This window comes from Helianthus annuus, chromosome 4 (assembly GCF_002127325.2).
Source record: "Helianthus annuus cultivar XRQ/B chromosome 4, HanXRQr2.0-SUNRISE, whole genome shotgun sequence".
Taxonomy (NCBI): Eukaryota; Viridiplantae; Streptophyta; class Magnoliopsida; order Asterales; family Asteraceae; genus Helianthus; species Helianthus annuus.
In genome coordinates, this window is record NC_035436.2 from 144,609,375 (window position 1) to 144,681,463 (window position 72,089).

Below are 72,089 nucleotides of genomic sequence, written 5' to 3' on the forward strand. Positions count from 1 at the left end.
ACAAACTATAATTAAAACTAATCCAGCACAAGTATCAACGATCTCAAAAGTTCCAACATACTGCCTCTGTCCCGTGATGCAATGTCATGTGTGTCGATATGGTACAGATAGATTTCGCGTTCTCGGTCCAAGCGAATTGTGGTTGGACCAAGTTTGGAAAGGAGAGCGAGTAAACTAGGTGAGTGTGCGAATGAGTCAGTGATTAAAGCATCAAGGTAGCGATAAGCGGTGAGTAGTGAGCAATGCGTGATAAGCGAGACATGATAGGCGGCGGGTGTTACGCGGTAAGCGAAAAGCGAGAAGCGGTAGGCGATAAGCGAACAACGACACACACAATAAGCGATAAGCAAATAGCAAAATGCGATAAGCGATACGCGAATAGCAACTCACAATATATGCTATGTGATACGCGAGAAGCGACAGGCGGTAAGTGATAAGCGTCAAAAGCGATGTGCGACGTGTGATAGGTAAGTAGCGAACATCGATATGTGATAGGCAATAAGTGGTAAGCGAGGCGAGTGTTGAAGTGCTGAGATTGACACCTGCTATTAGCATTTAAGCGTTCAAACAAATGCGATGGCGGTTGCGAGTTAGATTTCCAGCGAATGGTGCGATTGCGTGCGTGTAGACTTACGAAAAGTCTATCGATGACGCGTTGGATATGCGATGAGATGTTATGCCTTGCGAGTGAGTTTAGCGTGTTGAAAATAGTCTCAATAGTAGAAGGGGTCTAATAACATTCAACTCCGTATGGCATTTTCTTCACAAGACTTTGGTCAACATGGCGAAATACTAATATATAGGAAGTACTAGCGGCGTATCCACCATGCTTCAACCACACGCCTCTGTCCCGTGAATATATGTCACACTTTGTCAACATGGTTAAGGCGCTTATATATATAGGAAGTACCAACGACATATCCACCACGCTTAACCATGCTTCGAACGTTACGTCATCATTGGAACTTACTACGATCTCCGTGCACAAACCAAAATAATCCCGTGTGCACCCGTGATTAAGTTGTTCCTTGCACGTTTATCGTAACTTATTTCAAGGACACGTAGTGAGGGTAAAACACATTATATCGTGATATAGCATATAGCATTAGGGTTGTTGTGTTGTGCGAACTTAGACTAAGTGCAAGAACGAGAGAGAGAGAGAGAGAGAGAGAGTCAACGTTGCATGGAGTAATAGAATAAGTACACAAAAGTTTTCTTCGAATATAACATCATTACAACATTACTCTATGCCTGGTTGGTGTTGATGTTGAAAACTCTTGCTGGAGCTGCGGTTGTTGCTGGAATTGTAGACAGCGTTAGCGATACGGAGGGTACTAGCGTTCCTTAAGTTCGTGGCCCTGTGCGACAGTGATGGGTATGGTGACCAAGACAGTTGCAATTTGCGCAATAGCGACAATCGGCTTCTGCATGGTGGTGATAGGTACATTTCAAACACAGGGGAAGAGTTCCAGTGTAGGCGCGCCTCGATTGAACTGGAACCGCTTGGAGAGGCTCTGGTTGCGACAATTCAGTGGTTGAAGAGTTTGGGCTCGAGGTCATTCGTTTGCGGCTGGGCTGAGCGTCTTGTGGCGGTGCGTTGTCCTCGGAGGATTCGCCTGAGGATTCGTTTGAAAAGTCGTTGGAGGAATCGTCGGAGGAGTCGATGACGATTACCTGATTAGCCTTTTTAATAGGATTCTTGGAGAACAATACATCCAAGACTCGTTTGTCGTTGATTTCTGCGGCTAAGCGATAGGTTTCTTCAATGGTAGCAGGTTTTGCAACTTCGACGAAATCACCCACACACTCAGGCAAAGCACGGATGTACTTCTTGATAGCCTTTTCGGGAGTGTCAACTTGGCTTGGGCAGATAATGCTAAGCTGTTTGAACCTTGCTGTGAGGCCTGCGTTGTCACCGTCGATTTGCTTGATTTCCCAAAATTCGTTCTCTAGCTTCTGGACTTCGTGGGAGGGCAGTACTCTTCCTTCATGAGCTCCTTCAACTCATTCCAGGAGAGGGCGTAGGCTGCATCGTTCCCACGTTTGTTCCGCTCGGTTGTCCACTAGTCGAGGGCTCTTGATTGAAATACTCCGGTAGCGCATGTGGTACAGAAATGCTCAGGGCACCCACTCTGACGAAGGGTCACCTCAATGGCATCAAACCACTGGAGTAGCTGAGGTACACCTCCTTCACTTGTGAAGACCATTGGGTCACAGGCTTTGAAGTGCTTGTAGAAGAATGGAGATTGTGGCGCGCTGGTCTTAGAGTCTTCCGAAGTTCGAGAGTTGCCGAGGGATTGAACCTGAGCGACAATTTGAGGAATAACCCTGGCCACTTCTTTGGCCACAAGTGAGGCAATCCTCTTATCTGCGCTTTGTCTGGCTCTTCTCTTGGCTGCACATCTCGGGGTGGCGTCGTTCGAAGACATCTAAACGGAAAAAGTTTCGGAGTGAGATTCGATCATAATGATTTTGAGACACCGATGCGATTGAGCACGTTTAAAATTTGTTGCAGGTTGTGATGACTCAGATATTTAAGGTTAGCATTGCTTGAACCCACAACTTCTTGCGTGTGTCTCTATACAACTAAATGATTACGTATGCATAACTGGTTGACTATACGGGAAATTGCTAAACATCTTGTGAGTCGTTCGACTGATTTAGTAAAACCGAATGAATTGGGCCACATATTCACACTTTGTATAACTGCTTGATGGAAAGACACTTTGAAGTGTGAATATGTATACTTGAACTCACACATTTTCGTTTATGTATAACTATCCTCGGCCCAAATATGTGATCACCGACCCACTTTGGTTGTTTGCATGTTATTAGATATTAAGTTATGATCACCGGCCCACTTTAGATTATTTGGCATCACATTATATTTACGTAACTCCCTTTTTATTTTTCAACTCATAATATCAACCAACAAACCCTCCCCTAGAGTTCGACGGCAACAGGAAACTACCCCCCTATCGAATTAACCCCTAATTTGTGAGACATCACTTGTTTATTTCAATTGATCGGTATGTGCGCTGCCACTTTACATATTACATATGTTAATTATTATCGGTTTGATCTTGTTATGCGAGAATTTTGATTAACTAAAATGTACAGAACTGGAGATATTGTTATGATTCAGATAAATGATTATAGTTGCATGAAATCGGCTATGTTGCGTTTTGATTCAGGATACCATAGACATTGTTAACCTTGATTGAATATTAAATGATGAATATGATGCTAGGAGTCGACTGTAATATTAATAGGTTTGGATTACTTATTCATGATTATCTAGCAAAAAGCATATAAGTTAATGCCCCACTTGATTTATGAAAGTTGCTGTATTGATAGGTACACTCTGGGCCACGACAGGAATCCCAACGAACTCGGACGAGAGGTATTCTGGTACGCTTGAGAATCTTAACATCTCGATCCGTAATCTCTACTGGTTCTTCGACGAATCGCAGCTTGTCGTCGATAGTGAGCTTGATGCGTGTTTGGTGTAATATGTTTTAGGTATATATTTTAAGCCCTTTTACACTTTAGCCAAGTTTTAAATTTATAAAACACGATATTTACTAACACTAAACACACATATGGGCAAGTGCACCCATCGTGGACGTAGTGTAGTGTTGGTAAGATACCGAGGTCGTCCAAGGACACAAGTGCTTTTAGTACCAGTTTATCCTCAACGTCTAATCAAATCAAAATGTTAGAAAAAGATTTTTAAACTACGAAAATAAAACTAACTAAATGCTGAAAAATAAAATAAAAATAAAAACAGATAGACAAGATGAATCACTTGGATCCGACTCGTGTGTTAGTATAACCTTTGATTATTTTCGCACTTTTGCACTTGTTTAAGAGATTATCTTAGTTATTGTAGTAGGCCCCTCTTTTGAAGGCGACGTTACCCTCAACCCAGTAGTTTGAGTCAGCAAGGATACAATCCTAAAGGGTCGGATTATTGAAAGATAATTAATTAAGTTATTAATGCAAATTATGGTAGGCCCCTCTTTTGGAGGTGACGTTACCCTCGACTAAGTAGTCTGAGTCAGTAGGGATACAGTCCTAAATAGCCGGGTTATAGTATTAATAGTAGTTAACTTATGAGGGGATCAAAGAGTTTGGACCCCCGCCATCCAATAACTTTGGGTATTGAAGGAGGTCCTACTAAATTTGACCCAGGTCCCTTGCAGGACCTCTAAACGCTGAACAAGGGCAAGACCCTTACCAAACCGTTCCCTTAACCCCCGACCAGGTAGCCAACATACCTCCATATAGACCGTGGAGATATGAATGGTGAAAATCTTTTATTTTATATAGACAGTAAAATAATGCCAAGACACCACGGACAAACGATAAGGAAGAATCACCTTCAACATAAGAAACTAGTTATTAAAGTCATTAATACAAAACCAATTAAGAAGTGCAAAAGATTAAAAATAAAAAGTATTATACTAAACACTTGTCTTCACCAAGTGATGTAAGAGACTTAGGCAAACATGGCCTTGATTGTCAAGAACTCTTACGATCAATCTTGGATCCCGAGACGACTCACACACTCTATGATGGACAATGGATGCTGGTGGTGCATGATGGTGTTGTGATGGTGGTGGGTGGTGGATGAAGTGTGAGAGAGGTGGTGTGCCAAGGGATGAGTTGCAATGGCTCCAAGCACTCCTATTTATAAGTTGAACAGAAGCCTGGGCACGGCCCCGTGTCCGCTGGGCATGGCCCCGTGCCCGTCTGACACTATCTCTCTTCATTAATTGTAATTCGCAATTACAATTAATGCGCCTGCAGTACTTTGGCCACGCCCCCGTGTTTACTGGGCACGACCCCATGGTGAGCAATAGAAGCTTCTACAGGTTTGTCTTTTCTGCTGCTTCTTGGACACGACCCCGTGCTCGCTGAGCACGGGGCGTGTTCAGTCTTCTGCCTTCTCTGTTTTGCTTGGGAGGATGCTATCGAGGGGTCGGGCAATCCACTTTTGTTCCCTTTCTTGTATTTATGTTAGATTTAGCTGTCTTTTTGATTCTTTTGTTAATTTGAGCTCATTTAATCCTGAAAATACAACAGGAAGACAAAAATACACTTTTTCCAACATTAGTACTTAAAAAGGGTTAGTTTTATGCCTCATTTGATGTAATTTATATGTTGTATTTTACACACATCAAATATCCCCACACTTGAATCTTTGCTTGTCCTCAAGCAAAACTCTTTAACATGTGGCTTACACTCCCAAATGGAATGGGTAGAAGAGAAGGTTTTTGGCTTGTCATAGAGTGTCGGGATTTTCCAAGATTGTTTAGGTTTTATTTTTATTTGTTTACAATCCTATTCGTCATGATTTATTAAACTTTTCATAAGGTAAATTGTTTATTAAGGCATAACATGCCTTTCTAAAATTCCATTTATATATAGGTTCACATACCTCACGGGGGAAATCACTCACACACGGCCGAAGGTGTATTTTTAGTGAATCACTCGAGAGCGGCATGGAACTTATTCCTACCATAAGCTTGCCAAGCAATCAATCCTCCTCCTTTTTAACTTTATACCTTTGTAAATATCAAGAGGACTTTTTGGGTGAAGGGTTAGGCTTAGGCTAAAGGTGGGTAGTTGGGTTAGTGGTTAGTAGAAAAGGGCGAAAGGCGTAAAAAGCGTCGGTTTTCGTAAAACATTTTGTTTTTGTGACTTTCTATTTTTAGTGAAGTATTTATTCAAACAAGCTTTTGTTTGAGGAGCTTTGTTTGTTTATTTCCAACTTCATTGTAACATATATATATATATATATATATATATATATATATTTTTATAGTCACACGAAAACCGAGCTTGTTACTAAAATAAAAGGTAAAAATAAAAAGGGTTTTTTTGTGGGTAAAAAGGGTTTTGGGTTAAGAAATGAAAAGGTTTAGGCTCAAAGGGGTTAACTAGGGGGAATTTTTGGGTAGGTGAAAAGAAAAATAAAAATAATGGTGTTGAAAGAAAAAGGGTTAGTCTTAATGCCTCCATCATTTACTTACTTGGGTTTAAGTTGGTAAGGACCGGGAATGAATTGTCGTGGCAAGTTCTAGAGTCGTAAGAACCAAGCGGCTATTCACACAAGAAACTAAAAATGAGCATTTAGTATAAGGATGTATATTTGTATGCTCAATAAAGGCTCAAAACTCACTTTTTTGGGAATGGGTTTTTATGTGATCAAGTATATATAATCAAATTTTAACTAAGCTTGTCATGCCGTTTCATAATTTTCTTATGTTGGTTCTTTTTATCACGATGATATCGGTTGTAAACTTATAAAAATATAACCTTGTTAGACTTAGAATTCCCAACTTAAACTTAGACAAGTAAAAAAAAATGAAAATTTTTGAAAAAATTTGGGGTGATTAGCGGTTCCAATAGAGTTTTGTGTAAGGCTTGTTATTAGGACTTGCAAAATTCAAGGTTTTAGCATCCCCCCCCCCCCACACTTAAATTACACATTCTCCTCAATGTGTCCCCAAAATAAATTTTTAGGTTGATTGAATGTGTAAAATGGTGTTAAAAGCAAAATTTTATGTTACTTGCAGTCTGGACACGGCCCCGTGTCCGTTGGACACGACCCCGTGTTCAACTGCCAGTAATGAAAACTTACAGAAGATGGATACGGGGGCGTGTTGGCTGGACACGACCCCGTGTCTGGAAAAAATCTGCAGAAAAGCAAACAAACAGCAGATCTGGGAGGTGGGCACGGGGGCGTGTTGGCTGGACACGACCCCGTGTGGACTGTCTGCTGGGCTGAAAAACAGGGTTCTTTCTCCGGTTTTCCTGTCCTGGCTTTGTTAGTGCTAATCATTAGCACTCTAAGCCTCAATTGTACCTGTTTTATCACTAAATACCACACCAAGCAATACCAAACGTCCTAAATTACCGTAGTTAATCATCCAAACCATAAAGTAATAGAAAAATAAAGCAGAAAGTAAAAAGAAGTTAAGGAAAGTAAATTGTCTAACACTCGGCACGCAGGCCGTCAATTGTTTTGATAGATAAAAGGGGACTTTAACCTGTGGGCTCGCCATCAACCCGCTCCTGCTCCTTCTTCACCCTCCTAGTCCATATCTTCATCACTGTCATCACCTCCTACCCCATGACCCGCCATATACTCCCGGATGCTTCCGATGTCGTCTTGGATATCGTTGATGTTTCGCTCGATAGCTCCGACCCGATGATATGTGTTGTTGGCAAGGTTGTAGGTGTTCCTGGTTCACATGAGGTTTTCCTGTAAAAGATCATGTAAACTTTGAAGGTTAGGAAAACCGCCTCCTTGGGAGGAGGATTGGCCCGGATCACCATGGAGTTGATACTGGTAGTGGGGAGGTGGAGCGTGAAGGACTAGTACCTCCTGTGGGTTCCATGCATGGCCTTGCATCCTTTGAAAGCTCACTGATCCGTCTTCTGCCTCATAGATTAGGTTCATGGCGTGGCAAATGTTTATATCGACACGTCCCGACCATGGGCTTCTTTCAAAAAACCTAGGAATGCGCGTGAAGTGCTTGAAGAGGCGGTACACCCATCTCCCAAAGAAGATAGGGGTTGGTGCACGAGCAAGCCGGTTCAGATGCATGTTTCGAAGCAGGAGATATGGAACATCGAGGGCCCTTTGGTTGTGGATGCAGTGAAGGACTACCAAATCTTTTAACCCAACAACGCCGCTACTGTCATGTCTTTGGCTAAGAGAGTAAGTGAGGAGCCTATGAATGTAGCGATAAAGCGGATCCCTCAGCTTAGTACTCTTTGTGCTGCTGGGGTTGTAGTGTCCTTCACCAATTTGGGCCCATGCGGCTTGGCGCTCATTTTCATCCAGATCTCGCAATCCCCCGGTGTTTTCCTCATTTCCCGAACCTTCTTCCGTATACAATCCCACTATTGCCCCGAATTGCGCCATAGAGATCGAGTACCTTGTCCCACCACATCGAAATGCAACCCCCTCATTGTCAAACGGGTCACACCTTGAAGTGAAGGTGGAAGTACTGTAGAATTCCATAGTGCATTGATGTACCGATCGAAGTCGAGTGGTCAAGGAAACCCTTAGTGGTCCGGTAACAAGGTTGTTGAATCGGTCGAGCTGGTTCACCAAGGTTAATAGGTCCGTGCACGCTTGCCTTGGGAATTCTTCAGGTCTTGTTTGAAGCATCTCATATCTAGCCCTAGCATCGAGCTCATTTGCGTTAAATCTTGTGAACTTCGACATCTGAAAGAATACACCAAAAGTTAGCACGAAACAGTGAGATTTTCGAAAGAAACTGCAAATAGTGAGCTGGACACGGCCCCGTGCTCAGCGGGCACGACCCCGTGTCCAGGCGTCTGTTACTCAAAAACTTCATTTTTTGACCCGGTCCCGAAAATCTGAAAATTTTTGGCCAAGTAGGTGCGGTTTCCCCCGAAAATGAAACCCCAAGTGCCGTTTTTCCCAAAACAAACCGTTTATCCCTTCAATTTTATCTTTTTCGGTTCAAAAACAAGGGTTTGAGGTTTTTGTGAGAAATCGGGCAAATCTATCAACAATACAAGTGTATTTACTTCCCATTACACTAATCTAAACTAATGCTAACAAATTATTTCAAAAATTTGAGGTTCGATCTGGATGAACTTCAAGAACCCTAGATTTTCCCCCAAATTTTTGATGTTCTAACTACATGCAAGTAACTAATCTAACTACTAATGATGATAGAATCATACCTTGATGTTGTTAGATCTAGAGGTAACGTCGAAAATCTGCAGAAAATCGCTTCGGACCAGAGCTTTTTCGGGGAAACGGGACGTGTGGAATGATGTATCTGTTTTGAAAAGGGAGGTTTTATCCCGACAGTTGCGCGGACACGGCCCCGTGCCGAGCAAAGTTTTGAAAATATTTTTTTTTTATGTGTGTGCTCGTGTGAGTGCCCGTTTTTCCCAATAAGCATGGTTAAAAGACTTACCGCTTTCGATGTATACTCACTTATTCGTAACATACCAGGTATGATGTGGATGCTTTTTATTCGTTGACCGTTTGAAGCGAGATCTCTTCTTCCTCATCCTCAATGGATCCTCGATAGAGTTTTAGCCGTTGGCCATTGACTTTGAATGGAATCCCATTTCGAGCTTTAATTTCTACTGCACCGTGAGGAAAAATATGGGTGATGGAAAAAGGTCCTGACCACCTAGATTTTAGCTTACCCGGAAATAATCGAAGCCGTGAATTAAACAACAGAACTTGGTCTCCTACTCGAAATTCATTAGGTTTAATATATTTGTCATGCAAATTTTCATTCTTTCCTTATAAATTTCAGAGTTAGAGTATGCATAATTCCTTAGTTCGTCTAATTCATTCATTTGACAAAATCGATTTTTACCTGCAGTTTCTAAGTCTAGGTTTACACATTTTATTGCCCAGTAGGCTTTGTGATCTATTTCTACTGGCAAATGACAACTTTTTCCATAGACGAGCTTATACGGGGTTGTGCCTATAGTGGTTTTATAAGCAGTTCGAAAGGCCCATAAAGCATCATCTAGTTTATCAGCCCATTCCTTTTTATTTAAACCTACGGTTTTTTCAAGTATTAGTTTTAAACCTCTGTTAGTCACTTCGGCTTGTCCATTTGTTTGAGGGTGATATGCCGTTGAGACCCGGTGATAGACCCCATATCTTGTTAAGATTTTTTCGAGTTGGTGATTGCAAAAATGGGTACCTCTATCACTTATCAAAGCTTTAGGTGTTCCAAAACGAGAGAATAATTTTTTCAGAAATCTTACCACTACTCTTCCATCGTTTGTTGGAAGAGCTTCGGCCTCGGCCCATTTAGACAAGTAATCAACCGCCACAAGTATATATTTGTTTCCTTTTGACGGTGGGAAGGGTCCCATGAAATCGAGTCCCCACACATCAAAAATTTCACAAACGAGAATGCCGTTTTGAGGCATTTCGTTTTTGGAAGAAATATTACCTGATCTTTGGCAAGCATCACATGTCCTTACAAGATCTTGCGCATCTTTGTAAATGGTTGGCCAATAAAATCCTGAATCAAATACCTTTCGTGCGGTACTAGCGGCACCATGATGTCCTCCATATGGACCTTCATGACAATGGCGGAGAATTCTTCGTGCTTCGCCACCATGGACACACCTTCAGATGAGTTGGTCAGCACACATTTTGAAAAGATAAGGGTCTTCCCAAAAGTAATGCTTTGCATCGGCAAAGAACTTCTTTCTTTGATGATGTGGCCATCCTTTGGTGACTATACCGCTAGCTAAGTAATTAGCGTAGTTGGCATACCATGGTTCTTGTCTGCTTTCCACCATTTCCAAAGATTCTGTTGGAAATTTTTCGTTGATCTGTTCGTCCCTGGTTGCCTCCAAAGCTGGGTCTTCTAGGCGTGAAAGATGATCTGCAGCAGTGTTTGCTGCTCCTCTTTTGTCTTTGATTTCAATATCAAATTCTTGGAGGAGTAGAATCCATCTGATCAAACGTGGTTTTGCGTCTTGTTTCTTGAAAAGGTATCGGATAGCTGCATGATCTGTATAGACTACAGTTTTAGAAAGAACAAGGTAAGAACGGAATTTATCAAAAGCAAATACCACAGCTAGTAACTCTTTTTCAGTAGTTGTGTAATTTTCTTGTGCATCATTAAGTGTTTTACTAGCATAATAAATTGGGTGGAAATGCTTTTCTTTTCTTTGTCCCGAGACTGCTCCAACAGCAAAGTCACTTGCATCACACATGATTTCGAAAGGCAATTTCCAATCAGGTGCTATCATGATGGGTGCATTGACTAGCATTTCCTTGAGGGTTAGAAATGCTTGATTGCAATCCTTGTCAAAGATGAAAGGTGCATCTTTTTCAAGTAATTTTGTTAGAGGTCCTGAAATTTTTGAAAAGTCCTTGATAAACCTTCTATAAAATCAGGCATGCCCTAGGAAACTTCTGATTGCTCTAACGGAGGAGGGTGGAGGTAATCGAGAAATAGTGTCTACTTTTACTCGATCAACTTCCATTCCTTCGCTCGAGATTTTGTGACCGAGTACTATTCCCTCTGTTACCATGAAATGGCATTTTTCCCAGTTAAAGGCGAGGTTAGTTTCCTCACATCGGGATAGCATTCGTTCAAGGTTATCGAGGCATTGGTCATATGAATCTCCAAAGATAGAAAAGTCGTCCATGAAGACTTTCATTGTTTTTTCTATCATATCATGGAAAATGGCTACCATACAACGTTGGAATGTTGCAGGTGCATTACATAGACCGAACGGCATGTGTCGATAGGCGAAAGTTCCGTAGGGGCATGTGAAAGTCGTATTTTCTTGGTCTTCAGGTGCTATTGGAATTTGAAAATAACCTGAAAAACCATCCAAGAAACAGTAAAATTTATGACCGGATAGTCTTTCTAACATTTGATCAATGAAGGGCAAAGGAAAGTGATCTTTCCTCGTTGCTTCATTTAATCGTCTATAGTCTATACAAACTCTCCATCCTGTGACGGTTCTTGTTGGTATTAATTCATTCTTTTCATTAGTTATTACCGTCATACCTCCTTTCTTCAGGACTACTTGGACGGGACTTACCCATGGACTATCAGAGATAGGATAGATTAGTCCGGCGTCAAGTAGTTTGATGACCTCATTTTTAACCACTTCTTGCACATTGGGATTTACTCTACGTTGTGGTTGTATTACTGTTTTGTAGTCATCGTTCATTAAAATTTTGTGCGTGCACATGGAAGGACTTATTCCTTTAATATCTACAAGCTTCCAAGCGATCGCATTTTTGTGTTTTCTAAGAAGATTGATTAATTTTTCTTTTTCTATGCTACTCAATTTAGACGAAATAATTACAGGTAAATTACCATCTTTGTCTAGAACAGCATATTCCAAACCTTTCGGAAGTTCTTTGAGCTCTATGGGTGGGTCTTTAGGAGACACCTTATTTTGTGGCTCTTCTAGGTCAAGAACTTTAAAGGTTTGTTCTATGGCGACCTCTTCTTCAACAAAGTGGTCAACTTCTTCACTTGTATCAGGTGGTTCATCTTCATCTTAAATTAGGGGGTCATTATTGCCAAAAGGATATTTCATTGAACGCTCAAGATCTATGCTCCTTTTGAATGCCCCTAACTGAAGAGGTAGATTGTTAAACTTCCGGTTTTTCAAAGCTTCATGAGTTTTTACAAAAGGTTTTCCCAAGACTAGAGGAGCGTCATCGAGGATGACAAAGTCGGTTGGAATAACCATTTGATTTGTTTGAACCAAAACATCCTCAACCATACCGATTGATTTTATTACTTTCCGATTAGATAGAAAAATGGGTATTTGAAGTGGAGAAAAATCACTAATACTTAATTTTTCAAAAATGTAGTTAGGCATTATGTTAACACAAAGATCTTTATCAATGGTGACATTACTAATAAATGAATTTTGAAAAAAAACATGGAACCGGTGTAATGTTAATTTCAAAAGGATCTTCTTTTATTAGTGAAGTTTGTTCATTAGTTAACTTAACACTTACCATTTCTTCAATTTTAGTGTTAGTGTTTAACTCTTTTAGAAACTTAGCATGAGTGGTTACTAAACAATGATTTTCAAAAGAAGGTGACAAGAGATTAATTTCTTCAAAATTAGACTCTTCTTGAATTTTAACGTTATCGGCCTCACCTCTTTCGTTGTTTAACTCATGAGTCGGTTTTTCACTTATTTGTTCTTCCATTTTTAATTCCTTAATTATGGTTGCTTCCTTTTTTAATTCTTCTTTCACGTGGGACTCCTCTTCCCTTGTGCGAGATTCTTTTATGCATCTTTCTATAAATTTAAGGTTTTCTATTATCCTATCGGCTATGTCGGTGATAGAGTAAGGATCGGGATCCTCAAAGCTTGAATCCGGTTGTTCGATCCTTGGTTCCTCATAGTACCCATATAAAGTAGATGGTTCACACCATTGTTCTTCATTGTAAGCATATGATGGATAAGGGTCGAAATTTTGTTCTTCATAGTACTCATATGAGGTGGGTTGTTCACGCTGTGGTTCCTCATAACAAGTGTATGAAGGTGGTGGCTCATATCTTGAGTCATCAAAGTATGAGTATGGGGGTTTATACCTTGGTTCATCAAAATATGAGTATGAGGAAGAAGGTTCATACCTTTGGTCTTCATAGGATGTGTATGAAGTCGATGGCTCATACCTGGGCTCCTCATAATGGTTGTACGAAGTGGATGGTTGAAATAAGTTACAATATTGTACCGAGTGCGGGTTGCCACAATTAGTGCAATAGTCTCTCATATAATCATCCTCCTCATAGGTGTAGTTGTAGCCTCCTGAGTATTGATCCATAAGAATCACTCAACAGACCACAACTGAGTCTCGGGACCAGAAAACAAAAACAAAGACGGAAACAGAAGCTGGACACGGCCCCGTGTTCAGTGTCTGTATCTGGGCGTTTTAATTAAATTTACTGGTCTCGTTGGACACGGGGGCGTGTTCGATGAGCACGACCCCGTGTTCAGACTATGTATCTGGGTATCTAACTAAAAATGTGCAGCACGGGTGCGTGTTCGATGAGCACGGCCCCGTGTTCAGGCTACTTAAATGCAAACTAAACTAAAATGCAGAAAAATGTGCGCGCGTTTTAAAAAGGTTTTGAAAAACTGATTAGGCCGTCGATTTTAAGCTTTCTTAAAATCCTTGTGTCCCCGGCAATGGCGCCAAAAACTTGATGCGTGTTTGGTGTAATATGTTTTAGGTATATATTTTAAGCCCTTTTTACACTTTAGCCAAGTTTTAAATTTATAAAACACGATATTTACTAACACTAAACACACATATGGGCAAGTGCACCCATCGTGGACGTAGTATAGTGTTGGTAAAATACCGAGGTCGTCCAAGGACACAAGAGCTTTTAGTACCGGTTTATCCTCAACGTCTAATCAAATCAAAATGTTAGAAAAAGATTTTTAAACTACGAAAATAAAACTAACTAAATGCTGAAAAATAAAAATAAAAACAGATAGACAAGATGAATCACTTGGATCCGACTCGTGTGTTAGTATAACCTTTGATTATTTTCGCACTTTTGCACTTGTTTAAGAGATTATCTTAGTTATTGTAGTAGGCCCCTCTTTTGAAGGCGACGTTACCCTCAACCCAGTAGTTTGAGTAAGCAAGGATACAATCCCAAAGGGCCGGATTATTGAAAGATAATTAATTAAGTTATTAATGCGAATTATGGTAGGCCCCTCTTTTGGAGGTGACGTTACCCTCGACTAAGTAGTCTGAGTCAGCAGGGATACAGTCCTAAATGGCCGGGTTATAGTATTAATAGTAGTTAACTTATGAGGGGATCAAAGAGTTTGGACCCCCGCCAACCAATACCTTTGGGTATTGAAGGAGGTCCTACTAAATTTGACCCAGGTCCCTTGTAGGATCTCTAAACGCTGAACAAGGGCAAGACCCTTACCAAACCGTTCCCTTAACCCCCGACCAGGTAGCCAACATACCTCCATATAGACTGTGGAGATATGAATGGTGAAAATCTTTTATTTTATATAGACAGTAAAATAATGCCAAGACACCACGGACAAACGATAAGGAAGAATCACCTTTAACATAAGAAACTAGTTATTAAAGTCATTAATACAAAACCAATTAAGAAGTACAAAAGATTAAAATAAAAAGTATTATACTAAACACTTGTCTTCACCAAGTGATGTAAGAGACTTAGGCAAACATGGCCTTGATTGTCAAGAACTCTTACGATCAATCTTGGATCCCAAGACGACTCACATACTCTATGATGGACAATGGATGATGGTGGTGGATGATGGTGTTGTGATGGTGGTGGGTGGTGGATGAAGTGTGAGAGAGGTGGTGTGCTAAGGGATGAGTTGCAATGGCTCCAAGCACTCCTATTTATAGGCTGAACAGAAGCCTGGGCACGGCCCCGTCTGACACTATCTCTCTTCATTAATTGTAATTCGCAATTACAATTAATGCGCCTGCAGTACTTTGGCCACGCCCCCGTGTTCACTGGGAACGGCCCCGTGGTGAGCAATAGAAGCTTCTACAGGTTTGTCTTTTCTGCTGCTTCTTGGGCACGGCCCCGTGCTCGCTGAGCACGGGGCGTGTTCAGTCTTCTGCCTTCTCTGTTTTGCTTGGGAGGATGCTGTCGGGGGTCGGGCAGTCCACTTTTGTTCCCTTTCTTGTATTTATGTTAGATTTAGCTGTCTTTTTGCTTCTTTTGTTAATTTGAGCTCATTCAATCCTGAAAATACAAAAGGAAGACAAAAATACACTTTTTCCAACATTAGTGGGCATGCGCGGATCGCGTCTTGGTGGCATCTTCTAAAAGATGTTTCACGTTGGTCAGGTCATAGTAAGTAAATGGTATACGCATGTAACAACATTATCAAGCACATAACATCACATGTTACAAATAAATCAAGTATATAACATCACATGTTATAGAATATAAACAATCAATCCAACATCACATATAATGAGAATACTGCGATTGCGCTATCATAAATCAAGACCACAATGTAATGTTTACAAGTTCATAACTGTATCGTACATCATCAGTGACTAAGGGCCACATCGCCCAAGTCTAAACTATCTAATCAGTGACAACAATAACCAAAATACAAAACATCAAAAGTCACAACATCAAAATGCGGTCTCCAAAAAGCTGTGTAATCTGCACAATCGCGGTCCTCTCACCAAAAATCTACCTGCGTCAAATCAAAATGCCTATGCTGATGGTGGAGGAGGAGGAGGAAAATGAGAGTAATACAAGCGACGCATGTGTAACCAATCCTGCTCTAAAGTGCGACAGACGCGCAGCAAATATGCTATCTGCTGCTCGGAAGTCCAAAAGCGAGCGTCTGAGTCGGGGGAAAGTGGACGCGGAGGGTGTGATGCTGCAAACGGGGTCTGACAACGGCAAGGTGGTCGCTGAGCCCTCTCCAACTCCTGTATGCGACGGGTCAGTGCCTCCTGCTGTATCATCAGAGAAGTAAGGATGTCCTCCGTGGAGTACCCAACATGGTATGGGTGATACGGATCAGACAGTGGCATGATAGGGGGCGTAGTCCATACAAATGGCTCGCTCGGCGGAGTGAATGATGGTGCAGTGGGTGGTGTAACAGTGGGAAACTGTGACGTGAATGGAAAAGGTGATGACAGTATGGGTGGAATAGGGACAGGCGGCTGCCTAGATGACCTCTCTCCAGGACGTGGTGGCGGTATGTCCTAAAGAAACGTAACAGGAAGATCTGTGCGATGAGCATCTGTGATGTGTGGGTTAACAGGGGGATATCGATGGGTGCTGAAATGGGGGCTGAAATGGGGGCTACTGGTGGTGTAACAGGTAACACGAATGGTGGGTAATCGTCATCGTCATCAATCCACCCGTTTCGGGTGTCGGCATAACGTGGATCTATATGGGTAGCAAAAGGTGCACGGTCGAACAGCACCGGCACAGGATCAGGAAATGGTGCAACAACAGGATCCTCTATCAAGAGTGGAGCGTCAACAACATGATCATCCACCAACGGTGCAGCAACAACAGGATGATCGGCAATGGGTATATCATCAACAAAAGGAGCAACAGCGGGTGTATCGTCATGAACAGGGTCATGCTCTAATGCAGGATCAGGAGCAACGACTGGCTCAGGGGCCACGACAGGCTCCGGGTCAACAAAATCCATATCAAAATCAGCTGGATCATCAAACAAAGGATCGATAGGGGCTACAGGCTCATCTAGGGGCTGGTCTAAGTGAATGAACTCGATATCCTGGTCAGGATCAAAACCAAGGGAAAAGACAGGATCGAAATCATCGTCAACCTCGTGATCAAAGTCAAGATCATGCGCGGGAGCAGGTGCAGCTGATGACGCCATGTCAGGGTCGACGTCGTGAGAGTGATGCTGTACTCCCTGAGTGTGCAAAGATGCAGACGCCACATACTCAAATGAGTCTGGGACAGGTGAATGAACAGGAGCCTCCTCTGCAGGAGCATCAGCAATGAGTAGGATAACATCAGCAGCAATAGGGGCCCCGCCCTCAAAGTCAGCCTTAGGTGGGTCCTCCTCAAACAGATCGACATCGTCGTCAGAAACGACATCGAGGGGCATATCAACAACTGGATAAGCAGCAAGGGGTATAGGAGCAGGGATCACCGCGAGTGGTAAATCCCCAGCGGGATGGCCATCAGTAGGCTCGGCTGCGACGTCAGGCAGCGCAAAGGGCTGCAAAATCGTCATCATCGGTACTGGTGGTGTCGGAAGTGTAGACCTCTCGCTCCGACGAAACTCTGTCATCTGATACTATCGCCATGGGATCTAATGTATCTGAAACTCCAGTGTCTGATGAAGAAGGCATGATGTCTGTAACACAACCACACATATGCACAAACAATCAACATATAATCAAATTAACATGTTAGTCATCATAAAGCAAACAAGTAATCCTCCTAGTCTCACTAGACTACCCTCCAAGCCTCTCAGACTGAACCTCCTAGTCTCTCAGACTAACTCCCTGGCCTCACCGACCAAAACCTCCCCAATCTCAAAGATTGGCCCCTCAGTCTACATGACTGAACCTCCCCAGCCTTTAGGGCTGAACTCCCTCAGTCTCAGGAGATTGAACCATAAGTTTTGAAAAAGTGCTCATACTTTTTGTTTGTAAAAAAGTTTTGTGTCCTGGATCTGGACGTAATGTATGCAATGTAAAAATGTTTTCGTGAGAGCCCTAGTGATCATAGTCTAGACTCAAGAAGGAATCCTAGTTCGCTATGATCAAAGCTCTGATACCAAGCTGTCACACCCTGGCTTTGCGGAAGCGTAGGTTTATTTGGTGTGACTTCTTAATACCATAGCTTAATCACAACAAAGCTATATGAAAGTAAAACCATGATGATCATCCATTGATTCAAGTTTTAAAAGTAAAATACGACAACATTGTTTTTAAGAGTCGACACATGCAACGAAATTACAACACGACATAATAATAAAAATATTGTTCATACGACACAACCATAAGACATGAAATAAACACAGTTTAAGACTTGTGACTCGTCCAGGCAAAAGTCACAATCCCTAAACTCGGATAACATCATTCTTCTTACGCAGCTTGACGACATAGCATACCTTGCCAGATCCTTAATTTCCTGAAATACATGTAATTTGAAAAATCAACAAAAGTTGAGCGAGTTCATGTAAAAGAGAGTATGTTTATAAAACATTAGTGTACGTCCCAAAGTAAAAATGTTCCTGGTATGTAGCAATTAAGGAAAAAGAGATTACCACTGGTTTGCAAAGCCACTGGTATGTGTGAAGTGATGCAGGAAAACTCAAACCTAGCAAATTTGTATCGGGCCTCGGTTGTAAGACACAGTCACCACTATGGGCCTCCCCGGCCTCACGGTGTAACACCCCGAAAACGGGTTTGGTAATCAAACCACGTTAACACTACACGACGGGTAAAATACAGTAAGTGATAAAACTTACCCGGTAAATTATAGTATTTAAATAAATAAATCTAATATATATATATATATATATATATTAAAAGGATGAGAAATACTTTGAGAAAGCAAAGTATATAAAAAGGCCCGAGATTTAACGGGACTTAAAATAAAACGGGTTGTGAACAAGATAAAGTAACTAGGAAATAAATAACTTAGTACAAGTCTTGTAATTAAATGAAAGAAGTTAGTTTGATGTGAAAATAGTCTAAAAATATAAACTAAAGGGGCTGATTATGTATAAGTGGCCAAACTAGACTTTTATAAAAAAAAAAAAAAGAAATCACACACACACATCAGTGTGTGCGTGGGGAACGACCAGAGCAGGAAGAAAAAGGGTAAAACCCTAAACTCCACAAAATCTTCTAATTGAAGGTGCAATTGAAGACCAAACTCGGATTTGAATACATATAAACGATCACCGAGCTAAGGGGATCGTAAGGTATGTCGAAATTTATAGTTTGGTGATATTTTGAGTTTGTGATAATCATGCATGAATGAAATTTTAGTGTGAATGATTGAATGTTATAGTGAAATTGACACTAGTATAAGTCTAGGAACGAACCCTAGATGTGAAATTGGTAATTAAATGTCATAAACAAGTGATTGAAGGATTAACCTTGTAAGTGGTAAATGGGTTTTATGAAAATATGATGAACACTTGAAAAGTGATGGTAAATCTGAGAAAAATTGATGTTACGATGCAAGATTTGATATTGTTCATGAGTGCTAGACATAAGGGTTTGATTTAATGATTGAAACTTGGTTAAAAATATTAGCCATGAACTAAATAGAAGAGGTATAAAAATCATGCCCATAAGGTGCTCGTTAGAATGCCCAAGTGAATCGTGTTGTCTACTAGTTTGTATGTAGAGCTTGATTTGATGATTTCATGAGTAGTGAGTTTATGACAAATCTTGATTTGTATGAAATTAAACATGATGGTGTATGAGAATCACCAAAATATGTTAATTTTAGTTCTAGTTCTTAAATTGACAAAGATAAATTTGAGAAGATGATAAAATTAGGATTCATATGATGACTTCTTGAAATGGATGAGGTTTTTGACATCTCTTAACCTACAATCACTATGTTATAGGTTTCTAACCATTACCAAGAGTTTAATAAGGGTTTTAGCTATGGAAATGGGTTGCATTTGATGGTTTGGGTCGAATTTAAAAGGACCCTAAACATGATTTCCGCAGCTTTTTATATGGATTTTTACTAATCTTAAAAAAATCATATAAAATCAACCGTTTATCCGTTTCGGGTGTTCCATACCTTTTCGGAAAGCTTATGAAGTAAATTTTTACTGTTTTCAATCATAAGAAACAAATGTGGTTGTTAAATAGGTCAAAAAGGCGAATTAAAACTGCTGTTGAGAACTTGAAAGCTGTTAAAAAAATGAAAAATATAGTTGCTGAGCTGATTTTATAAAAATCATATAAAATCATAGAAAATTCGTTAGAAGGTGTACCTTATATGTTTGCGAAGGTATTGGAGTGTTCTACGATCCATCTTTGAACATGTTGATCTAATTCAGATTTTAAACGGGTCAAAATGGTCAATCACAGCAGCTAAATAGAAAATCGCTGCACATAAATAATGTTTTTATTAACCAAGAAAAAGACATAGGATTGTATATACTTGCTTTAGGCATGAAGTATTGATTGTTGGGAACAAATGGCACTTTATGTGACATGCTTAAAGTGTTTAAAATCACTTACTAACTAGTTGTATAAGTAACTTCACTAACGGGTCAAACGGTTAGTGAATGAAAAGAATTATGGTGTGAAACTAATTGTTGAATATATGGCATGTTTTGATTGATAAGTGTGTAAAAAAAAAGGGGGTCCATAGGGTGTTGGCCATTATATAGGATGACCAATCTAACCATCTTATGGATGTTATGATATAGTTGACTCTAAACAAGCTAGGTGGGAGCTTGGAAAGGAACGGGTCAAACGGATCATGGATGCGAAGAATGTTTGCGCGAACGCGAGGTAAGTAAAGCTTACACCCATTTGTAGTAAACGTATGTATTTTATAGATGATAAATGTGACAACCGATTACATTCGAAATTGAAGTTCCGACACTAAGCAATATGAGTCGGAACGAATAAAAATGATCAAAACCATGGTTAATGGTAAAATGGACAAAAGGGTAATTTAGTCGTGGATCGACTAAGAATTTATAAGATTTCTTTAAGGTTACCTTATAGCGAAACTAGTAATGGGAAAAAAGGGTAAATTAGTCACATGTTGACTATATGTAAGTTGGGATTAAAAAGAATACCCATGGTGTAAGCCATAACGAGTTAGATACGTAAGAAGAATGATCTTGTAGTTAAAACTTGAAATGGGTTGAATGGGATATTAAAAGCCATGATTTGACATAAGTATAAATGTTTGGTCATAAATACCAAATGGGTCAAATGGTGGTGATGACACTATTTGACAATATCGACTAATGTTTGGTTGTTAAGTTAAATGTTCGCAGAAGTGAACGGGAAGTGGATTATTGCGTTGCTATAAAGTAGCGGCTAATAAAAGAAAGGTACAAAACGGGTCTATATGTTGACTCGAGCCAGGTACGCATTAATTAGATCATGGCGATATGCGTAGTTGAATTTTAGAATATAAGTTACTATGAAATATAGCGATGATATCGCTACATTGAATATTTGGTCAAAAGATGGTTAGAGCTCGTTGGTAGTCGTCAAAAAGGAAGGAATTCCGTAGACGAGCCAAACGGGTCGAATAATCAAGTAAGGCATGGTTATTGTTTCGGATTATGATGGTTTGATGGTTGATTTTGAATATTTTATAACATATTAGAAATATGAGGTTTTAACGAATTAGTATCATAGAAAACTGAAAACCGAGAGTTGGGTCTTGGAGTAATGATCAAACAAAACAAAACCTGACATTCCAGGTACTACCGTAAATTACGGTAGAACCGTAAATTACGGTGGTTGTGATATGGTTTACGGAGCAGATCTCCTGGTTTACGGTGACCAGACACTTCCAGGTCTCACCGTAAATTACGGTGATACCGTAATTTACGGTGGATTCAGAATCACTTTTTATATTTTTGTTATTTATAATGTGGCATTAAGCCTTGGGATTATATTATTATATATCAACGTCAAAACTAATGATTTTAACGGTTTTGATCATAGGAGAATGCCAAGAGTGCCCGGATGAAGATCAAGCTCGATGAGGAACCGAACACAATAAAATCTAACACTCGGGATTAAAGCTTCCGCACGGCGTTACGCCATATCTTTTAAACAACGAACTTATCTATATTATGTTGAAAACTTTTAAGTTGTAAAAGTTTTAGATTACTTGTATTTTCTAAGAATACTTAATCAAATTTCATGTTTATTTTCGTTATTTATACGAAAACTATAAAAATTATAACATGGGTGTTACAAGTTGGTAATCAGAGCTCATGGTTAAAGAGTGAGGTGTGTTCGGTTCGAGGCTTGATCGTAAATCCAGTAAGTACATGTATGTTAATGGTTTAGTGTGCTAAAGTGTTGTAAACAACACATAGGGTTATCGTGTGATACACGTTACCCTAATTAAAATGATTGATATAGTTAATAAAAATACGCGCGTTGGCGCGTATAGAAAAAGCCTTGTATTATAATACGGGTGATTATTAAAGTTGATATAATTAACTCTTGTAAATGTTTCAGTTGAAGGACACTCGCATCTAAAGATAGCGGAAGTCTAACAAATTGTTGACTTGACGAAGGAACGGTCCAAAGTACGACAAGTAGGAACATGCTCACCAAGGACCTAAATCGCGTAACGATCGCGAACAAGGCTAACGGCAAGAGAAGCCTGACAGGGCAAGCATTACCAGGTGCACATTTTTATAATTTTAATTGCACGAATAGAAATATGCAACAAATACATAGAAACTGATAGTTGCATATGTAAATAGAAAAACTTGGAAAAACCTGAATAGAATACCTATTCGGGATATTGTTTCCAAGATAAATGAATAGAGGTGTTACTTACATGGGGCGTGACGTGAAAATTATAAAAAGGTCATGTATGTCATGTGTTGATCGCCTACTCTGGCCAAGTAGGTAGTGAACACATGATACCATGAACTTTTCATAATGGACATGCTTACATCCGATGTAATAAGGACGGGGTAAGTGGGACAAATTAAAGGTACCCAAATGAATCAAATAAGCAAAATATGTGATCACAATGTAAACGCACAGCCGAGTGACGGAAGCGTATTACATTAAGATAATGAGCCTGAGTGAAGGGACAAAGAAACACGTAAGATAATCAGACATGTATTGGGAAGGGGTGTACTTACACTCGAACCCGGAAAATGCAAACATGTAAAATGATGTAGACATGTATTGGGAAGGGGTGTACTTACACTCGAACCCGGAAAATGCAAACATGTAAAATGATGTTGACATGTATTGGGAAGGGGTGTATTTACACTCGAACCCGGAAAATGCAAACATGTAAAATGATGTAGACATGTATTGGGAAGGGGTGTATTTACACTCGAACCCGGAAAATGCAAACATGTAAAATGATGTAGACATGTATTGGGAAGGGGTGTATTTACACTCGAACCCGGAAAATGCAAACATGTAAAATGATGTAGACATGTATTGGGAAGGGGTGTATTTACACTCGAACCCGGAAAATGCAAACATGTAAAATGATGTAGACATGTATTGGGAAGGGGTGTACTTACACTCGAACCCGAAGAATACAAATATGACTCTTAACGGGCCGATTTTGTAAAACACCAAATTTGAGAACGAAGTAGGAATATAAAAGTGAAACGAAGTCATAATACATACCGTAAGGGTTGCAATAATAACGACTTCGGTAAAACACCCGGTTGGTGGGTAAGGATTTAAACACATGCGTAGACTGAGAAACAGGAACGCGAAATAGAAAGTCAAAAGACTCGGAATATGAGTCATGACTAAAAGATGATAAGAATTTTCGCAAACATAAATTTTGGTAATTACGTTCAACCATTTCAAAGTTGGATGGGTCAAATAAAGAACGAAGTCTGACATTCATGGGTGATGAAAATTCACCTAAAATGAGTCAAACGAGTCAATTAAGGAAAATGGAGGGGCCAAAAAGGACCTACGGGTCAATAGTGTAAAGCAAGGGAACAAGTTATGATTCCCCGCGTAAAATGAAAACGGAAAAGAATAAATTATGGATTGTCAATTTCCATAATATGAATAATTGACATAGTTAAAAAGGAAAAACGTTAAACTAAAATTTAGTTTTAGTAAGAAACAATGTTTTAACAAACATGAATACTATAGACGAATTTGGAAATAACAAATATCAAAGAGTATGAGTCTTAACATCGATAGGTGCAAGACGATATATTCGAAAAGTGGTATTTTCGAAAATGAAAGGTTGATATAAGTTAAACATGACGTGACACGATCACGGTCAAGAAATGCAATGTGAGGTGTAATCACATTCTCACCAAGCGAGTGGCAAAAAGAAACCGGACTAATAAGTCTAGTTAGCGAAACCGGTTAAGGTCAGCAATTTAAGTTAAGAAATTTGGTTTGCTTGTAAGCAGTAAATTCGGTATGACTGAACCGAATAAATAAATTTGAAAACAAAGAAAATTGTTGCTAAAAGTGAAATATTTCACTAAAGACCTTTAAACGGGTCAAAGTAACGGATTCACAAGGAATTCGATAGGATATAAAAGCGAGGAATATCGCTAAGTAACTAAACTAGTGGAAATAACAAGATCACGTTATTCCAAGTTGCACTGTGTTGTATGAGATACGTAGACAAAAAAAAAATAACCAAAAAGATGTTACCATACTTTTCTGGTAATACTAATAATTGGATAAAAGTATAAATAATGATTAGAAGAATTCTCAGCTCAAATACATTGAGTTTAAACTCAATGAATTATGTAAGAAAAGGTTTCGAGGACGAAACCTCTTTAAGGGGGGTAGACTTGTAACACCCCGAAAACGGGTTTGGTAATCAAACCACGTTAACACTACACGACGGGTAAAATACAGTAAGTGATAAAACTTACCCGGTAAATTATAGTATTTAAATAAATAAATCTAATATATATATATATATATATATATTAAAAGGATGAGAAATACTTTGAGAAAGCAAAGTATATAAAAAGGCCCGAGATTTAACGGGACTTAAAATAAAACGGGTTGTGAACAAGATAAAGTAACTAGGAAATAAATAACTTAGTACAAGTCTTGTAATTAAATGAAAGAAGTTAGTTTGATGTGAAAATAGTCTAAAAATATAAACTAAAGGGGCTGATTATGTATAAGTGGCCAAACTAGACTTTTATAAAAAAAAAAAAAAAGAAATCACACACACACACATCAGTGTGTGCGTGGGGAACGACCAGAGCAGGAAGAAAAAGGGTAAAACCCTAAACTCCACAAAATCTTCTAATTGAAGGTGCAATTGAAGACCAAACTCGGATTTGAATACATATAAACGATCACCGAGCTAAGGGGATCGTAAGGTATGTCGAAATTTATAGTTTGGTGATATTTTGAGTTTGTGATAATCATGCATGAATGAAATTTTAGTGTGAATGATTGAATGTTATAGTGAAATTGACACTAGTATAAGTCTAGGAACGAACCCTAGATGTGAAATTGGTAATTAAATGTCATAAACAAGTGATTGAAGGATTAACCTTGTAAGTGGTAAATGGGTTTTATGAAAATATGATGAACACTTGAAAAGTGATGGTAAATCTGAGAAAAATTGATGTTACGATGCAAGATTTGATATTGTTCATGAGTGCTAGACATAAGGGTTTGATTTAATGATTGAAACTTGGTTAAAAATATTAGCCATGAACTAAATAGAAGAGGTATAAAAATCATGCCCATAAGGTGCTCGTTAGAATGCCCAAGTGAATCGTGTTGTCTACTAGTTTGTATGTAGAGCTTGATTTGATGATTTCATGAGTAGTGAGTTTATGACAAATCTTGATTTGTATGAAATTAAACATGATGGTGTATGAGAATCACCAAAATATGTTAATTTTAGTTCTAGTTCTTAAATTGACAAAGATAAATTTGAGAAGATGATAAAATTAGGATTCATATGATGACTTCTTGAAATGGATGAGGTTTTTGACATCTCTTAACCTACAATCACTATGTTATAGGTTTCTAACCATTACCAAGAGTTTAATAAGGGTTTTAGCTATGGAAATGGGTTGCATTTGATGGTTTGGGTCGAATTTAAAAGGACCCTAAACATGATTTCCGCAGCTTTTTATATGGATTTTTACTAATCTTAAAAAAATCATATAAAATCAACCGTTTATCCGTTTCGGGTGTTCCATACCTTTTCGGAAAGCTTATGAAGTAAATTTTTACTGTTTTCAATCATAAGAAACAAATGTGGTTGTTAAATAGGTCAAAAAGGCGAATTAAAACTGCTGTTGAGAACTTGAAAGCTGTTAAAAAAATGAAAAATATAGTTGCTGAGCTGATTTTATAAAAATCATATAAAATCATAGAAAATTCGTTAGAAGGTGTACCTTATATGTTTGCGAAGGTATTGGAGTGTTCTACGATCCATCTTTGAACATGTTGATCTAATTCAGATTTTAAACGGGTCAAAATGGTCAATCACAGCAGCTAAATAGAAAATCGCTGCACATAAATAATGTTTTTATTAACCAAGAAAAAGACATAGGATTGTATATACTTGCTTTAGGCATGAAGTATTGATTGTTGGGAACAAATGGCACTTTATGTGACATGCTTAAAGTGTTTAAAATCACTTACTAACTAGTTGTATAAGTAACTTCACTAACGGGTCAAATGGTTAGTGAATGAAAAGAATTATGGTGTGAAACTAATTGTTGAATATATGGCATGTTTTGATTGATAAGTGTGTAAAAAAAAGGGGGGTCCATAGGGTGTTGGCCATTATATAGGATGACCAATCTAACCATCTTATGGATGTTATGATATAGTTGACTCTAAACAAGCTAGGTGGGAGCTTGGAAAGGAACGGGTCAAACGGATCATGGATGCGAAGAATGTTTGCGCGAACGCGAGGTAAGTAAAGCTTACACCCATTTGTAGTAAACGTATGTATTTTATAGATGATAAATGTGACAACCGATTACATTCGAAATTGAAGTTCCGACACTAAGCAATATGAGTCGGAACGAATAAAAATGATCAAAACCATGGTTAATGGTAAAATGGACAAAAGGGTAATTTAGTCGTGGATCGACTAAGAATTTATAAGATTTCTTTAAGGTTACCTTATAGCGAAACTAGTAATGGGAAAAAGGGTAAATTAGTCACATGTTGACTATATGTAAGTTGGGATTAAAAAGAATACCCATGGTGTAAGCCATAACGAGTTAGATACGTAAGAAGAATGATCTTGTAGTTAAAACTTGAAATGGGTTGAATGGGATATTAAAAGCCATGATTTGACATAAGTATAAATGTTTGGTCATAAATACCAAATGGGTCAAATGGTGGTGATGACACTATTTGACAATATCGACTAATGTTTGGTTGTTAAGTTAAATGTTCGCAGAAGTGAACGGGAAGTGGATTATTGCGTTGCTATAAAGTAGCGGCTAATAAAAGAAAGGTACAAAACGGGTCTATATGTTGACTCGAGCCAGGTACGCATTAATTAGATCATGGCGATATGCGTAGTTGAATTTTAGAATATAAGTTACTATGAAATATAGCGATGATATCGCTACATTGAATATTTGGTCAAAAGATGGTTAGAGCTCGTTGGTAGTCGTCAAAAAGGAAGGAATTCCGTAGACGAGCCAAACGGGTCGAATAATCAAGTAAGGCATGGTTATTGTTTCGGATTATGATGGTTTGATGGTTGATTTTGAATATTTTATAACATATTAGAAATATGAGGTTTTAACGAATTAGTATCATAGAAAACTGAAAACCGAGAGTTGGGTCTTGGAGTAATGATCAAACAAAACAAAACCTGACATTCCAGGTACTACCGTAAATTACGGTAGAACCGTAAATTACGGTGGTTGTGATATGGTTTACGGAGCAGATCTCCTGGTTTACGGTGACCAGACACTTCCAGGTCTCACCGTAAATTACGGTGATACCGTAATTTACGGTGGATTCAGAATCACTTTTTATATTTTTGTTATTTATAATGTGGCATTAAGCCTTGGGATTATATTATTATATATCAACGTCAAAACTAATGATTTTAACGGTTTTGATCATAGGAGAATGCCAAGAGTGCCCGGATGAAGATCAAGCTCGATGAGGAACCGAACACAATAAAATCTAACACTCGGGATTAAAGCTTCCGCACGGCGTTACGCCATATCTTTTAAACAACGAACTTATCTATATTATGTTGAAAACTTTTAAGTTGTAAAAGTTTTAGATTACTTGTATTTTCTAAGAATACTTAATCAAATTTCATGTTTATTTTCGTTATTTATACGAAAACTATAAAAATTATAACATGGGTGTTACACACGGGTGTGGGCTCGCTACACCCAAATAGATCTATCACTCTTGTGTTCCTCGGTCCTAACTACGAGGATTAATGGCTTTAAGCGTTGTACCCACCACTCACATGATCTGTACGTCCTAACCCTCCTTAAGCTAACCATACCATGTATAAAAATGTTCCAAATAAATGTAACATGTATTTCACCCCCGAAGTTATAAAACTGAAAGCAGTTAAGAGAAAAGGGGGACATGAACTCACAGAAGTGCGTCTCGAAATAGTCAGTCCCAAATCAACCTGCTGCGTGACGACCTACACGTACTAACTTCTATTAGACGGACGGCCATGCCTTGGCTTAAGGTTTAACGTTTTTGGGAAATAGTTAGACAACTATTTCGTATTTACACTTCTTAATTATTTAATAAGTATATTCCTTCCCAAGGATGGGGGTATTAATACATGTGTGTTTTATAATTCCGAAAATATATTTTTAAGTCTCACTTGAAAAATATATTTTTAATTACTTTGTCTAAAATGTTTTAATCCCAAAATATATATATTTTTCCCAAAAATATTATATTTTATTTCGTAAGTTTTTTCCAGAATAATATTTTACTAAAAATATTCTAAATAGAGTATTTTTCTGAAAAATACATAAGTTACATTTTTAAAGTTCGCGTTGTATTACGATACTTGTATAACTTAAATATTTATTTTTTTGTGAGCGCGTTGATATTATTTTGGAAGTCGTATTTTCATGATATTTCAAGTTATATTATTTTTACCCTAAAAATAATATATATCTAGTTCACATAATAATCACATAATCACACAAGCGTTTTACAATAAAATATATTCTAAATATATATCTAACAAGTTTTATTTACGAAAATCCACCTCCGGTACTTGGTTATTTTTGTAATAAAAATCATGGCGAAGTTTACTTTGAAAACCAAGTTAAAAATAGATTTGTAAATATTTGTTAGAAAAATATTTCTAAGTGTTATATTTCTGGAAAAATTTCGCCAGAGTTTCCTCTGTAACTGGAGGTGTCCATGCTTTTAGCATATCATTTTCTTTTTGTAAAATCAATCAACCAATTTACCAATCAACAATATACAATACTTATTCATTAAACTTGACAAAAATATGACAAAACCATAACTCATGAACTTGAAGGTTTTGTAAAAATATGTAGTAAATCACCAACACATTTAGTAGGTTTTGTTATTTCTAAAAATAAGTTTAGTTTCTTGTAAACTTCATTTTTAAAGAATTTAAAGTTTCACAACTTCTGGTCAAGATTTACAAAATATTTCTTTATGAAATTTCATTGTTACACAAGTGTTTACACACTTGTTTTGTCACTATAAATGCTTCTTGTTCATAAAATATTCGGGTTTTAACAAAACTAGTATTTTCCGCTTGGTTCTTCCGAAAAACCACTTGTGGATCTTTAGATCCACAAGTTTACAACTTCATTTTACAAGAAAAATTATGTTTATTCAAGTTTCAAGTTCATGGTGGATGGTTTCATCATCTTTCACATTTCTAACACTAACATACTACTAGTTCATGCTCTTGAACATGATCTAGTATGTCTAGATGATGATCCATCCCACTTTTAGTGACAAACAACATCAAATAATCACAACTATACAAGATTTATATGATTTACACACATATCTTCTCTTTATCCAACTTATTCATCTTATGTTCAAGACTTTAAGTTATGTTCTTTAGTGTTCTTAATTTTTAACCATTAAATCACCTATTAACCACCATAAACAAGATCAAGATGATGATTAGAAACACTTACTACTAGCTCAAGGCTAGGGAAGAAACAAGATGTAAATGTGGTGGATAAAAGAAATCTAGAGCGGTTCTTGAACTTTCGAAAGCACCAGGCTTGTTTGTATAGCTCCTTGCACCTTTGGATGTATGAGAAATAAGTGAACAAAGGTTGGAAGTGGGTGTATGATGGTGGTGGGGTGGCGGTCGTGAATGGTGGTTATGGAGGAGAGAGTTTTGCTTGATGATGTTGTTTGAATGAGAGAGAATGGTAATCTTGAGGGCATATTTATAAACCATGTTCTAGTTTTATCCAACAAGTAACATGTTCACTAGATTACCAACATACTTAATAAAATAATCAAGCAAAATGGATGTGTGGGTCACCATAAAGTGACCGTCAACTAGAGGGGGGGGGTAAGGGTTGGGGTGTAATGTTACTTGGTTACTAACTAGTTGGAATCAAATGGTTTAGTTAGTATGTTTAAGTGTGTTTATTAATATAAAGGGTGTTAGGGTGTTCGGGGACCCTAGCTAGCTCAGAAAAGTGAAAACTATGTCTTTGGCAATATTTTTATGTTCCGGGTAAAGTCCGGTTATTCGGTTGGGTATTGATCCGCTAAAGTGTTAAGTAAAGCTATAAAGTGTCGTTTATATTATTTTTAGTGACATATTAAATTCCCGACACTTTGGAAAGTGTCTAGGACTATTTTACCAAGTTTTTGCACTTTACTAGTTATGTTAAAAGCTGAATTTTTGTATGTACTGCAGAATTTTGTAATTAAAGTATGTTTTAGGCACTTCCGGTCACTATAACTATCACCTAGTGACACAGTTCTATGGTCCTCACCTCCCTACACTCCCTACTAGTGTAGTAACCTATTCCCGGCTCATACCGGCCTCAGAAACCATGTCTGTCTAGTGCTGGCAATGTCAGCATGTTTACTGGGTTATCCGCTCACTGTGCTAACTGTGCTTTTGTGCATCAAGTTTGTCACTAACGTTTTGTGTTTAATAAGTGGAGTGACAGTGATAAAGTATGATGCATGAATATGTATGTATCAGAAAACAGAAAGCAGTTTATTTATAATTGAAATCAAGCACAGTAATTAAGCACTAATTAAATATTAATTAATTTGTACGGATACCTGGTTTTGTGAGGGTTGTCACATTTTGGTGTAAACGTGACTTTGTTTGATGACATACGTGCAAAGACGTGTAAATAATGGTGCATACCAAACTGATTGTTATGTGTAACTATCATAGGGCTTGGTTGATCATTGTGTTAAACGGATAATTAATCATACCGAGCAAAGCTAAGGTGAGTTCACTACTTTTGAGCATGCGTCCCGGTGGTTGGGACAGTCAGTGGGTATCCCGGGGAGGGATAAATCTGTTGGGTAAAACTGGTATATTGGATAATATTCTCATTCTATCACTCTTAAGTCCCATCTTTTGTTACCGGGGAGGTAACGGGGTATTAGTTGGTAGCGCTACTTAGGTTTGGCATCCTCACACCGTACCGGGGAGGACGGTTGTGAACTAATGACCCAGTCGGGCCCAGTGCTTTGATAGGAGCACTGGGGAATGGGCAAAACATACATCAGGAGCCTTCTTGTTCAATATCGAGATATTATCAATATTACTTTTGCATTGGTTAATGAACTGGAATTAACACTTGGTAACAATCGTTTTCATAAACTGTGAACTCGCCAGCTTTGTCTGATACACTTGTTGCATGCTCGCAGGTCGTTAGGTATCTTGGATTTGGAAACTTGCTGTTTGGAGAAGCAGGAGTGGTCATGGGTCGATGAGGGGATTCATGGAATTGATTTCTTGATACTACACATTGGTTTTGAAATTATTTAACTTTGGTTTATCATTTGCTTCCGCTGAACATATTGGTTATCATTTAAACTTGTTGATAGTATTTATTTAATGTTTGAGAACTTTATTCAGATACTTGTATCGGTTCAATGTAATTAGTGGCTCGTTGTTGGTACGTCACACGCCCAACAGGGACACTCCCTAGGTGGTATTTTGGGGGTGTGACAGTTTGGTATCAGAGCCACTGGTTATAGTGAACTTGGTTTTAAAACGTTTTTCATAAAACCAGACTATAACCGAACAGATCCGAAATCGACCATGACACTCAGCTCCAGATTGCAAGGTTCGTCTCTTGTTTACTATTGCGTAGTATATCTAGTGTTTGCTTATGAATAACGTCACACGTGAATGCAGACTTGGTACTGCAGTATGAACTTTTATGTTACCAACCCACGTTACGTGTTTTAAGAGTGCAACTCTTCTTGAACTTTCATGATCTATGTTGTGGTGTCACCTGTCTTATTGCTTAAATTCGGGGAACCTTTCTAACACGAATTGAGTGGAGCTGAGATGAACATGCAAATTGAATTATTATTGTGGGTGCACACATAATAATAATGTGGGGTGCATGTGAGTCCCAATGAAGCTTGACAAGTGTGAAAAGGGTTCCGCTTTGTTAGTTGGTGATATGTTAGAACTCAGAAACTTGTGGAGATCATAGTGATGCTTGACTCCTACTTGAACTTGCATTTTAAATCCTTTCTTTCTTATATATAGAGTCATGAGTGGACGTGGTGGACATGGTGGAGGCCGCGGAGGTGGACGTGGCCATATTTCTATGACTCAAGCTGAGTTAACCGATCTAATTAACACTCGTGTGGCTGAAGCCCTAGCGGCTTATCAGGCTGGTACGATGTGTACCAAACACTCTTTATCCTTGTGTCGCATGCTTGAGTCTTACTTGTTTGTTATGTGTTCTTTCGTTAATAGGTCAACAGGTGCAACAGAATCTGCACCATCCATCTGTTTGCACGTTCAAAATGTTCATGGATTGTAAGCCACATACCTTCAGTGGGACTGAAGGAGCTGTAGGGCTCCTGCGTTGGTTTGAGAAGGCGGAATCGGTATTCACGATGTGTAACTGTCCTGTTGGGGACAGAGTGAAGTATGCTACGGGCACACTCGAGGATGGTGCCCTGACATGGTGGAATGCCCAGGTTTAGCTGTTAGGCATCGAGGCGGCAAATGCCACTACTTGGGACAATTTTAAGGAGTTAATAAGGGAGGAGTATTGTCCTCGCGATGAGATACAGAAACTGGAGAATGAGTATTATGATCTGAAGATGGTGGGATCCGAGATTGAAGCATACATGAAGCGGTCTCATGAGTTGGTTATCATGTGCCCGAATTTGTCCTGACCTCTGCATCGAAGAACTGAATTGTTCATCAAGGGATTACCTTCACGAGTGAAGGGTTTGGTTACTGCAGCGAACCTCAACAACTTACCACAGATTGTCCGTTTGGCTCACAGGATCACCGATCAGGAGGTGGAGAGTGGTTCACTACCACCACGTGTTTCTGCTACTACTATTGCCGCTATCACAGCTACTACTCCCGCCACTGACAGCAAGCGTAAGTGGAACGATGTGGACAAGGCGTCCAACTCAGTGCAGTCAGTTGATTGTGCAGACGTCTCTCTTATAGGTTGTTTTTGGCGCGTAGTTTAGGCGGGATTTTTATTTATAACAAATGATATTAATAAAGTAGCCGTCTTTTCAGTTACTGTGTGTATTTTTTACTGTTTTTGTTCAGGTCTTTATGAGTTTTTATGGTCTTAGGCATTCCATCTTCCAAATTTGGCGTTTTTTAATGGCTTTAAGTAGTTTTTGGTGTTTTTTTTTCCATTTTTAGCTTTTAATAATACTTCTCCAAATTACTTTTATTATAGGTTGGGAGTTTTTGGCGTTTTATTGCATTATGACGTTTTCACAATAATTATGACTGTTTTGGCGTTTTATTAATATAATGTTATTTTTTTATTCTAAGTTAAAAAATACATAACAAACAACAGAAAAAGAAAATTAAAAAAATTTAAATAGAAACAATTCATCTTTCAAATCTTCACTGTCGTCAGTCTCTTTCTTCTTTGAAACATGTTCACTGGCGGTTTGGCTTAGCCATGCATGTGTTTTTGTGGCCGTTTGGAAAGACAAAATGACATGAGTTTTTTGTTTGAATATGTATCTTCAAACAACTCATTAGTGTCATTCGTCTTTTCATGCCATTAAAATATTCATCAAGAACAAAACACAGAAAATGGCATAAGTCTGACCCCAGCATTTTTTTGTTTATGATTTGTCCATCTCATGCAGCAAAATGTTAATTAAGTCACAACACCTCAGGGAAGAATGCATTATCCGAAACTTTGGCGTAGAACAATATTTGAATATACAAGAAACGATATTTGGCATTTTGGCGTTTACTGAGGAATTAGTGTATCTGAAAGAATTGTGGAAAATATGGCGTTTTTTGAGTAGTTGTGTTTGATGTTTTGGGGATTTTGGCGTTTGTAAGATGAATGGTATATAGTAGAAAATATGGCGTTTTAGGTTCTGGGGGTGTGTTTTTATGTCTGGGATGTTTTTGTTTATATAGCGATGTGTTTTCTTTCGTAGTGGCATTTTATTCATCAGTATAGCGTTTTGGTATAGAGGTGTAAAGACGTTTTTACCCTTAATGAGGCACGTCCACGTAATAAAATTGATGTTATTTACGAAAACGCCACCGCGCCAATCTAGTCCATAGATTGTTTTAATCGGACGATCCATAAGCGTTCTCATAGTTCTCACACTTTCTACCGTTTTCTCTAAATCCCGACCCTATATATATATATATATAGATTGCACGAGGACGCGATGAAGAGGGAGAGAGAGCGAGCGAGTTATTAGACTTTAGTTTTGTTGCGAACATTCGGCCTTTTGTTTTAGATTGCGATGGCTGTGCGAGTTGTGCAAAATAAGCGGGGAGCGAAAAGCGACAAATCGATAAAGCGGTAAAGTTGTAAAATTGATAAAGCGTAAAATCGTAAACACGCAAAATTGGTTAACACGTAGAAGTCGGCGATTGCGGGTTAGACATCGACTACCCAAAGTGATTCAACTATCCCTACAAGTTTGAACACACGCGTTGGCCTGATGGACTATGCTCCCACCGGGCTGCGGCTACAGCTTCGTCCTTCCAGTCACAACGCGGCTCGAGTTGTTGGTACAGTCGAGACTTTGGTGAGAGCCTTTGAAAACCATTTTAGGGAGTGGAACGGGTTATTAAGATGCGGGTTTCACCCCTGACTTAACAACTTCGCTCCTAGCTGTGGTTGTGCTCACCGAATAAATCTGGGAGTTCCACTAGATAGAAACGGAGAGTTTCGTTGAGATGTGGATATCACTCCTGGCTCAACGAAAATTCTCATGCTAAGAAAATTGCGCTGAGTGAGCGACCTATCGAGAGTTCCTGGTTTTCACACCTCATCTCGACACGATCACTCGTTGGTGTTATGCGAGTATCGTCAAACGTGTGTATTGTGTTAGCCTTAGGAAAGGCTTTCCTCGTGCGAAGCTGTAGTATGCGGTGTTCGCACAGAGATGCAGTTTTAGAGAGTTCGAATGAGAGTATCAAAGTAGGCCCGTACAAACCCCACTGGGTTCACACGAGATGACCTATTGGTACTTAGACTATAGACTAGGTCAATTCTAAGACTTCGACCCGGACTAGGTCTGATGTCTTACCTAATTCCCCATTAGTTATGGCTTTGATGCTAATCTGTCACACCCCAACCGATGGCGGAATCATCGGGGCGCGACACTAGGCGAATTAGATTGCTCAAGAGAATCCATAACAACTATTTAGTGACAATATTTAAATGCGTTCATTATCCCATAATAATAAACAATACATCAGTAAACAGTTATACAGATTTCATGTTCTCTCAAACAATACAAATCCAACTACCTAGATTTATGGTGAGTTTCTAGACTTCCTAGCTTGATTTCGAGATAGCCTGCATGTCAATACAAAAACTATTGGCGAGTATACACGTTTTACATGGAAAAAAAATAAAGTAGATAAAAGCGCTGCGAGTTTCCACATAAATAGACGAGATACACAACATATACACTACAAAACAAATACTACCAACTAAGTCACTCGATGCTAGCCAAGGTGGGACGTCGCGAGTAAAAGTCCTAGCACATATGTATTAAGCATCACGTGTAAATATGTACGACAGTAATTTGCATGTGATAATAGTTTTGATAAGTGCGTTGTAGATATGAACGTATGTTACACCTCAAAGTGTGTTTAGAGCATTAAAAAGGGGTCAAGTATACTCACAGTAGGTGTTTAACAAGTAAACACAGCTTGATTGGATTGAAGGGAACGTGTGGAAGATTAGCCTGATCACAGAATGGTAGCGTAAGCGTTGGATAGCGTGTAACAGTGCGTCAAGTGTGATGTTGGATCGGATGGTGGTTCGATCGGATGACTCATCCGGACGGATGGTCATCCGGATGGATGGTCATCCGGACGGATGACCGTTCAGTCGGATGGTCATTCGATTGGAGAAGTGTGTTTGTGAAATGTTGAACTTTTGAAGTTTTCGTTGTAGTACTAGTAAAGTCGTCCGATCGGATGGTCATCCGAATGGATGGCCATTCAATCGGATGACAATTCGTTTAAGTGGGAAGTTACAAAGAAGTAAGTCCCCTGTCCAGATAGTTATTCGATCGAATGGTCATCCGATCTGATGACTATTTGTTTGGAAACTGGCATTCCTTGAATTTTGCAAAAATTGGTTAAGTGTTGAAATCACAAGTCACCTGGTTGAATAGCCATTCGATCAGAGGGTCATCCGATTGGATGGCTATTCGATCGTGCGACTGTTTGTTTTTGGAAACTTGGAAAAACAATTAAGTTGAAAAGTTTGCTGTTTGACGGAGACGGTATGACAGCGTGTTAAACAACGGAAATCACATCAAGTCCAACTCGTCCGATCGGACTGGAATCACCCCGTTCGGTGAGACTCGACTGTTCTTGCCGGAGTTCCATATTCAACCCGCGAATCAGCCATCTCCTTAGTAGAGGTCCATTCCCAGACCGGTCCTCCACTAGAGAATGAGTAGAGAACCTGAAGAAACACTGGTTTAATCGACCGAAATCAATTGAACCAGGGGTTTGAATCTGCATAAAAAGGTTAGGTCTTCTCGTTTGATTCGGGGGTGAATGATCTCCTTCTTCGAACAACAACTTCAAAACAAACAGTCGTTAGACTCACCACGGGGAGAATGGGGGTTCTCTCCGTGACCACCCTCCGGCGTGAGAATAAGTACAGGTTTTGATGAAGAAGAAGAAGTAATAGTAAAGTGAAGTGAGAGTAACTTGAGAAATGATACCTGAATTCCTTATTTATAACCGAATTTTGGGCGGGAAAGTGTCACCCCCTGTCTTTTGCGGAAGCGTATGATGTGTGACTAGCTTGTTATCATTGCATTCAATCATAATAAACAACTACATGATTTAAAACGATGTTCATCCATTCGGAAAATTTTGAGTATTACAAACACTTGTTATTTAAGTTTTAAAACACAACCTTCGTCTAGGTTACAATTCAACAAAAGTGGATGACATCTAAGCTTGTAATCTACTTCTAGTTACGACACTTGCGCCCAAGATCCATCCTGTCACCTGAAATACATGTAATTTTGGAAAACATCAACATAAAGTTGAGCGAGTTCATGCGTTTTGCATACCGTGTATGAAAACATGGTATGTATCTTGTTTAAATAAAGTATTCTTGTATAAATCAAGTTTTCTTATGTACACCACGTACTAATCGAATGTTTGTACAAGGACATTAAGGCATGTGAGGACATATGGAGCATTAGTGTTGGCTCCTTTAAGGCATGTGAGGACATATGGAGCATTAGTGTTGGCTCCTTTAAGGCATGTGAGGACTTATGGAGCATTAGTATTGGCTCCTTTAAGGCACGTGAGAACATATGGAGCATTAGTGTTGGCTCCTTTACTGTGTCGATTACCCTCGACTATGTCGATTAACCTCGACTGTGTCGATTTCCCTCGACTGTGTCGATTAACCTCGACTATGTCGATTACCCTCGACTGGGACTCCGAAGCACTACTAGGTACTAGTTTTGACCATGAGTAGGGTTCGGCCGTACCCGTTAGATCTAACCCTCGTCCCTAATTTAAGTATTAATGGCATTTTCTTGTAGTCGATTTACGACTGGTACACAAAAGTACTACTTGGTACTAGTTTTCACCAAGAATTTATGGCATTTCAGTATTAAGTCTATGCTCACATGATTTAGTATTTCATAGGCATTTCGTACCGTTTAAGCATTTGTAACATGTATTTCACCCCCGAGAGTTATAAAACCAAAAACAGTTAAAGAAAAGGGGGAGCATGAACTCACAATTTTGCGTTCCTTGCGTCGTAAATTTCACCAGATTTGCTTAGCTAGCGTCATGACCCAAACGTGTTTTATTAACGTTAGTCACTAGACTTGTGTCACACAAGTACAAGTCACTATCTTTTGTGTACGTATTCTTGTGTTAAAAATAAGTTATATTTTTAACTAAGTGTCTTACTTATATTATTTTCTCAAAAATAAATATAAGTATTTTGTATTTTGCACTTTGCACCCGAGTTATGTATTTTGTCTAAATATGTTGTATGTGTATTTGCAAGTCCTAATATACTAGCACATATTATACATACCACATACATTTAGCACAAAGTCTAATAACCAACAAGTATATATATTTTTCCTCAGATAACATACTCGACATTTAGACACGCAAATTACGACTTATGTCATTTCAACTTAAATATCCAAAACTGGACTGTTTTCGAGCATTTTAATAAAATTGTTAACTAATTCCAAAAATTTCCAAATTTTTACAGAATATCTCAAACGATCCAAATATTATTGTGTAAAAATATCGGGGTGCAGTTCATTGCCAATATTTTATAAAAAAACATTTTCCAGACTGCAATCAGATTCATTACTTTCTGACTGCAGTCCACGGAATAATTCATTAAAAATTCTTTGGAAGTCGGATTGACGAAATTCTAGTGGGACAATTACTACGACATCGGTATCCATCTACAGTACCAGTTTCATGATTTAACTCTACACAGAACTCAAGTTATGACAGAAAACAGAACATATATTTTCAGCAGAAAAATGCAGCTCTAGCTGCTGTTACAGAATGACATTTTAAAAATAGTAAACGAAGTCCAAAAATTATGAATCCAGTGCCATTAGAACCGTATTTCATAATACATAAATCTAGGCTTCAGAAAATACATTTTTCGTTGAGTTATGGTCCTGTTACAGCCAGCTAAAGTTGGCTGTAAAAACCAAACAGCCTATTGTTTTCAGCTTTTAACTTTCTAACTTGGGTTTGATTGATTCCGTTAACATGTTTAGTGATCACAACAACATCTAACATCAATATTAACCAGCAAAATCATCATGAAATCAACAAGAATCATAACAACACAAGATCTACATGCTTTACACACACATCTACTTTTTATCCAACATATTCATCTTATTTTCAAGACTTTACATTATGTTCTTGTGGGTTCTTAATTTTTAACCATTAAATCACCTATTAACCATCAAAAACAAGATCAAGATGAGGATTAGAAGCACTTACTACTAGCTCAAGGCTAGGGAAGTTCAAGAAGAGAAAAGTGATGGTTAATAGTAAACGAAGAAGGTCCTTCAAGATCCGCTTGCACTGAGCTTCGTTAGTAACCTTCTTACACCTCCAAAACACCTTGGAATGGGTTGGATGGAATTGAAATAATGGTGGTGGCGATGCTATGCTTGAGCCGAGAGCATGGGGAGGGAGAGGGGGGAGTGTTTGAGTGTGTTGGTGATTTATGATATAGCCTAGTGGTTTATAAAGGCGCATGTCCAACAAGTGCTTACCCATTAGGTCTTATGTCTTCCCAAGTACAAGACACAATCACATAAACAATCCAATAAAATCTTGACGGAAAAGTGACGGTTGTCACAGAAAGTCTGTTAACAGGAGAGATAACGGAAAGCAATTTCCGTGAGCGGTTATTTTCTCCATCGTTAATCACATGGATCGTGGTCATGATCAACGGCCTGGGAGATGCCACATGGAAAGTGGGCAAGTGTGGATCTTCCTTCAACTTGGTGTCATCATCGTGACTTTGAGGAGTGCCTAGGATGATGCCACGTGGCCATTCGGTTATAACCGAATGGTGATGCGCGATAAAGCCTTCTAGAAGGTTTACAGCTGTAATCCCATGTGGCTTTGCTTCACGTAAATTCTGTTGTAACAGAAAAGTTACTTTTTGTCCAAGTCTGGGTGATATCCGTGCGGAGATGCTGTTAGGACTTTATCCTAACTGTTCTGCTGCATGAGAGCTTGCACAAGGATATGTTATCTCTATCTTGTCGTGCGGATGTTGGAGATTGCTTTCTTTTAAGTTCTTTCTTTTAGAACCAGTGCGCTGCTGCGCAAGGTTCTTCGAAAGAGGTTCGTTATTGGTGAAGTTGTGGTATGGTCCTGAACACTTGTGCAAGGTTTTTGGGACCTTACCCCTTCAAGTCCCCCAGTCCAGTGTTGCTCTTATGCAAATAAGTGGAGTACTGGACTTGTGACAGATGGGTGTTTTTTGGCGTGAAAATGTTGGAAATCTTCTTGGAGAAGATTTTTCTTGATTGGAACTGTTCATTATGTTAGAATGAATTGTTTTTTAATCATGAACCGACTGAAGTGGCGTGGCCCTTGTGTGCAGCAAGAAATGAACAGGTTTTTTTTTTACTTATCACCTTCTTACTGAAACTATAGCTTTTGGGAATGCGTGCAGGCGCTGTCAAAGATCATTTAATGAAATGGATGATTACTGCGATGCCGCCGTTTCATAAAGTGCTGATGTGACATTAATCATCATAATTTCTGACATTTCTCTTAACGATGCTGACATCAACTCGTTTTAGTTATATATTCATATAGAGGTTATTGAAACTTTACCAGTTTTTGGCAAAATGAGAAGCTGGCGAAAATTCCATTCACGGAGGGTTTCTGAAATTCTGAAGACCTTTGATGCTGCTGAAGCTTTGCTTCATCTTGGAGGTCTGCCATCAGAAGGGATTGCCAGAAGTAACGTTCCTTCCTTGTATTCAGGAGAAAATTATGCCTCCCGTCATACTAGAGGTGACAATGGTGAAGGGGTTACTCGATTGTCGGCGAATGTCCTGATGTAGTCCTTTCCGTCTGATCAGAGGGGACAGTGTTCGGTGGTATACAAACGGCGTAAAAGCGGACGACCTTCTGCGATTCCGGCTGATGTGCAAATGACTGCTTCTACTATGGGTGATGGGGAGGGTGAAAACCCCTGGATTGTTGATCCTCATCCTCTCGAGTGGTATGGTGAAGCACTGGATACCCCTTTGGAGGTGTTGGACATGTTTCCGGATCCCTAGCTTATTTTGTATACTTGTTTTTGTAAATGTTTGTTTGATGCACTGTTGTGCTTGTGTACCTTTGTCCTTGTACCTGCTGCACAAGTCACTTTTTGGATGCACTGCTGTGCATATAAATTTTTGTTAATGCGTTTGATACGCAAGTAACTGCTTTGAATATATTATGTGTTTGGATTACAATATCTTGCATGCGTATTACTTTGTTTAGGTAAAGCGAATAAAGATGGTATGAAGCTCATGTGTGAACTAGCGTTTGTAATGAGACTTGTAATGTTGTACCATAGTGTTTTCGCGCATACCAAAAGTAATTACATGCATTTTGTAATGAATAATAAAACATAATAAGAGTAAGCTTTGTATTGATAAGGCGCGGGGCCAATGGATACAAAGTGAATAATTAAAATAATTATGTTGCCTGCGTATATGTTCGGCTATTGTGTGAGGTGGTTAGGCTGGTTACATGTAGCACCTGTGCAGTTGTTGCGCGTTCCAGGTGCGTGGTACATCTGTTCCATCGAGCCTCTTTAAAGTATATGCGCCTTTACCCAGGACTTCATGGATGACATATGGTCCCTCCCATTTAGGCGCTAGTTTTCCTGGTTTCTCTGCGTTGGATGCCTCATTGTCGCGCAGGACAAAATCTCCAGGGACATAGGTGCATACGCGTACCCGAGCGTTATAGTACTTCTCCAACTTTGATTTATACCTGGCTTCTGCAATGGCTACGTTCTCGTGCCTTTCTTCAAGAAGGTCTAGGTCAGTTCGTCATTCTCGTTCGTTATCTTGTTTTTCCATGGCGATCATATGAGGTGATGGGAGGCCGACTTTTGCTGGTATTACCGCTTCTGAACCATAGACGAGGCTGAATGGAGTTTCGCCTGTACTGGTTTTTGGGATGGTGCGGTGAGCCCATAAAATGCTTGGGAGTTCATCCACCCACCCCCTACGCGTGGTCCCCAGCCTTGCCTTGATGCCATCCACTATTTGTTTGTTCACACTCTCAACTTGCCCATTCGCTTGTGGGTGCACCACAGAGGCGAAGCTGTGTTCAATGTTCATCTCTTTGAACCATTTTTGTAGGTCTTCTGATGCGAAGTTTGTACCGTTATCAGAGATAATGCGTAGTGGTAATCCTAATCGGAAAATAATGTGCTCCCAAATGAATTTGCGAATCACCATTGCTGTAGCCGATGCGAGAGCCTTTGCTTCTACCCATTTGGTAAAGTAGTCTACTGCTACTACTATGAACTTGACTGCATCGGGCGCATCAGGAAAAGGACCGACGAGGTCGATGCCCCATTGTTGAAAAGGCCAGGCTGAGGTGACTGGGACCAGAGGGTTCTTTGGGCGGAGCGTTTTTGGGGCATGGCGCTGACATGCCGCACACTTGTGCAATAGTTCTACTGCATCCACGTGCATACTTGGCCAATAATAGCCTGCATTCATGATCTTTGCAACCACCATGCGCGGGTCCACATGGATTCCACATAACCCCTCATGAATTTCACGGACTAAATATTGTGCATCAGTCTTATCTACGCATCGTAGAAGTGGACCCATGAATGATTTGCGGTACAAGATACCGTCCGCCATTTCGTAGTTCAATGCCTTGTGCTGAATTTTCCTGGCTTTCGCCTTTCCCTCTGGAAGGATCCCATGTTGCAAGTATGTAATGATTGGGGACATCCAAGATGGATTCCCGACCTCTATGATGTTCACTTGTCTTAACGGAACAGATGGGTTAGATAATACCTCGATGCGGACTTCCTTCGTGAGGTGTCTGAAGCTTGTAGCAGCCAGTTTGCTTAGCGCGTCTGCGTGTTTGTTTTCACTTCTTTTGATGTGGAATATCTTGAAGGTTTGAAACTGATTGATAAGGATTCTTTCTTGTTCCAAATATAGAGCCATGGCTTCGTCTTTAGTGTCGTAATGACCATTGACTTGTTCTGCTAGTAATTTGGAATGGACATTTGCTTCGAGGTTCTTTGCTCCCATCTTGAGTGCTAGGCGAAGGCCCGCAAGAAATGATTCGTACTCCGTCTCATTGCTGGTACTTTTGAAATCCAGGTGGATTGCATATGTGAGCTCATGATTGTCAGGGCTAACCAGGCGAAGACCTGCGCCTACACCATCATCGTCTGAGGCGCCATCTGTATGTAATGTCCAAACCCTCTCATCGAAAACTGAGGTAGGATTTGGATTGCCTCGCATTCTTGGATTTTTTAGATGGGAACTTCGGTGACAAAGTCTGCTAAGACTTGTCCCTTAATAGCTGGTCGAGGTTTGTACAAGATGTTGTATCCCTTTAACTCGATAGCCCATTTGGCCAACCGCCCCGCAACCTCTGGCTTGGACAGAATTCGTCCTAGATGATAATTTGTAAGGACGGTGATAATGTGGCCAGAAAAATATCGTCGCAGCCTTCATGATGCGTGAACCAGTGCAAGGACGAGTTTTTCTATCATAGAATAGCGTGTCTCTGGACCAGTTAACATTTTACTGATGTAGTATATCGGATTTTGCATGCCATCCCTTTCTACCATTAGTACTATGCTGACTGCTACTTCTGCTGTGGATAGATATAGGATTAATGGCTCATCTTTTCGTGGTGCTGTTAAGGTTGGTAACTGGATCAGACATTCCTTCATTTGTTGGAAGGCTTTCTCCGCTTCTGGTGTCCATTGGAAATAACTCTTTTTGGCGCAGTTGCGCAACGTGCGGATGAATGGATAAGATTTGGCAGTGTGATTTGCCAAAAATCTGTTGAGTGCTGCTAAACGACTAGCAAGGCGTTGCATCTCTTTAACTGTTGCTGGCGATGGCATTAGTTGAATGGCCTCTACTTTCTCTGGATTGACCTTGAAGCCGTCTCTGGTTACTATGATCCCTAGGAATTTGCCCTCCTCCATTCCGAAGAAGCACTTTGTTGGATTCAGTTTCAGGTTAACTCTGCGCAGGGAGTCAAAGGTGCGCTGAATGTTTGCAAGCATAGTTTCTTCCTCTTGGCTCATGATAACGAGATCATCCATGTAAACTTCTACTATTACACCAATGTCTTCTCCAAAGACTCTATCCATCAATCGTTGGTATGTAGCCCCCGCGTTGCGGAGGCCAAAAGGCATTTTCGTGTAACAAAAGATACCTTTGTCTGTACGGAAGGCCATTTTGTCTTCGTCTTCCTCCTTCATTTGCACTTGATGGTAACCCTTATAGCAGTCTAAGAAACACTTCCAACGGAAGGATGCTAAGGAATCTACTTTCTTGTCTATTTCGGGAAGAGCGTAACAGTCTTTTGGGCAAGCCTTGTTGAGATCTTTGAAATCGACACACATGCGCCACCCACCGTTGTGCTTCTACCCAGGTTTGATATTGTACTTCGCGTAATGTCACACCCCGATTTCCACGTGTCACCGGTGGGCCCGGCGTGGGGTACAGTGACGTAGTTGGCATCGTCATAGACAATCAACACAATATAATAATGCACAGCGGAAGCAGAATAGATACATTTCAACTTTAATTAAAATGACATAATAAACATCATAAGTAGTTGAAACGGATCCACAGGCGGATCAAATAAAAAAAAGAATAAATTGTTCAACAGTTATTTGTCGTCCGAGCTTGCGAGACTATAGTGGACGCTCTTAGGAAACAGCCAGCCTATTTCGTATAGTACCTGCACTTAACCTTTTGGGAAAAATACGTCAGTTTACACTGGTAAATACAAATCGACTGACTCATTTTGAAAATGATTGAAAATTGATTTAAATGCACAAGGCATAAATATTTTTATTAACTTGGGATATTTATGCAATATAAACTTGTGAACGATTTACATGTACCCGTACTTATGGTGGCCCGGGATCTGCTGTCCGGGCTAAAGATTAAATGACACACCACATTAAAGAGTTATACACGCCGGGTGTACGCCTACACCCCGTGCTCTGGTCGTGGCCATCTCGTAAGATAATGCCAAGGATATCCGGGACACGGTCAATAACCCCCCAAAGCCTAAAGTAAGACAAGACTGTTTAAACGAGTCGCACAAGCTATTCAAGACTGTACACCCATAAGGTGCAGGACTTGTGCGCCCGATCAAGCGGTATTTTAAATACCGTACCCCAAGCCCGTATAGGGAAAATAAGTCAAAATGTATTTACCTGAGCAAGTATAAGTCACAAATGATAAGTGTTGGTAGCTTTTACTGGGCCTCCTAATCTGGAACAAAGGTTTATAATAACCTATTAGATTTCCTAACGGGTCTTTTATTTAAGCCTTAGCTTTGACCGGTTAGTTTTAAGGACGATACGGTACAAGCGCACGATTAAGCGAAAGACCGGATAGACTGTGATTTAGACCCGACAAGTTTGAATACTTGTATAATATGGGTATACCAAATACATTCTGGATTTTGAGACAAAAACGATAACGTTTGACCCGTTTCGGTCAATTTACGCAAACTAGTTACGTAAACCGAACCGAACGCTAAAAGGGCGTTACGGGTAGCCAAAAGAGTCAAATGCAAGTTCCCTGAGATAATATGCTTTAAATATGATATAACATCAGTAAGTTATGTTCTATATTGCCTGGAAAAATTTTAAACTCAATTTATGCCTTAGAAGGGCATTTTGGTCATTTAAAAGATTATAAAAGAGTCAAATTAGAAATCTGAGTTTCGGGTCTGGTTCATACAGAAAATATACTCCATTTAACATATTATAACAGTAGGGTATGACCCATATACCAAACTTAACATTTAAAATCAAACTATGCACCGTAGGGGTATTTTAGTAATTTCACAAGGGCTAAAAACGCCAAAACTGGAAATCTGAGTTCATATACTTATACTTACTGTTATTATATGAAAATATGCTAATTACATCAGTAGGTATAAGTCTTTTATGTTTACAATGAGTATAACGCTTACTATGCGCTAAAAACGCTTAACATGCGATTTAACGCCGTTTCCGGGTTTTCAAAATAAATCTGGGATTTTTATATTTCCAGAATACTTAAAATAATTTATTTAACATATAAAATCAGTAGGAAAAGGTTTCGGGTCAAAAGAATGCATAAAACTCATTTTATGGCTTAAACGGTCAAAACCTACATAAACCGAAATAACTAAGCGATCTAAGATACGACCAGCCAAAAATTAAATAAAAATCATCTTAAATCCCAAAATATTATATAACATCAGTGGGTAAAAAGTTTTGTATCAAAACGTGGCCTGAAATGGGTTATATGCGAAAAGGGCCGTTTATGTAACTTAAGAACATAGTTTTACGCTAATGGCCATAACTCAAAATCTGGGCCACCAACTGATCCGAAATTTTCGGTGCAAGTTTATATATTAGAAATAAAGATTTCTACTCTTTCACTTTTCCAAAAATCACGTTTTATATCAAAAAGGGAAAAATAGTCAACTTTTAAGCATAATCGGAAACATGCAAATGAATCGGCTAAGTATAGACTCAAGCAACAAAATTCCAGAGAGTTTTACCAAAATAAAAATGGTCAAAAATACTCTCCAATACAGATCTCAAACATGCATGTACGAATCCGAATCGATAGTCTACGAAATAGTCGTTTTACAAGACTTTCGGTTCCGATTCGTATCTATACTAAAGATTTGTCGAGTTTATTATGATAAAACATATTCTTACATGTATTATAAGTTGTTTATGATGATCAAACAGATTGCATGTCCTTTACATTATCATCTAAGCTTATTTTTGCAAAAACAACTTCTGTTGACTTTTTAGAAACAAGTTTGACTCGATAATTAGCATGCATATAGTGGGAATCAGAGAATACCCTTTTGAGGGTTTGTTTCCCACATAAATACCAACATAATTGTGGTTTCAATTTGAGAAATGACTGAGTAAAACTCGTTTAATCAGAAAGTCAAAGTATAAGAACAATCAGTTTGACTTTTAGCAATTAATCTATGCTAGAACGAAATTATGATGATATGAAAGATTACCAAGGTCCTAATGAAGCCTAGCAAACACTTGGAGTCGGCCTTGATGTCCAGAAATGCTCCAGAAAGTCTTGAGAGCTTTTGCAAGTCTTGGGTGTTCTTTGTTTACAACAAGTGTTCAATAAAAGTGGTGAATGATCTGCTTAAAAGGAGATTTCAGATGTTATAGATAGCTTCTCAGTAGCCTAGGCATGCAAGGCCATCCATTGGAGCAATTAGGAGGTGGTATGAGTTGTTTCCAACTTAAATTTCGGACCCAAATAGCAAAATTCGCGAATTACTGCACCTGATAGTCCCACGCGGCCCGCTTGGGTCTGTCCAGGCGGGTCGCCTGACCTGCTGTTCAGCCAAACATCTTTCAAACTTGACAGCTTTGGTCCCTGAACTTGCACGCGATGATTCGGCTAGTTATATTTACTCGTAAACCCCCAAACTTGGTTTTTAAGAACCTTGGGACATTTACCTACATGGTAATGTCCTCGGATAACTTTGCGCTCAACCGAAAAGCCATGAAATTCGACGTTGACGCTTTTAACCCCTCAAGTACGATTTTGGCCATAACTTTCTCATACGTTGACGAAACTTCACGAAATTTTAACCACATATCCTAGTGAGTATATTTTAGCATTATAAAGCTTCGGGTCTGCCAAAAGTTCACTCAGAGGTATAAATTCAACATGTTGACACTTTTGGCCCCTATAGTTTGTAATTCCTCACTTTTGTGCAATTTCCGCGTCGTATGATCCATGAACCATCCGTTTAAGGTTATGAACTTTATGTAGGGTTATTATAGAGTCTATTTATCCATTGTTGACACTTTGGACCCTTACGTTCCATAGTTTTCACTGTTTGTCACTTTTAGTCCCTCTAAAGTATATTTTCACATACCGGAACCTTATGACACGTGTCAAGACATTATTGGACGAAATTTTTCGAGGTGTTACATCCTCACCCCCTTAAAAGAAATCTCGCCCTCGAGATTTATTGAAACAAATGGGGATATTTTTCTTGCATCGTGGATTCCACTTCCCACGTGTATTCGGGACCTCTACGGGCATCCCATTTGACCTTAACAATAGGTACGTGCTTCCTTCGAAGCTTCTTTACCTGTCGATCCTCAATCGACAAAGGTTTTTCCACAAATTTAAGACTCTCGTCTATGTGTATATCTGTATGCGGTATAACCAGTGAATCGTCAGCGAAACATTTCTTCAAATTACAGATGTGGAACACATTATGAATAGCACTAAGCTCTTCAGGCAAGTTTAACTTATAAGCGACTGACCCGACACGTTCGATAATCTCGAAAGGTCCTATATATCTCGGGCTTAGCTTGCCTTTCTTCCCAAATCGCATCACACCCTTCCAGGGCGATACTTTAAGCAATACTTTATCACCTACATCGAAGTGAAAATCTTTGCGCTTAGGATCCGCATAACTTTTCTGCCTATCCCTGGCAGCTTTCAAACGATCGCGTATCTGAACGATCTTGTCTGTCGTCTCAAAGACGATATCTGGTCCTGACAGTTGGACTTCTCCAACTTCTGCCCAGCAAATGGGCGATCTACACTTTCTACCGTATAGGGCCTCAAAAGGCGCAGCTTTTATGCTGGAATGGTAGCTATTGTTGTAGGAGAATTCAATCAGTGGTAGGTTCTTATCCCAACTACCACCTAAATCGATCGCACATGCACGAAGCATGTCTTCCAAAGTTTGAATAGTACGCTCACTCTGACCATCGGTCTGAGGATGATAAGCCGTACTAAAATTCAAACGAGTGCCCAACGATTGTTGGAAACTCTTCCAAAAATGCGACGTATATCTAGTATCTCTATCGGAGATAATAGATATAGGTATACCATGTAGCGCTACAATCTTATCGACGTATAATTGAGCTAACATATCGGAGCTATACGTCTCCTTGATGGGTAGAAAATGAGCTGACTTAGTCAGTCTATCTACTATGACCCATATGGTATCATTTCCCTTTTTCGTCTTTGGCAACTTGGTGATGAAATCCATTGTCACCATTTCCCATTTCCACTTGGGAATTTCAGGTTGTTGAAGCAAACCTGACGGCTTCTGATGCTCAGCCTTGACTTGCGCACAAGTCAAACATTTAGCTACATGCTCAGCTACTGACTTTTTCAAACCAATCCACCAGTAGTTTGCTTTCAAATCTTGGTACATCTTATCAGCTCCAGGATGAACGGAATATTTAGAGCTGTGGGCTTCCTGGAGGATAACATCCCGAAGTCCTCCATAAACTGGAACCCATATTCGTCTGTTTAGTCGTAGCATTCCATCTTTGTCGTAGGATAACTGCTCCTCAGTTACTCCTAACTTTTCTGCAGGATAGTTAGCTTCCAACACAGCTTCCTTCTGTGCAGCTAACACCCTTTCGTTCAAATTATTTCTTATTTCAATGCGCTTGGCATTGATTCTGATTGGTTTCACCCTTTCCTTTCTGCTTAAGGCGTCGGCAACTACATTTGCCTTGCCTGGATGGTATCTTATCTCGCAGTCATAATCATTGAGAGTTTCCATCCATCGCCTTTGATGCATGTTCAATTCCTTCTGATTGAACAGATGTTGAAGACTCTTGTGATCCGAATATATTATACACTTGGTTCCATACAAGTAATGTCTCCATAGCTTCAAAGCAAATACAACTACACCCAATTCCAAATCGTGGGTGGTGTAGTTCTTCTCATGAACCTTTAGCTGTCGAGAAGCGTAGGCAATGACTTTGCCTTTCTGCATGAGCACACAGCCCATACCAGTGTGAGATGCATCGCAATACACTATGAAATCTTTTATGCCATCGGGCAGTGTCAACACTGGCGCGTTGCTCAACTTCTTCTTCAGGATGTCGAAGGATTCCTGCTGCTTAGGGCCCCAATCGAACTTAATCTTCTTACGAGTCAACGAAGTTAGGGGCGCAGCAATTCTTGAAAAGTTCTCGATAAATCGCCTATAATATCCTGCCAATCCAAGGAAACTGCGAATCTCGGTAGGAGTCTTCGGCTCCTGCCAATTCATGACTGCTTCTACTTTAGCGGGATCTACTTGGATACCACGCTCGCTTACTACATGTCCAAGGAATTGGACTTCTCGAAGCCAAAATTCACACTTCGAAAATTTGGCATAAAGCTTCTCTTGATGCAGAAGTTTGAGAATACAACGAAGGTGTTTCTCATGGTCAGCTTGACTCTTCGAGTAGATAAGGATGTCGTCAATAAAGACGATAACGAATTTATCTAGATAGGGCTTGCAGACACGATTCATGAGATCCATGAATGAGGCTGGTGCGTTAGTGAGCCCAAACGGCATCACTAGGAACTCGTAATGTCCATAACGAGTCCTAAACGCTGTCTTGTGCACATCTTCATCTTTGACCTTTAGTTGATGGTAACCTGACCTCAGGTCGATCTTTGAGAAGTAGCTTGCTCCTTGCAATTGATCGAACAGATCGTCGATCCTGGGTAACGGGTACCTATTCTTGATAGTGACTTTGTTAAGCTCACGGTAATCGATGCACAGACGCATCGATCCATCCTTCTTTTTAACGAACAAGATTGGCGCTCCCCAAGGAGACGAGCTAGGCCTAATAAAACCTTTAGCTAACAAATCATCCAACTGCGTCCTCAACTCCTTCATCTCCGTTGGTGCCAATCTGTATGGTGCTCTTGCTACAGGCGCAGCGCCTGGAATGATGTCTATCCGAAACTCCACTTGCCTATCTGGCGGCAAACCGGGTAGTTCTTCAGGAAATACTTCAGGATATTCTGAGATAACAGGGATATCTTCAATCTTCGGCTTCGGCTCATCAATGGTAACTTGTGCCATATAAATGACACATCCCTTCTGCATGCATCTGGATGCCTTGAGCATGGACACTTGCTCCGGCAATCCATGCTGGGTATCTCCTTGAATAGTGAGTGACTCACCAGACGGAGTCTTCACTACTACTTTCTTTCTGTTGCACAGAATCTGGGCTTGGTTACTCGATAACCAATCCATGCCTATCACTATGTCGAATCCAGCTAACTTAAAGGGAAGCAAGGATAACGGGAAAGAATGATTCCTAATGGATATAACACATCCATCTAAAACAGTCGAGGCGGTTTCTATGGTTCCATCGGCTAGTTCCACCTCATATTTCACGCTTAAGGTTTTAACAGGAAGGTTCAACAATTTACAAAACTTATCATCTACAAACGACTTATCGGCTCCTGAATCAAACAAGACTCTAGCAAAAACATCATTTACAAGAAACGTACCTGTAATGACGTTGTCATCAAGAACTGCCTCCTTGGCGTCCATTCTGAAGACTCTCGCATTAGTCTTCTTTCCGTCATCAACCTTCTTCGCATTCTTTGGGCAATTTGGCCAGATATGCCCTTTCTCGTTGCAACCAAAACAAGTTGCATCCTTCATCTTCTTGCAATCTAAGGCCTTATGATCTGTGGACTTGCAGATTCCACATCGCCTTTCTTGAGACTGGGATTTCGTCTCCAAACGACATTTCCCAAAATGGTGTCTCTTGCAGTTCTTGCACCTGGGTTTTTCACCCGACTGATCTCCTTTCTTGAACCCCGACCCTTTCTTATGGTCGTTGTTTCCTCTGTGTCGTTTCTCAGATCTTCGTGAGGTGTCATCCTCACGCTTTCTCTTGTTTTCCTCTAAGCTCTTCATAGCTCTCAGTCTGACTACATCTTGAGTGAGGGAGAGGGATAGATCAGCTACGGATCTAAATGTCGTAGGCCTTGAAGCCTTGACGCTTGCCTTTATCTCCGGTGCCAGGCCCCCAATAAATCGAGCAATCCTTCGCGGCTCCGGGGTCACCAGATAAGGCACTAGCCGAGATAAAGTGTTGAACGTAGTAAGATACGCTTGACAATCGAGGTTCTTCATAACCAGAGATACGAAATCCGATTCAATTCTTTCGACCTCATGCTGCGGGCAGAAATTCTCTTTGATCAGGGCCACAAACTGTTCCCATGACAAACCGTATAGTGTGGCCTTACCGGCAGCTTGTAGGAGTGACTTCCACCATGCTAACGCGTCTCCCTTGAACGACTGGGACACGTACTTCACGACGTCCCTATCAGCACACCCGCTGATATCAACCACAGTATCCATCTCATCAATCCACGTCATGCAATCAACTGCTCCTTTTTCCCCAGTAAAATCTCTGGGTTTGCAAGATACGAAATATTTATACGTACAGGACTTGCTGTGCGTATCGTGCTTCAGCTTGACTTCTTGCTTAGGAATACTGCTGTGGTTGGAGGAGTGATTATCATCCTCATCTTTCTTCGGCTCACTCTTTTTAGAAGGTGGCTTACTATGAGCCTCAGAATGAGTCTTGGGCTTTACGTGCGTTACTGTTCGGGTTCTACTCCGAGTACCGCTAGATTCTCTGAATTGCCTATCCATAGCTTTGGCAACAGCGTTATCTATCAGTGCTTGCAATTCTTCACCAGTGACGTGAATCCTGGTATTATCTGGGTGTTCTTCAGAATGACTGTTGGTCTCCTCCGATTTGGCCATTGTAGCTTTAAGCTACAATAAAGGACAAGGTCTATTTAGAAACCTAACAGTATTATCGTCCTAGACGAATCATTAACCATGGTATTAATAACCGTAATAGTTAATTAAATTAATTTCATTCAAGGCTTTTATTAGCAGCTATATTATGGAATGAAATATATATATTGGCACAGTAGGCCTAGTCACTTCAGACAACTTACTAAATTATAAATTTAGATTTTTATAGGATTATAAATTGTATAATTAAACAAATAATCCTTTACTAGACAGAGAGTCATAAACCACAACTGCCACTATATGACATAGTCATAGCCCGTAGGTATCAAGTCATAAACAGACTTGTGTACAGATATAATCTATAGATAATTTATAACAAAAAGTGGCTTGTGTGATTTCACAGATCACGCTTGGCCAAGAATGTTAACATGTTTACAGATGTTAACAGGGATTTGAATCTTTTCAACCAGGTTTTACCATAATGGCCAGGCCTGTTAATAAGGCATTCAAGCTAGGTTATACCTTACTAAGATTCTTATTAAATGGCAAATCAAATAAAAATTGATATTTTATTTTAATATTATATTCATGCACATAAATAAAATGAGAATTTCAAATTAACCATTTCAAATTTTAAATAAAGTAACTAGTACATCTTTGCCCTAAACGGGACTTTAATTCAAATAACATGAATAACATGCCCGCGCAGGGGCTAAACAAAAAACAATAACAAATAAAACAAAACAAACCCGCGCAGGGGTTAATAGAACAACATACCCACGCAGGGGTAGAATAAGAGAAATATACCCACGCAGGGGTAGAATACAGGAATAGATGTCCACGCAGGGACATGAGTAAAAGAGCTAACAACAAAGGATTTAATGATCCTTCTTACTCTTACCCTTGAGCAAATCAAACATCTTCTTGAACATGCCATCGTTGCGTCGGCGATCAGCTCGCATCTCATGTTGCAAATCACGTCGTACATTGTTTATTCCTTGCAGGATTTCCTGAACCTACGGCGGCGACTTCATAGGTGCCGGCGGTGGTGGCTGGTACAGCTGTGGCTGCGATGGCTGCTGGTAACCCGGAGGGTAACCAAAAGCTGATGGTCCCGTAGCCCAGGGACCTCCAAATGTACTCTCCTGGTTGAGAGGGTTGTAGCCTGAGGCTAACCAATAGGGATCTCCCGTATAATCATAACCGGGAGGGAAAGTCGGCTCAAACGGGTTGAACTGCGCTGCGCTGGCGTAAGCCGGAATCGGCTCTCCGAAGTTCTGCGGCGGCAGAGGCGGAATCGGCGCAGAAGTGACCTCCGAAACGGGATGCGGAGACTCCCCCATCTCGGACTCCTCATGAAGAGGTGAGTAGCGGCTGCTACCAATGTGCGAAGGGGTACCAATGCGAATTCCTCCTCGCGTAGACATACGCGCATTCCTCCTTGGCCTCTGAGGCGGAGGAGGCAAAACTGGTGGTGGCGGTGGCGACGGAGTGATCACGTCGCGCCAGAGGGCCTCAGATAGGTCCTGCTGCAAGGGCGGCTGCTGAAGCTGCTGCTGCTGAGAGTGGTGCTGCGAGTGCACCGGCGAACCATGGCGAGACTGGAGCATCGGAGAGTTGTGTTGGCTGGGGGTATAATACCAATCGTGCTGCCGAAATCTCTCCTCATAGCTATCCACACCATTGTAGGGTGATCCCCTAAATAGTGATCCATCCGATATCTCGATGGGATGGTTGGGCGTACCTGACGGTGGCAGTGAAGGGTCAGTGTCCTCGTCAACCTCCATCTCATTACCACCAGAGAAGTGGTCTTCCGGTCCTAGTGGGTTATGACCCACTGGCTCATCCAAGAAAGCGTCAGGGTTGTATAGGCCCTGATAAGCTGGTACTGGGTAGTGGTGAGGTGACTGATGAAGAGGTATATAAGATCCATGGGAACCATGGGGCCCATTTTCCGAGTGGGGCCCAAATGATTGGGGTAGTGATGGCGAAGTGCTCGCAGATACCGAGTGCCTGGCTGGCTCGGCAAATGATCTCCAAAGATCATTGGCTGCGGTGTTGTGCGAAGCTGATGGAGCTCGCCTGTGTGAGGGTCCTGCCTCATGATCGTGCGATGTGGCGAATCCTCCTCGTCCGGATCCTCCTCGTCCTCGCATACGTGGCGGCATGATGAACCTGTCAAAAAATCAAACAAGTTGCACAACAAAATATATAAGACAAGGCTAATAATAAAACAAAGATAAAATAAACGAAATGTCGAACATTTCCTAAGTTCTTTGTCTAGACTCGAAAATCGCGGATTGTGCAATTGTGTAACTGAGATTAAACACAAAGGACTAGTGTTTAATTCACTCAACGTTGGCTCTGATACCAACCTGTCACACCCCGATTTCCACGTGTCACCGGTGGGCCCGGCGTGGGGTACAGTGACGTAGTTGGCATCGTCATAGACAATCAACACAATATAATAATGCACAGCGGAAGCAGAATAGATACATTTCAACTTTAATTAAAATGACATAATAAACATCATAAGTAGTTGAAACGGATCCACAGGCGGATCAAATAAAAAAAAGAATAAATTGTTCAACAGTTATTTGTCGTCCGAGCTTGCGAGACTATAGTGGACGCTCTTAGGAAACAGCCAGCCTATTTCGTATAGTACCTGCACTTAACCTTTTGGGAAAAATACGTCAGTTTACACTGGTAAATACAAATCGACTGACTCATTTTGAAAATGATTGAAAATTGATTTAAATGCACAAGGCATAAATATTTTTATTAACTTGGGATATTTATGCAATATAAACTTGTGAACGATTTACATGTACCCGTACTTATGGTGGCCCGGGATCTGCTATCCGGGCTAAAGATTAAATGACACACCACATTAAAGAGTTATACACGCCGGGTGTACGCCTACACCCCGTGCTCTGGTCGTGGCCATCTCGTAAGATAATGCCAAGGATATCCGGGACACGGTCAATAACCCCCCAAAGCCTAAAGTAAGACAAGACTGTTTAAATGAGTCGCACAAGCTATTCAAGACTGTACACCCATAAGGTGCAGGACTTGTGCGCCCGATCAAGCGGTATTTTAAATACCGTACCCCAAGCCCGTATAGGGAAAATAAGTCAAAATGTATTTACCTGAGCAAGTATAAGTCACAAATGATAAGTGTTGGTAGCTTTTACTGGGCCTCCTAATCTGGAACAAAGGTTTATAATAACCTATTAGATTTCCTAACGGGTCTTTTATTTAAGCCTTAGCTTTGACCGGTTAATTTTAAGGACGATACGGTACAAGCGCACGATTAAGCGAAAGACCGGATAGACTGTGATTTAGACCCGACAAGTTTGAATACTTGTATAATATGGGTATACCAAATACATTCTGGATTTTGAGACAAAAACGATAACGTTTGACCCGTTTCGGTCAATTTACGCAAACTAGTTACGTAAACCGAACCGAACGCTAAAAGGGCGTTACGGGTAGCCAAAAGAGTCAAATGCAAGTTCCCTGAGATAATATGCTTTAAATATGATATAACATCAGTAAGTTATGTTCTATATTGCCCGGAAAAATTTTAAACTCAATTTATGCCTTAGAAGGGCATTTTGGTCATTTAAAAGATTATAAAAGAGTCAAATTAGAAATCTGAGTTTCGGGTCTGGTTCATACAGAAAATATACTCCATTTAACATATTATAACAGTAGGGTATGACCCATATACCAAACTTAACATTTAAAATCAAACTATGCACCGTAGGGGTATTTTAGTAATTTCACAAGGGCTAAAAACGCCAAAACTGGAAATCTGAGTTCATATACTTATACTTACTGTTATTATATGAAAATATGCTAATTACATCAGTAGGTATAAGTCTTTTATGTTTACAATGAGTATAACGCTTACTATGCGCTAAAAACGCTTAACATGCGATTTAATGCCGTTTCCGGGTTTTCAAAATAAATCTAGGATTTTTATATTTCCAGAATACTTAAAATAATTTATTTAACATATAAAATCAGTAGGAAAAGGTTTCGGGTCAAAAGAATGCATAAAACTCATTTTATGGCTTAAACGGTCAAAACCTACATAAACCGAAATAACTAAGCGATCTAAGATACGACCAGCCAAAGATTAAATAAAAATCATCTAAAATCCCAAAATATTATATAACATCAGTGGGTAAAAAGTTTTGTATCAAAACGTGGCCTGAAATGGGTTATATGCGAAAAGGGCCGTTTATGTAACTTAAGAACATAGTTTTACGCTAATGGCCATAACTCAAAATCTGGGCCACCAACTGATCCGAAATTTTCGGTGCAAGTTTATATATTAGAAATAAAGATTTCTACTCTTTCACTTTTCCAAAAATCACGTTTTATATGAAAAAGGGCAAAATAGTCAACTTTTAAGCATAATCGGAAACATGCAAATGAATCGGCTAAGTATAGACTCAAGCAACAAAATTCCAGAGAGTTTTACCAAAATAAAAATGGTCAAAAATACTCTCCAATACAGATCTCAAACATGCATGTACGAATCCGAATCGATAGTCTACGAAATAGTCGTTTTACAAGACTTTCGGTTCCGATTCGTATCTATACTAAAGATTTGTCGAGTTTATTATGATAAAACGTATTCTTACATGTATTATAAGTTGTTTATGATGATCAAACAGATTGCATGTCCTTTACATTATCATCTAAGCTTATTTTTGCAAAAACAACTTATGTTGACTTTTTAGAAACAAGTTTGACTCGATAATTAGCATGCATATAGTGGGAATCAGAGAATACCCTTTTGAGGGTTTGTTTCCCACATAAATACCAACATAATTGTGGTTTCAATTTGAGAAATGACTGAGTAAAACTCGTTTAATCAGAAAGTCAAAGTATAAGAACAATCAGTTTGACTTTTAGCAATTAATCTATGCTAGAATGAAATTATGATGATATGAAAGATTACCAAGGTCCTAATGAAGCCTAGCAAACACTTGGAGTCGGCCTTGATGTCCAGAAATGCTCCAGAAAGTCTTGAGAGCTTTTGCAAGTCTTGGGTGTTCTTTGTTTACAACAAGTGTTCAATAAAAGTGGTGAATGATCTGCTTAAAAGGAGATTTCAGATGTTATAGATAGCTTCTCAGTAGCCTAGGCATGCAAGGCCATCCATTGGAGCAATTAGGAGGTGGTATGAGCTGTTTCCAACTTAAATTTCGGACCCAAATAGCAAAATTCGCGAATTACTGCACCTGATAGTCCCACGCAGCCCGCTTGGGTCTGTCCAGGCGGGTCGCCTGACCTGCTGTTCAGCCAAACATCTTTCAAACTTGACAGCTTTGGTCCCTGAACTTGCACGCGATGATTCGGCTAGTTATTTTGACTCGTAAACCCCCAAACTTGGTTTTTAAGAACCTTGGGACATTTACCTACATGGTAATGTCCTCGGATAACTTTGCGCTCAACCGAAAAGCCATGAAATTCGACGTTGACGCTTTTAACCCCTCAAGTACGATTTTGGCCATAACTTTCTCATACGTTGACGAAACTTCACGAAATTTTAACCACATATCCTAGTGAGTATATTTTAGCATTATAAAGCTTCGGGTCTGCCAAAAGTTCACTCAGAGGTATAAATTCAACATGTTGACACTTTTGGCCCCTATAGTTTGTAATTCCTCACTTTTGTGCAATTTCCGCGTCGTATGATCCATGAACCATCCGTTTAAGGTTATGAACTTTATGTAGGGTTATTATAGAGTCTATTTATCCATTGTTGACACTTTGGACCCTTACGTTCCATAGTTTTCACTGTTTGTCACTTTTAGTCCCTCTAAAGTATATTTTCACATACCGGAACCTTATGACACGTGTCAAGACATTATTGGACGAAATTTTTCGAGGTGTTACACGTAAGATCCCAGCTTGAAGTAATTCGGTTACTTGTTCGTTCATTGCATCTACTTTTTCTGCGCTGAGACTGCGCCTTCCTTGCGCGATTGGTTTCGCAGAAGGTCGGATATTTAAGCAGTGTTGTGCTATGTCTCTTGGTACTCCAGTCATGTCTGCCAGGGACCAGGCGAAGATATCCATGTTGTTAGATAGGAGTTCTTTTAACTTTATACGAATTGTTGGTGAGATGGTGTGTCCTAACAAAATGGTTTGTTCAGGATATTCCTCGTTGAGGACCCATTTTTCTGGTTCGTTTGATGGTGAAGGTTTGGCGACTTTTGCCGGTGGCTCGTCATCCACATACATCACTTCTTTGCTGGAATATAAAATTGCTACCCTGGTTTCTGTCGGAAAACCAAAAGCGGCGTGTGGTATGGAGGTAATAATGTGAACTCTCTCTGAGATCATCTCCCTAGTAAGACATCATGACGCGATGTTGCTGGCATGACCATAAAATTGACTGTGACAGTGCGCGAGTGCTCACCGTCTGAGAGGGTTACATGAAAAGCGATTTGACCCAGCGGAAAGACAGCTTCGTTGCAGAAACTAGTGAGAGGAAAATCGACTGGTTTTAAGCGTGCCTTATCCTCTGGGTCCAGTTGCTTAAAACGTTGCTTGTAAATTATATCCATGGAACTTCCTGGATTTATAAACATATAATAAGTACGGTAATGGCCGAAGATACCAGTGATGATTACCGGGCGTTCTTCTTGAGGACCTCCTGGAACGACAGGGAAGACTACTTGTTGCTCTCGCCAGTGCTGATTGTGCTTCCGTTTGTGTGGCCTTCGTGAAGGTCCTCCTTGTACCATACTTATCTGTTGCACCTTGGTTTCCTGATGGTCGTTGCCTTCTGAATTTTGTATATATTTAAATGGTTTTGGATATCCTTGGCTACTAAGTTGGATGTCCCACTGTTGTTTTGATTGTGGGTCCAACGTTGTGGTGTCAGATCTTCTTTTGAACACGTACTCTTCTTGATCATTAGATCTGTTATGCAACGACTCAGATCTGGAATTTGGTGTAAAAATTTAGTTCATGGTGTTATGGAACCTGGTGAACCAGTACTCTGGAGTTTCTTCCGGGAGTAGATCTGTGCGATTTTGAGCTCCTGACTGCATATCGGAGCTCGCTCCCTTAAAATAATTTCTGTTGTTAACTGTTTTTCCCATGATTCCGTCGATCTGAATAACCTGGGTTGGACTACCCTTGTTTTCAGATCGAGGACTTGATGGGTGAATCGACAAATTCTCTGCCATGGAAAATAGAGAATGAAGGGAAATGAATCAAAACGAGAAGATGTGAATAAAAACTGAGAAAGGGCACAATGAAAAAACACTGGTTTAATCGACCGAAATAAATTGAACAAGGGGGTTTGAATCTGCATAAAAGGGTTAGGTCTTCTCGTTTGATTCGGGGGTGAATGATCTCCTTCTTCGAACAACAACTGCAAAACAAACAGCCGTTAGACTCGCCACACGGAGAATGGGGGTTCTCTCCGTGACCACCCTCTGGCGTGAGAATAAGCACAGGTTTTGATGAAGATGAAGAAGTAATATGTAACACCTCGAAAAATTTCGTCCAACAATGTCTTGACACGTGTCATAAGGTTCTGTTATGTGAAAACATACTTTAGAGGGACTAAAAGTGACAAACAGTGAAAACTATGGAACGTAAGGGTCCAAAGTGTCAACAACGGATAAATAGACTCTATGATAACCCTACATAATGTTCATAACCTTTAACGGATGGTTCATGGATCATACGACGCGGAAATTGCACAAAAGTGAAGTATTTCAAACTATAGGGGCCAAAAGTGTCAACATGTTTAATTTATACCTCTGAGTGAACTTTTGGCAGACCCGAAGCTTTGTATAGCTAAAATATACTCACTAGCATATGTGGTAAAAATTTCAGGAAGTTTCGTCAACGTATGAGAAAGTTATGGCCATAACCGTACTTAAGGGACTAAAAGCGTCAACGTCGAATTTCATGGCTTTTCGGTTGAGCGCAAAGTTATTCGAGGACATTACCATGTTGGTAAATGTCCTAAGGTTCTTAAAAACCAAGTTTGGGGGTTTACGGGTCGAGATAAGTAGCCGAAACATCGCGTACAAGTCCAGGGGCCATTTCTGCCAATTATGGAAACTTGCTGGTCAGACCAGGTCCTTACGGACCGTAAAGCAAGGACCATACGGTCCGTATAAGGTGCCCAGATACCCAGTTTCGCGAATTCTGCTGATTTGGCCCGAATTTTTAGTTGCAAACAGCTTTCACCACCTCCAAGGGCTCCAATAGGATTGCTTGCATGGCTATAGCAACAGTGTGCTACCTATAACCTCTGGAAAACACCATAAATCAGATTATTGAGCTCATTCTTGGACATTTGCATTAGTAACCAAAGTGCTCTCAACATTCAAGAACTTCAAGGCAGACCCCTGGAGCTAATCTGATCCTCAAGGCCGATCCTAGTGTTCACTAAACATCTATAGGACTCTTGTAAGCTTCCAATTCGTTCTTTAATTCGTTCTTGTTACGATTATTAGTAAAAGTCAAACTGGTTGTTCATAAGATTTGACTTTCTGATTAAACGGATTTCTTTCAGTCATTTCTCGAATTGAAACCTGTTATAGATTGGTATTTATGTGGGAAACAAACCCTCTAAAGGGCACTATCTGAATCCCACTATATGCATGCTAATTGTCGAGTCAAACATGTTTCTAAAAAGTCAACAGAATTGATTTTCGCAAAAATAAGCTTGAATGTTAATATATTAGACATGCAATCTGATTGATCACTATAAATAACTTGTAACACATATAAGAATGGGTTTTAATCATCATCAACTCGACAATCTATAGTATAGCCACGAATCGGAACCGAAAGTCTTGTAAAACGATTAATTCGTAGACTATCGATTCGGATTCGTACATGCATGCTCGAGATCTGTATTGGAAAGTATTTTTGACTATTTTTATTTTAGTTAAACTTTCTGGAATTTTCTTTGATTGAGTCTATGCATAGCCTATTCGAATGCATGTTTCCGATTTATGCATAAAGTTGACTATTTTGCCCTTTTTGTTATAAAACGTGATTTTTGGAAAAGTGAAAGGATAGAAATCTGTATTTCTAATATATAAACTTGCACCGAAAATTTCGGATCAGTTGGTGGTCCAGATTGTGAGTTATGGCCATTAGCGTAAAACTATATTATAAATTTACATAAACGGTCCTTTTCGCGTAGAACCCGTTTCTGGCCACGTTTTGATACGAAACTTTTTACCAACAGATGTAATATAATATTTTGGGATTTTAGATGATTTTTATTTAATTTTTGGCTGATCGTATCTTAGATCGCCTAGTCATTTCGGCTTATGTCGGTTTTGACCGTTTTAGCCATAAAATGAGTTTTACACATCCTTTTGACCCGAAACCTTTTTCTACTGATTTTATATGATGAATAAATTATTTTAAGTATTCTGGAAATATAAAAATCTCAGATTTTATTTGAAAACCGAAAACGCCCTTAAATCGCATATTTAGCGTTTTAAGCGCATAGTAAGCGTTATACTTGTTTTAAACATATAAGACCTATACCTACTGATGTGATTAGCATATTTTCATATAAGAACAGTAAGTATAAGTATATAAACTCAGACTTCCAGTTTTGGCACTTTTAGCCCTTGTGAAATTACTAAAATACCCCTACGGTGCATAGTTTGGTTTTAAATGATAAATTTGGTATATGGGTCATACCCTACTGATATAATATGTTATATTAAGTATATTTACTGTATGAACCAGACCCGAAACTCAGATTTCTAATTTTACCCTTTTTATTATCTTTTAAATGACCAAAATGCCCTTCTAAGGCATAAATTGGGTTTAAAATTATTCCGGGCAATATAGAAAATAACTTACTGATATAATATCATATTTTAAGCATATTATCTCAGGGAACTTGCATTTGAATCATTGGTCTACCCGTATCGCCCTTTTCGCGTTCGGTTCGGTTTACGTAACTAGTTTGCGTAAATTGACCGAAACGGGCCAAACGATATCATTTTTATTTCAAAATCCAGAATGTATTTAGTATACCCATATTATACAAGTATTCCAAACTTTTCGGGTCTAAATCACATCCTATCCGGTCTTTCGCTTAATCGTGCGTAAACCGTATCATTCCTAAAACTAACCGGTCAAAGCTTAGGCTTAAATAAAAGACCCGTTAGGAATCTAATAGGTTAATTATAAACCTTTGTTCCAGATTAGGAGGCCGGTAAAAGCTACCAACACTTATCGTTTGTGACTTATACTTGCTCAGGTAAATACATTTTGACTTATTTTCCCTATACGGGCTTGGGGTACGGTATTTAAAATACCGCTTGATCGGGCGCACAAGTCCTGCGCCTTATAGGTGTACAGTCTTGAATAGCTTGTGCGACTTCGTTTAAACAGTTTTGTCTTACTTAAAGGCTTTGGGGGGTTATTGACCGTGTCCCGGATATCCTTGGCATTTTCTTACGAGATGGCCACGACCAGAGCACGGGGTGTAGGCGTACACCCGACGTGTATAACTCTTTAATGTGGTGTGTCATTTAATCTCTAGCCCGGACAGCAGATCCCGGGCCACCAGAGATATAAGTGCATGTAATTCGTTCACAAGTTTATATTATATAATTATCCCAAGTTAATAAAAATATTTATGCCTTGTGCATTTAAATAAATTTTCAATCATTTTCAAAATGAGTCAGTCGATTTGTATTTACCAGTGTAAACTGACGTATTTTTTCCCAAAAGGTTAAGTGCAGGTACTATACGGAAATAGGCTGGTTGTTTCCTAAGAGCGTCCACTATAGTCTCGCAAGCTCGGACGACAATATATCTGTTGAACTATTTATTTCTATTTCTATTTGATCCGCCTGTGGATCCATTTCAACTACTGTGATATTTATTATTACACTTTATTTAAAGTTGAAATGTTTCTATTCTGCTTCCGCTGTGCATTATTATATTGTGTTGATTGTCTATGACGATGCCAACTACGTCACTGTACCCCACACCGGGCCCACCGGTGACACGTGGAAATCGGGGTGTGACAGGTTGGTATCAGAGCCAACGCTGAGTGAATTAAACGCTATCCTAATGTGTTTAATCTCAGTTACACAATTGCACATTCCTCGATTTTCGAGTCTAGACAAAGAACTTAGGAAATGTTCAACATTTCGTTTATTTTATTTTAATCTCATTATTTGCTTTGTCTTATATATTTGTTGTGCAACTTGTTTGACTTTTGACAGGATCACTATGCCGCCACGAATGAGAGGTCGAGGAGGATTTGCTACAACCCACGACCATGAGGCAGGGCCCTCACATAGGCGAGCACCATCCGCCACGCACAACACAGCCGCCAGCGACCTTTGGAGGTCTTTCGCCGAGCCTGCTAGACACTCGGTATCCGCCAGCACTTCACCGTCTTTACCCCACTCGTTTGGGCCCCACTCAGAGAATGGGCCCCATGGTTCGCATGGATCCTACATACCTTTGCATCAGTCACCGCACCAGTATCCAGCGCCAGTCTACCAGGGTTTGTATAACCCTAATGCTTTTGTGGATGAGCCAGTGGGTCATAACCCACTTGGACCAGAGGACCACTTTTCTGGTGGTCACGAGATGGACGTCGACGAGGATACGGACCCCTCGCTACCACCATCAGGTACGCCTAACCATCCGATTGAGATATCGGATGGGTCGCCATTTAGGGGATCACCCTACAATGGTGGGGACAGCTTTCAGGAGAGATTTAAGCAGCATGATTGGTATTTCACCCCCAGCCACAACTCTCCGATGCTCCAGTCTCACCAGGTTTCACCGGTGCACTCGCAGCACCACTCGCAGCAGCAGCAGCTTCAGCAGCAGCCGCCTCTACCGCAGGACCTATCTGAGGCCCTGTGGCGTGACGTGATCACTCCGTCACCACCGCCGCCACCAGTTTTACCTCCTCCGCCTCAGAGGCCTAGGAGGAATGCGCGCATGTCCACGCGCGGAGGGATTCGCATAGGCACCCCTCCACATGTTGGTAGCAGCCGCTACACGTCTCTTCCCGGGGAGTCCGAGACAGGGGAGTCTCAGCATCCCGTATCGGAGGTTACTTCTGTACCGATCCCGCCTCTGCCGCCGCAGAACTATGGAGAGCCGATTCCGGCTTATGCTAGTGGCGCTCAGTTTAACCCGTTCGAGCACGTTTTCCCTCAGGGTTATGATTACACAGGAGACCCTTATTGGCAAGCTGTGAACTACAGCTCACTCCCACCTAGTGGCCCATTGGGAGACACTTGGGCTGCTGGGCAGTCTACTTTTGGTTACCCTCCGGGTTACCAACAGCCACCACAGCCGCAGCCGTACCAGCCGCCGCAGCCGCAGCAGTACCAGCCACCGCCACCGGCGCCTATGATGTCGCCGCCGCAGGTTCAGGAAATCCTGCATGGGATTGATAGCATGCGACGTGAGTTTCAACACGAGATGCGAGCTGATCGCCGTCGCACCAGTGGCATGTTCAAGAAGGTGTTTGACCTGCTCAAGGGTAAGAGCAAGAGGGATCATTGAATCCTTCGATTTTTGTCTCATGTACTCATGTCCCTGTGTGGACATCTATCCTTGTACTCTACCCCTGTGTGGGTATATCTATCTTATTCTACCCCTGCGTGGGTATGCTGTTCTGTTGACCCCTGCGTGGGTTTGCTTTATTTTATTTTGTTATTGTTGTTATTTGTTTAGCCCCTGTGCGGGCATGTTATTCATGTTATTCATGTTATTTCAAAGTCCCGTTTAGGGCAAAATATGTACTGGTACTTTATTTGAAATTTGAAATGGTTAGTTTGAATTTATCATTTTATTTATATGCATGAATATAATATTAAAATAATGGAAAATATCAATTTTTATTTGATTTGCCATCTTAATAAGAATCTTAGTAAGGTATAACCTAGCTTGAATGCCTTATTAACAGGCCTGGCCGTGACGGTAAAACCTGGTTGAAAAGATTCAACTCCCTGTTAACATCTGAAAACATGTTAACATTCCGGGCTAAGCGTGATCTGTAGAATCACACGACCCACTTTTTTTAATAAAATATCTACAGATTATATCTGTACACAAGTCTGTTTATGACTTGATACCTACGGGTTATAACTATGTTATATAATGACAGTTGTGGCTTATGACTCTCTGTCTAGTAAAGGATTATTTGTTTAATTATACAATTTATAATCCTATAAAAATCTAAATTTATAATTTAGTAATTGTCCATGTGACTAGGCCTATGGTGCCAATATATATATTTTCATTCCTTGATTGCTAATAAGAGCCTGAATGAAATTTATTAAATTAACTGCTAAGGTTATTGATACCATGGTTAATAAATCGTCTAGAACGATGATACTGTTAGGTTCTAAAATAGACCTTGTCCTTTATTGTAGCTTAAAGCTACAATGGCCAAATCGGAGGAAACCAACAGTCATTCTGGGGAACACTCAGATAATGCAAAGATTCACATTACCGGTGCAGAGTTGCAAGCACTGATAGATAATGCTGTTGCCAAAGCTATGGATAGGCAATTCAGGGAATCTAGTGGTACTCGGAGTAGGACCCGAACAGAGACACACGCAAAGCCCAAGACTCATTCTGAGGCTCATAGTAAGCCGCCATCTAAAAAGAGTGAGCCAAAGAAAGCTGAGGATGATAATCACTCCTCCAACCACAGCAGCGTCCCAAAGCAGGAGATTAAGCTGAAACATGACACGTACAGCAGGTCCTGTACGTACAAGTATTTTGTATCTTGCAAGCCCAGAGATTTCACTGGGGAAAAGGGGGCCGTCGATTGCATGACGTGGATTGATGAGATGGATACTGTGGTTGATATCAGCGGGTGTGCTGATAGGGACGTCGTGAAGTACGTGTCCCAGTCATTCAAGGGAGATGCGTTAGCATGGTGGAAGTCACTCCTACAAGCTGCCGGTAAGGCCACACTGTACGGTTTGTCATGGGAACAGTTTGTGGCCCTGATTAAAGAGAACTTCTGTCCGCAGCACGAGGTCGAACGAATCGAATCGGATTTTGTATCCTTAGTTATGAAGAACCTCGATTGTCAAGCGTATCTTACTACGTTCAACACGTTGTCTCGTTTAGTGCCTTATCTGGTGACCCCGGAGCCGCGTAGGATTGCTCGATTTATTGGGGGTCTGGCACCGGAGATAAAGGCGAGTGTTAAAGCTTCAAGACCCACTACATTTAGATCCGTAGCAGATCTATCCCTCTCCCTCACTCAAGATGTCGTCAGACTAAGAGCTATGAAGGGCTCGGAGGAAAACAAAAGGAAACGTGAGGATGACACCTCACGAAGATCTGAGAAACGACACAAGGGAAACAACGACCATAGGAAAGGGTCGGGGTTCAAGAAAGGGGATCAGTCGGGTGAGAAACCCAAATGCAAGGTTTGTAAGAGGCATCATTTTGGGAGATGCAGGCAGGAGTCTAAGTCCCAGTCTTTCTAGAAACGTTGTGGGATCTGCAAGTCCACAGATCATAAAGCTGTGGATTGCAAGAAAATGAAGGATGCAACTTGTTTCGGTTGCAACGAGAAGGGGCATATTCGGCCCAACTGCCCAAAGAATGCGAAGAAAGCAGATGATGGGAAGAAGACTAATGCGAGAGTCTTCAGAATGGACGCTAAGGAAGCAGTCCTTGACGACAACGTCATTACCGGTACGTTTCTTGTAAATGATGTTTTTGCTAGAGTCTTGTTTGATTCAGGAGCTGATAAATCGTTTGTAGATGATAAGTTTTGTAAACTGTTGAACCTTCCTGTTAAAACCTTAAGTGTGAAATATGAGGTGGAATTAGCCGATGGAACCATAGAAACCGCCTCAACTGTTCTAGATGGATGTGTTATATCCATTAGGAATCATTCTTTCCCGTTATCCTTGCTTCCCTTTAAGCTAGCTGGTTTTGACATAGTGATAGGCATGGATTGGTTGTCGAGTAACCAAGCCCAGATTCTGTGCAATAGAAAGCAAGTAATAGTTAAGACTCCGTCTGGTGAGTCACTTACTATTCAAGGAGATACCCAGCATGGATTACCCGAGCAAGTGTCCATGCTCAAGGCATCCCGGTGCATGCAGAAGGGATGTGTCATTTATATGGCACAAGTTACCATAGATGAGCCGAAGCCGAAGATTGAGGATATCCCTGTTATCTCGGAATATCCTGAGGTATTCCCTGAAGAACTACCTGGTTTGCCACCAGATAGGCAAGTGGAGTTTCGGATCGACATAATTCCAGGTGCAGCACCTGTAGCAAGAGCACCATACCGATTGGCACCAACGGAGATGAAGGAGTTGAGGACGCAGTTGGATGAGCTTTTAGCCAAAGGTTTTGTTAGACCTAGCTCGTCTCCTTGGGGAGCGCCAATCTTATTCGTTAAGAAGAAGGATGGGTCGATGCGTCTGTGCATCGATTACCGTGAGCTTAATAAGGTCACTATCAAGAATCGGTATCCGTTACCCAGGATCGACGACCTGTTCGATCAGTTACAAGGAGCAAGTTACTTCTCCAAGATTGACCTAAGGTCAGGTTATCATCAATTGAAGGTCAAAGAAGAAGATATGCACAAGACCGCGTTTAGGACTCGTTATGGACATTACGAGTTCCTAGTGATGCCGTTTGGGCTCACTAACGCACCAGCCGCGTTCATGGATCTCATGAATCGCGTCTGCAAACCCTATCTAGATAAGTTCGTCATCGTCTTCATTGACGACATCCTTATCTACTCGAAGAGCCAAGCTGACCATGAGAAACACCTTCGTTATATTCTCAAACTTTTGAATCAAGAGAAGCTTTATGCCAAATTTACGAAGTGTGAATTTTGGCTTCGAGAAGTCCAATTCCTTGGACATGTTGTAAGCGAGCGTGGTATCCAAGTAGATCCCGCTAAAGTAGAAGCAGTCATGAACTGGCAGGAGCCGAAGACTCCTACGGAAATCCGCAGTTTCCTCGGATTGGCAGGATACTATAGGCGATTTATCGAGAACTTTTCAAGGATTGCTGCGCCCCTAACTTCGTTGACCCGTAAGAAGATTAAGTTTGATTGGGGCCCTAAGCAGCAGGAATCCTTTGACATTCTGAAGCAGAAGCTGAGCAATGCGCCAGTATTGACGTTGCCCGATGGTATAGATGAATTTGTGGTGTATTGTGATGCATCACATACTGGCATGGGTTGTGTACTCATGCAGAAAGGCAAGGTCATTGCCTACGCTTCTCGACAGCTCAAAGTGCATGAGAAGAACTACACCACCCACGACTTGGAATTGGGTGCGGTTGTATTTGCATTGAAGCTATGGAGACACTACTTGTATGGGACCAAGTGTATAATTTATTCGGATCACAAGAGTCTTCAGCATCTGTTCAATCAGAAGGAATTGAACATGCGTCAAAGGCGATGGATGGAAACTCTCAATGATTATGACTGTGAAATCAGATACCATCCAGGCAAGGCAAATGTGGTTGCCGACGCCTTAAGCAGAAAAGAAAGGGTTAAACCGATCAGGATCAATGCCAAGCGCATTGAAATAAGGAATAATTTGAATGAAAGGGTGTTAGCTGCACAGAAGGAAGCTGTGCTAGAAGCTAACTATCCTGCAGAAAAGTTGGGAGTAACTGAGGAGCAGTTATCCCACGACAAGGATGGAATGCTACGACTAAACGGACGAATATGGGTTCCAATTTTTGGAGGACTTCGGGATGTTATCCTCCAGGAAGCCCACAGCTCTAAATATTTCGTTCATCCTGGAGCTGATAAGATGTACCAGGATTTGAAATCAAACTACTGGTGGATTGGTTTGAAAAAGTCCGTGGCCGAGTATGTGGCCAAATGTTTGACTTGTGCGCAAGTCAAGGCTGAGCATCAGAAGCCGTCAGGTTTGCTTCAGCAACCTGAAATTCCCAAGTGGAAATGGGAAATGGTGACAATGGATTTCATCACCAAGTTACCAAAGACGAAAAAGGGAAATGATACCATATGGGTCATAGTAGACAGACTGACTAAGTCAGCTCATTTTCTACCCATCAAGGAGACGTATAGCTCAGATATGTTAGCTCAATTATACGTCGATAAGATAGTAGCGCTACATGGTATACCTATATCTATTATCTCCGATAGAGATACTAGATATACGTCACATTTTTGGAAGAGTTTCCAACAATCGTTGGGCACTCGTTTGAATTTTAGTACGGCTTATCATCCTCAGACTGATGGTCAGAGCGAGCGTACTATTCAAACCTTGGAAGACATGCTTCGAGCATGTGCGATCGACTTAGGTGGTAGTTGGGATAAGAACCTACCACTGATTGAATTCTCCTACAACAATAGCTACCATTCCAGCATAAAGGCTGCGCCTTTTGAGGCCCTATACGGTAGAAAGTGTAGATCGCCCATTTGTTGGGCAGAAGTTGGAGATGTCCAGTTGTCTGGACCAGATATCGTCTTTGAGACGACAGACAAGATCGTTCAGATCCGTGATCGTTTGAAAGCTGCCAGGGATAGGCAGAAAAGTTATGCGGATCCTAAGCGCAAAGATTTTCACTTTGATGTGGGTGAAAAAGTGTTGCTTAAGGTATCACCTTGGAAAGGTGTAATGCGATTTGGAAAGAAAGGCAAGCTAAGCCCGAGATATATAGGACCTTTCGAGATAATCGAACGTGTCGGGGCAGTCGCTTACAAGTTAAACTTGCCTGAAGAGCTTAGTGCCATTCATAATGTGTTTCACATCTGTAATTTGAAGAAGTGTTTCGCTGACGATTCACTGGTTATACCGCATACAGATATACACATAGACGAAAGTCTAAAATTTGTGGAAAAACCTTTGTCGATTGAGGATCGACAGGTGAAGAAGCTTCGACGGAAGCACGTGCCTATTGTTAAGGTCAAGTGGGATGCCCGTAGAGGTCCCGAATATACGTGGGAAGTGGAATCCACGATGAAAGATAAATATCCCCATTTGTTTGAATAAATCTCGGGGTCGAGATTTCTCTTAAGGGGGTGAGTATGTAACACCTCAAAAAATTTCGTCCAACAATGTCTTGACACGTGTCATAAGGTTCTGTTATGTGAAAACATACTTTAGAGGGACTAAAAGTGACAAACAGTGAAAACTATGGAACGTAAGGGTCCAAAGTGTCAACAACGGATAAATAGACTCTATGATAACCCTACATAATGTTCATAACCTTTAACGGATGGTTCATGGATCATACGACGCGGAAATTGCACAAAAGTGAAGTATTTCAAACTATAGGGGCCAAAAGTGTCAACATGTTTAATTTATACCTCTGAGTGAACTTTTGGCAGACCCGAAGCTTTGTATAGCTAAAATATACTCACTAGCATATGTGGTAAAAATTTCAGGAAGTTTCGTCAACGTATGAGAAAGTTATGGCCAAAACCGTACTTAAGGGACTAAAAGCGTCAACGTCGAATTTCATGGCTTTTCGGTTGAGCGCAAAGTTATTCGAGGACATTACCATGTTGGTAAATGTCCTAAGGTTCTTAAAAACCAAGTTTGGGGGTTTACGGGTCGAGATAAGTAGCCGAAACATCGCGTACAAGTCCAGGGGCCATTTCTGCCAATTATGGAAACTTGCTGGTCAGACCAGGTCCTTACGGACCGTAAAGCAAGGACCATACGGTCCGTATAAGGTGCCCAGATACCCAGTTTCGCGAATTCTGCTGATTTGGCCCGAATTTTTAGTTGCAAACAGCTTTCACCACCTCCAAGGGCTCCAATAGGATTGCTTGCATGGCTATAGCAACAGTGTGCTACCTATAACCTCTGGAAAACACCATAAATCAGATTATTGAGCTCATTCTTGGACATTTGCATTAGTAACCAAAGTGCTCTCAACATTCAAGAACTTCAAGGCAGACCCCTGGAGCTAATCTGATCCTCAAGGCCGATCCTAGTGTTCACTAAACATCTATAGGACTCTTGTAAGCTTCCAATTCGTTCTTTAATTCGTTCTTGTTACGATTATTAGTAAAAGTCAAACTGGTTGTTCATAAGATTTGACTTTCTGATTAAACGGATTTCTTTCAGTCATTTCTCGAATTGAAACCTGTTATAGATTGGTATTTATGTGGGAAACAAACCCTCTAAAGGGCACTATCTGAATCCCACTATATGCATGCTAATTGTCGAGTCAAACATGTTTCTAAAAAGTCAACAGAATTGATTTTCGCAAAAATAAGCTTGAATGTTAATATATTAGACATGCAATCTGATTGATCACTATAAATAACTTGTAACACATATAAGAATGGGTTTT

General features: G+C 40.2%; 1 long non-coding RNA gene across 3 annotated transcripts; it reads left to right on the plus strand.

Moving 5' to 3' along the window:
- The first annotated feature begins 18,565 nt into the window (after positions 1-18,565).
- Positions 18,566-28,063, plus strand: LOC110936527. Of its 3 annotated transcripts, none has more exons than XR_004891422.1 (4): positions 18,566-18,978; positions 20,455-21,127; positions 21,719-25,083; positions 26,560-28,063. It is a non-coding gene; the product is annotated as an uncharacterized LOC110936527 (long non-coding RNA). The 3 variants fall into 3 exon arrangements; XR_002590089.2 differs by having other exon boundaries at positions 18,568-18,978; positions 20,455-20,539; positions 21,023-25,083; XR_004891421.1 differs by having other exon boundaries at positions 18,568-18,978; positions 20,455-25,083.
- Positions 28,064-72,089: the final 44,026 nt, after the last annotated feature.